General features: G+C 37.7%; 2 protein-coding genes across 3 annotated transcripts; one reads left to right on the forward strand and one right to left on the reverse strand.

The window, feature by feature from the left end:
* Positions 1-33,135: 33,135 nt before the first annotated feature.
* Positions 33,136-34,037, forward strand: LOC142162392 (folylpolyglutamate synthase-like). Its single transcript, XM_075218741.1, has 2 exons — positions 33,136-33,207; positions 33,426-34,037. The coding sequence occupies exons 1-2, from the start codon at positions 33,136-33,138 to the stop codon at positions 34,035-34,037; spliced, it is 684 nt and encodes a 227-aa protein (XP_075074842.1).
* Positions 34,038-43,942: 9,905 nt separating this feature from the next.
* Positions 43,943-47,655, reverse strand: LOC107829883 (zinc finger protein ZAT9-like). Of its 2 annotated transcripts, none has more exons than XM_016657356.2 (2): positions 46,400-47,654; positions 43,943-44,184 (listed from the first exon to the last, which is right to left on the reverse strand). In XM_016657356.2, the coding sequence occupies exon 1, from the start codon at positions 47,404-47,406 to the stop codon at positions 46,408-46,410; it is 999 nt and encodes a 332-aa protein (XP_016512842.1). In that variant the 5' UTR covers positions 47,407-47,654; the 3' UTR covers positions 43,943-44,184; positions 46,400-46,407. The 2 variants fall into 2 exon arrangements, with proteins under 2 accessions (XP_016512842.1, XP_075074058.1); XM_075217957.1 differs by lacking the exon at positions 43,943-44,184 and adding an exon at positions 45,035-45,190 and having other exon boundaries at positions 46,400-47,655.
* Positions 47,656-72,089: the final 24,434 nt, after the last annotated feature.

Raw genomic sequence — 72,089 nt, forward strand, 5'->3', positions numbered from 1 at the left:
CCAGGGCCTTCCTAGAAGGAAATTGTAAGAAGTATCCATATCTAGGACCTGAAAGGTCACCTCAAAATCCATAGGTCCAATAGTCAAAATCAAATCGATCTCGCCTAGGGTATCCCTTTTGATGCCGTCAAAGGCACGAACACATACCCTGTTGGGCCTGATTCTCCCTGTCTCGATCTCCATTCTTTGCAGAGTCGAAAGGGGACATATATCCACTCCGGACCCGCCATCCAGCATGACCCTCTTCACATAGTACCTTTCACATTTAACTGTTAGGTGGAGGGCCTTGTTGTGAGCGGCCCCTTCCAGGGGCAGATCAATTTTGCTAAAGGAAATTTGATTGATCATGAAAAATCTTTCTGCCATCCTCTCTAGCTGTTCCACGGTAGTTTCAATTGGGACGTAAGCTTCATTGAGGGTCTTGATCAACACTTTTTGATGCTCAGTTGAATTCATCAATAGAGACCACAACGAGACCTGAGCGGGAGAGTTTCGGAGTTGATCAATTATCTCGTAGTCTGCAGTTTTCATTTTCCTGAAAAACTCTTCAGCTTCCTCGGCGCTAACCGGTTTCTTGAGTGGGAAACGCTTCTTTGTAGAATCATTCAACTCCTCCAGGTTGAGGTATTTCTCAGTTGGGTTAGTTTCATTCACTTCTCCCAGGATTTCTTTTCCTTTGTAGGTTACTACCGCCTTGTTATAATTCCATGGGATAGTAGTAGGATCCGTCATGGGCCTCTGCGGCGCGCGTCCACTAATCACGGACTCTTCGAGTTTCCGCACAAAGAGGGGCAGCTGTGAGCACGTGATTTTTGCCTTACGAAAAACTGCTCCAAAATAAATCAAAATAAATTTCTTTTACTGTGTAATTTCTGAATTTGCGTGGTGTTAAATATTTGTTTATGTCCGTAAAATGTTTGCTTTGTTATAATTAAACAAAATTAAAATAAAAATACATGTTTCATGCATATCTAGGATTTAAGTATGCATTTAATTAAGTTAATTTAAATAAAATTACAAAAATATGCGTTTGTTCTAATTTTAATGTTTCATTATGTGATTAATATTTTTGTCTATGTGTTAAATTGTTAAAGGTTGATTAATATTTTGAAGGAGTAATTTTTTTTATTTTTAATAATTGAAGAATTAAATTGGAAATTAAAAAGGATGGAATTAAATGGGCAAAAACGGATCTGGGCCAAAATTTCTAAACAAAATCAGGCCCAATCCAAATGACCATGTCCGGTCCAATTCAAAGCAGAAGCAAACGACGTCGTTTGGTCACCCCTCATCAAGGGCCGTTGGATCAAATCCAACCAACGGCCAAGATCTCATCACCCTAACCCAAGACCCTTACCCGACCCACTACCCCGGTTCAACCCGTCCCCCTAACTTAAACCAAACGACACCGTTTGGTTAAGTGAATAGATCTCAGCCATCCATCCTGCCTAATCCAACAGTCCATATCCACCCACCATTCCCCTATATAAACCCATAATCCTTTACCCGGCCCCTAACTGAACACCCCCCTCTCCGCTCCTGTTCATCATCGTTCCAAACAGACCCCTAACCCTAGCCGCCCCTATTCCCCTTCGCCTGAAACCCGGCGGCATCAACGCCGCCGGTCACCAACTTAACACCCTAGGACCTCCTGAACCTCCCCTACACGAATCCGACCTTAGTTTCCTTCGAATCAGGCCCCAACTCTTCGAATCTTAAATCGAAGGTTGGCCTGAAAACTTGATCTAAACCAATCAGCCCCAAATTAACACCATGGCTTCCTCTAACAACCCTTGTTATGGATCTGAAGTTAGTTTGGTTCGAATCAGCTCTGAACTTCTCGAATCTTCTTTTGAAGATTCGGACCAAACAAGGACGAACTCAGATCCGTTTCAAACTAACACCAAATGACCCCTAGGCTACCCTCACCCTTATATCATGTTTGATTCCTTTCGAATCTAACCAGAAATGATTAGGTCCCAAATCGAACCTTCAGGAAACCTAGAAATACCAAACTTCTGGATTTTTATCCAAATTGATTAAAGGATTGAGGTTTAATCGACCTTAGTCGAAGTATTTTCAGTGGAAAATACTTCGACTAAGGTCTATTTGATTTCAAACAAAAAGTCTAAATCCAAGTTGAGTTCGAGTCGGAATAAAATTGAAGATTCAAAGGTATTTTTTCTATTTATTTTTTGTATTATACGTGTATTTTTGTGTTTGTTTTAGTCTGTGTCAATAGCTTTTTAATTTTTCATATTTGTTTTGATCAATTCTGTCATTTCTGTCTACTTAATCCGAATGTGAATTGTTTCTGTTGGTTGTGATTATTTACAATGTGTGTAATCGACTCGATTAAGTTCGTCGATTAGTTATATTACGAATTTTTCATTTCTGAAAATGTTGACTAAAACAGTCTGCTTCTATTATTTTAGACTAATTATTGACAAATGTTGTAAATAGTCAATTGATTAATGCTCGTCAATTAAATCATGATTGTTTGTGAATCAGTGAATTCAAATGTATGTTGTATATGTTATTGTCTGAACATTAAAGTTTCAGGGCATTGTCAGTATTGACAATGATCCTGTGTGTGTTTGATCTTGGTTTAATGTTAAGTCCAGTCTGAATTGTTATGATAATTTCAGAAATATGCTGTTATGATGTTAGTTCTGAATTCAGTATAATATTGCTGTAATGTCAAGTTTGAATTCAAGTTTACAAAAGTTGTTCAAATACAATTGTGTTAGGAGGTTAATAGGATTGGTTATAGCTGTAAATCAGAAAGATAATTAAGTTTATACAGATTTTAGAATCTGTTTTACAGTAGGTTCTGATTTTTCAGTAATAACATCAGGATTTCAGGGGCATTTCTGGGAATGAAACAGTAAAAACAGGGTGTTAGTGCTAGTGTATTATAATGTAATGTTAGTTGCTATTAGTTAATGATACTAATGGGGAACAAGGGATAATGGGCTGCTGAAAATCAGGGAAAAGTTAGCCTAATGGGATTTAAAGTGGAAAAACAGATTTTTAATGGAAATTTTCTGTTTTTAAAAGATAAAGGGGGTCCAGGCAGCACTTAAAAAGAAAGGGGGAGACCTGTATAAATACAGGAAGCTGGACAGATTTTTAAGGGAGAGATTTTTAGGACTGAGATTTTGAAGAAAGGAAAAGAACTCAGATTTTTTAAAAGGAAAGAGAGGAAGAAAATAGAAAAGAAATAGAAAAGAAAACATTCACACACACACACAATCTGAAATAGATATAAAAGCAGAAACAGAAAAGTCAGAAATAAGGAATCCGAAACAGAAAGAAACTGAAATCTGAAATGCATTCTTTCTGGAATCTGTCCGTTGTTTGCCTGTGAATATTGTTCAGTCCAAATCTGAAATTTTTCTTAAGTCTCTGTCACTGTTCATCTGGGTCAACGGGTCTTGTTCAGACTTGCTGTGTTATTGGTATATTCTACTGATTTTTGTTATTGCTGCTACTGCTGAAATTTACTCCTTCTACCTTCATTTTCAGGTATATATATCCTTTTAAATTCTATGTTGGAAAGAGTTTCAGCATGACAGATAAATGAAGTTTGAATTGTAATAATGTCTGTTATTCATTGGAGCTCTTTAATTAAAAATTCAGTTTTTGTTTCTTGATCAAATAAGAAATATATGTTGATAGGATGACTGTAAGTTAAAAATCCTTCATTGAAGACTGTATAAGTATTGTAATAAGATTAATTTTTTTTAAATTTTCATTGAAGTATAGTTATGATTGAATTGTTAAGGTAAGGAATATGACAGAAAGTTGGTTATTAGTTAAGTTCTATGACATTGTTAGTCAGGTATAGAACATTCTGAAATATCAAGGAAAATGTGCTATCAGTTTATTTTGTTAGTTAATTAAGTGTTGTTTAAAGCTAGATGATGATTGGTTGCAATTAGTTATCTTTTGGCATAACATTGGTTGTGTTTCATAATCTATAGTTGAAAGACGAGTTAGTGTAATCCCTTATGTTTATGATGTCAAATATGGTAAGTAATATTGTATGCAATATTTATTTTTATTTAGTCAGTTAGACTTGTTCTCGTTCTTAATAATAAAAGGGTTTATGAACTTGTACGATGCGAAAGTTAATGGTTGTAATAATTCATATAGATCTAGAATTAAATGGGTTTGATTACATATATAATTCAATCATAGGCATAATTAATTAAGTCAATTTCGCCTATTGGATCAAAACAAGTATATAAAAGTAAGATACAAATTGCAAAACTTTATATCCATGGTAATTAGAATAGAACTTGCACTAATTAATAATAACAAAAGTTCTTAAAAATATTCTTTCCTTTATAATTCATTTTCAGTTTTATATACAATTCATTCGTTGGCATATATATGTTTTATAATTGTCAAAAATAGTATTAATCATATTTTATCCTTTCAATGAGAGTTTGAATAGTCTTGGGATGAACATAATTAATACTCGAAAATTATAGTCAACAGGCAGCATAAAAATTTGTGAATTTCTTTTAAAAGAATTTAAAGACACCCCTTTAATATGAATTTCTCAGCATTTTCATATAAAATGTGTATATACAACAAATAATTTGTGGAAAAATCCTTAATATCATTGCAGATATTTTTGCACAATTAGGGATACATTCGCGTACCTTGATTATATTTTTAAAAGCAAAAATTCGGATTATGCGTACGCGCAATTTCGAGCGAATATTTAATAAAAGGATTTTTTTTAATAAAAGGTGTTAAGTTAATTTCATAAAAACCCGCGATGTGCGGTTCAATATTTAAGAAAAACAAATATTCTTGATTCATCACAATCTCGGAAAAATGATTGCTTAATATATTACCAAAAGTTATCGTGTACACGTACGCGTGACACAATTCAGTATTTTTAAAATTTATAACACGAATATACGTACGCGTAATTCGATTTAAAGAAGGGTTCTCAATCACAATAAGTATAAGCGGTAGTAAAAACAGATAACATCTATATATATTTAATAAAATCAAGATAATTAAGCCAATAATAAAAACAGTTAAGCGACCGTGCTAGAACCACGGAATTCGGAAATGCCTAACACCTTCTTCCGGATTAACAGAATTCCTTACTCAGGATTTCTGGTTCGCAGAATAATAAACAGAGTCATATTCTCCTCGATTCAGGGATTGAAATTGGTGACTTGGGACGTCTTAAAATTCCCAGGTGGCGACTCTGAAAATAATTAAATAAATCCCGTTTCGACTGTCCTTTAATTGGAGAAAACTCCACGCGCCCCCGCGGGCGCGGCAAAAAGGAGGTGCGACAGCTCTGGCGACTCTGCTGGGGAATAGATCGTGAACTGTAACCCAGAACCACTGGTTCAGGGTCTAAAGAATTCGAGCTTAAAATATCTGTGTTAATTGGCTTTATTTACTATGAGATTTTCAACTGTTTATATGCTAATATGCTAAATGTTGCTGTTTACCGCTTTAATATTATTTGAATTATGAATATATATACAACTGCTACGAAAACCCCCTTCTCTCTGAGTCTTCTGAATTTATGGTGTACACATGCGCGTGACCCACCTTTCTGTTAGAGTCGTACCAAATAAGACGGAGTTGGGACAAGTAACTAGGCCGGGCAGACTTTCGTGCTCCCGGTACGTTGCCCCCGCTTCGGCTCAAACTGTCCGTTTGGGTAAGCCAGGTTTAGAACAATAAACCTAAGGTTTTACACTTAGAATAACTTAGCCATGTACCGGATCCCTAGTAGGAACGAATATTTGCATCATATGCATTTGGCCTTGGAGACTCAACACAGGGGTTGGGTCTGTTTAGGACAGGTGAACCCAAAATTAAAAGACCATCATGATGCATCTTACTTGTTATTTGTGCATTCATTCGCCTCGAACATGCTTGTTGACCAGCTTAAATAAAATCTTGGTAAGAAGAAAGGAATAAAATGGGTTGCTTTAAAAATTTCGAGAAAATATAGTTTTAAATTTTGAAATAAAGATATTCAATAAATAAAAGAAAAATTTCGAAAATGATTTTAGCATAAATTTTTCCAAAATAAATTTTGACTTTATTAAAATTAACTTTCAGATACAAAATGAGCACTACACAAAGCCCCTCATCCACAAGTACGGAGGAATTTCTATGTCAGCTTTAAATGTGGTGGTATGATTTAGGCGAAGACGGTCAAAAATGGGTCGTCAAGCATTTGGGAAATCTCACGGACATTATGAAAGTTGAGCCTCTGGATGATCTGATTACGGCATTAGTAACTTTCTGGGATCCTGTTCACAATGTTTTTCGTTTCTCTGACTTCGAGCTTACTCCTACATTAGAAGAGATAGCTGGATATGTTGGTTTTGACGGAAGTTTAAGAAATCAAAGCTTGATATTCACAAAGGCTCCTTCAATACATCGATTCTTCGGTCTTCTGAACATCAGCAGTCAAATCAGGAAAAGCAATGTCATCAATGGATGTTGTTCCTTCAATTTTTTGTATTCCAGGTTTGGAAAGTCAGATGGGTTCGAAATTCATGAGAAAGGCCTTACTAATAAGCAAAACAAAGACACTTTGCAGATGCACCGTCGATTTGCTTTCATGGTGGCTTTTCTAGGAGTCATGGTCTTCCCAAATAGAGAGCGAACAATTGATATTCGCACCGCAAAAGTCGTGCAAATCCTCACCACTAAAGAAAATCACACCCTTGTCCCCATCATTCTATCAGATATTTATCGGTCTTTGACTTTATGCAAATCAGGAGCGAAAGTTTTCGAAGGATGCAAAATTTTGTTGCAAATGTGGGTGATTAAACATCTCCAACAACAACCCAAGATCATACAGTATGGGTCGAACAAAGCTAATTGCATCGAGAGCTATGAGGAAAGAACAAAAAATTATCAAGCTCCAGAAGGGATAGAAGCATGGGTATCTCATCTAAAGGCTTTAACGGCAAATCAAATTGAATGGACTCTGGGATGGCTCCCGATGAGAGAAGTAATACATATGTCAACCTCAAATAGTTATCTACTACTATTGGGATTGAGAAGCATTCAGCCGTATGCACCACTAAGAGTCCTAAGGCAACTAGGGAGATAACAAATAGTTCCTGATGAGGAAGATTTGAGTATGCAAGTAATCGAATTACACCCAGAAGCCACTATTCCCGAAGCTTTACTTCAGCAAATGTGGAATGGGTGTCGATACTTGAAAAGTGATACTCAAGTCCTAGACACTACCAAGGGTGAGATAAATCCTGGATATGCAAGGTGGTTCGAAAAACGGTCTCGCGTGGATGATGTATCAGAACCTGAGCTAAAAAGGCCAACAAAAAGACCCCATGTTCAAAACTTCAATGATAAAATCCAAGAGCGGTTGATCTGGGGAGAAAAATAAAAAGGGTACAAAGCCACTATCCATGCCCTAAAAGAAAATCTAAGAAGCCTCAGTTTGGAGAAAGATTTGCAAGAACAAGAAGCCAAAGGCGAGAAAAAGAGTCTAGCTTGTGAGAATGAAAATCTTCATGCTCGGTTCCAAAAAATGAAAAGAGTCTCTGAAACGCCAAAGAGGAGCTGGAAGGATCAAAAAACCATCGCCAACCTCTTCGAAAAAATGCAAGATTATGATTCCATGCTTGCGGAAAACGAAAGGGCATTGAGCAAAGCAAAAGAAAGGATCCAACAATTAAACGAAGAAGCCAGATCTAACAAGGAACGCCAAGATAGGCAATCCGAAAAAGACAAGGCTCAATTCAAGAAGGAAAAAGACTATTGGATGCGATCAGAAGACCAGCTTCGTGCACAACTAGAAGAGGCAAGAAGATGCAACAGAGAATATCAACAAGCAGACCTCGACAGGGAAAGATCGCAAGCAAGATTAGAGCAGGCCAGACTCCAAGCTCTATTAGAATCAGCTTTAGATCGTGAAAACCGTGTCAGAGACATAGCCACCACTCGTCAGCAGCAATTGCAAGACCAAGACCAACGTCTCCAAGGTTTCAGGGCACAAATCCACGACCTGGCAGTCTTCACATCTCAAAGTTATGTAAACTGCCAAGGAATGGATTATGAAAGGTTTACAGAGCATGCGCCCACTTTTGCTCGTCATCTAGCAATGGAGTTGGAAAGGATGTATCGTACGCTGGGAGGCCATCCAGGTCAAGCCCCACATTGAGCAGATAATCCAATATTAGAGAACAAAAGTGGAAAGTGGGGCATGTTGTGAGATGTTATGAATTGTATCTTTTATTTTGATTTAAGTGTGTGTATTTCAAGCTATTTTCTTAAAATTTTCAAATGAAATTCCATCTTTGTGTAATTAATAAAAGTGATTGCCTTCAGTCCAAACTACGCAAGGTCTGATTCATGTGAGACATGATACGTAGGCAATCTTTAAGATTCGACCACCACGATAAAGATATATGTAGTAAATAAAAGTGAATGATAATTTTCAATTTCAAGAAAGCTGGGACGACACAAGCAACCGAGCGAATGCATAATAGAAAGGGATTATTTGTCTAGGAGCATTGCATCTCAACGTGTGATTATATATGTGTTAAACTCTCAAAACTAACAAGTTTGTTCATTTTCAGAATTCAACCAGTTAGTTTCTCTAAAGAGTATACTGGCATATTATCACTATCACACAAGATCAAAAGGACCAATACCCGAAAGTATGTCTATCCCAGATGTTGACACAGGTATGGAGATAGAAGAGATGGATGTCGGGAAAATTAAAGAAGAGATGCTTAAGCTCAAGCAGCAAATGGCTGAAATGTACCAAGCTTGGTCTACAGGACAGTTACCCCCTTCTTACCCAAATAACCCTGCTCCATCAATGATCCAAACTCAGGATAATATCACCACTGAATTATCCCCAAGTTTCCCCATTTATCAGCACTACCGAGGCACCACCTCTCAGACACCACAGTCTCCACCTCCAAAACCAGTTCCGTACCTTCCTCCACCTATGACTCCTGTTTTTGTAGCACCTCCCCTGCTACATTTCACAAATCTCCTAGTGAGCCTACATTTCAGGCCCAAGACAACCAATATTACCCCCGGAGCCCACCTTCAAAGCCTCCGAAATCAATGCAACTGCTCCTCAGTTTGATCTCCCAACCGAAATTGATAAGCCAGCCAAAATTGCTGAACAAGAAGAGATGTTCAGGAAGGTCAAAAGTCTAGAACAGTCGTTCCGAGACATGCGGGGATTAGGTGGGCAAGTCAGTGTAGCATACAAAGATTTATGCTTATTCCCTAATGTACAATTGCCAGTTGGCTTCAAGATGCCCAAATTTGACCTATACAGCGGGCACGGCGACCCAGTAGCCCACTTAAGGGGTTTCTGTAGCAAGATGCGAGGAGCTGGGGGAAAAGATGAATTATTGATGGCTTACTTCAGTCAAAGTCTAAGCGGATCAGCTTTGGAGTGGTATACACGCCAGGACCATGGAAGATGGTACACCTGGGATGACCTGGCACAGGCATTCGCATACCATTTCCAATACAATCTGGAAATCATCCCAGATCGATTATCTTTGACCAAATTTGAGAAAAAACACAATGAAAGTTTCAGAGAGTATGGTTTTCGGTGGAGAGAACAGGCAGCAAGAGTGGATCCTCCTATGAAGGAGAGCGAAATGGTAGACTACTTCCTCCAAGCCTTGGAACCAACTTACTATGCCCACTTGGTTTCAGCGGTTGGAAAATCATTCAACGAGGTAGTGAAGATGGGAGGTATGGTGGAAGAAGGCCTCAAGACAAATAAAATCATGAGCTATTCAGCAATTAAGGCAACTACTCAAGCTATTCAAGGCGGGGTAGGAGGAATCGGAAGAAAGAAGAGGGAGGAAGCAGCCGTAGTTGATTCAGGAATTTGGCCGGGACCCAGGGGTTCACCGCTTTACTATAATCAGCAACGACCTCGCCAATCAGCTTACCACCATGATTCATCCCAAAACTACTATCACCCTTCAGAGCCTCATTTTGCCATTAACCATGCTCAAGCATACAATCAGCCACCTGTTCACACCAATTGGCGTGCTCCTGTCACACCAAATACTTACCCCAGAGCTTATCCGGGACCAGGTTTCAAGCCTAGGCCAACATTCAGGGGAGAAAGAGAACAGAAAAAGAAAACTTACACTCCATTGGGAGAATCTTACACTAGTCTGTTCCACAGGTTGAGACAGCTAGACATGCTGAAACCAATACAATCCAAACTACCCAATCCTCCACCAAAGAATCTGGATTACACCATTAGCTGTGAATATTGCTCCGGTGCACCAGGCCATGATACGGAGAAATGTTGGCATTTGAAAAATGCAATACAAGAGCTGATTGATACTAATAAAATCGAGGTTCAAACCCCCGAAGCTCCAAATATCAATAGAAATCCAATGCCAGCCCATCAAGAGGCTAACATGATAGAAATCATACAAGCTGATGGAGAGACAAAGAAGCCGTCACAAACTGTCATGATGATCAAGTCTCATGAAACCAAGCCAGATAAGCAATTAATGGGGGAGAAGCCGGTGTCTAAGCAGAACAAGAATGGTGACGAACCGTCTATGATAGTCGATGAGGTATCATCAAGCAAAGTTGCCGCAAGACAAGAAAGGCCGAAAGTGATAGTACCAGGGGTTGCTAACAAACCCATTGTATTCGTGGAAGGAGCACGTACAGATCGGGTTATTATTGCACCTGTAATCCAGCTGCCAGTCATCAACAACAAAGCCATCTCATGGAACTACGAACGAGTGACTGTAATGTACAAGGGAAAAGAAATCAAGGAAGAAGTGTGCGAGGTACAAGGCTTGACTCGTTCGGGAAGATGTTTTACTCCTGAAGAGCTGAGAAAAACTAAAAACAATCCAATGCCAACAAAGAGAGCCGTGACGGAAGAAGAGGCAGAGGAGTTTTTAAGAAAAATGAAACTACATGATTATTCTGTTGTGGATCAATTAAAGAAGACCCCCGCTCAAATTTCATTATTGTCATTACTGATCCATTCAGAGGAACACCGTCTGGCATTGATGAAAATCCTGAATGAAGCTCATGTTCCTGAAAAGATCTCTGTAAATCATTTGGGCAAAATAGCCAACAGAATCTTTGAGACAAACAGAATTACATTTGCTGATGATGAATTACCTGTGGAAGGTACCGAGCACAACAAAGCTCTTTACCTCACCGTGAAATGTGAAAACTCCGTAGTAACCCGGGTATTGGTTGACAATGGGTCCAGTGCAAACATATGCCCTCTCTCCACTTTAAACAAATTAAAAATTAAAGAGGAGAGGATCCAGAAGAATAGTATCTGCGTACGAGGATTTGACGGTGGAAGCAGAGATTCATTTGGCGACATAGTATTGGAACTAACTATAGGGCCAGTTGAATTCACAATGGAATTCCAAGTGTTGGACATATCTGTTTCTTACAACTTGTTATTGGGTCGACCATGGATCCATGCTGCTAAAGCAGTCCCGTCAACACTACATCAGGCTGTCAAGTTTGAATGGGACCATCAAGAAATAGTCGTGCATGGGGAAGAAAATTTAAATGCTCATAACAGCACCATTGTACCGGTCAAGAGAACAGAAATTGACCAAGGACCATGAGTATACCAAGTGTCCGACACGGTGTCGGTAGAGAAAATTCCAGAAGGGAAACACCTTTCGAATCCAAAGATATCCTCTGTATCAGTCATGGTAGCTTATGAAATGCTGAAGAATGGCTTTATACCCGGCAAAGGTCTGGGCTTATCTCTGCAAGGAATTGTACAACCAGTATCTCTCCCCGAGAATTGGGGAACATTCGGTTTAGGGTTCATACCCACCGCCAACGACGTAATAAGGGCCAGGAAGTTGAAACACCAAGCATGGGTTCTTCCAAAACCAGTACCACATCTGTCAAAGTCTTTTGTCAAGACTGGCGCTAAAAATCGCCCGATAACAACAATTCCTAAATCCCAGGTCAATCCTGAGGAGGAATTAGTTGAAAGGTTCGAGAAATTGTTTAGTGATGTAAATATGTTGGAAGGCGGAGAAGGGTGTAGCAACGCAGAAGTTCAGTTCGTTGGACCAGAAACAAAGCTCAATAATTGGAAAGCCACTCCTCTCCCAATTCGAAAGGAGTCTTGGTAGTTTATTTTGATTTTCTTTCAGTTTGTTTGGGTTATTTCAAGGTTGTAATCCCAAAGTTTATCTTACAGTTGGTTTGAAGTGTGCAAAACCTTGTTATCTTTCTTCATCCAATAAAAAGCAGTTTCCTTTTTATTATCATTCCTAATAGTTTTCTTTTCTTTTTTCTTTTTTGTACAGTTCCTTTTACGCTGGCTCTAGTGATATGGCATGCATGAGGAATCCTCAGCCCAGTCTTAAAAATCAATCTGATTCCGAAATATTAATTCAAGAAATATATTGTGATTATGAATCAGAATATGATGAAGATGAGGTTTTTGAAGAGATTAGTAAAGAGTTAATTCACTTTGAGGAAAAAATCAAACCTAACTTGAGTGATACCGAGGACGTCAATATAGGGGACACGAGTAGTGTCCGGGAAACTAAAATAAGTGTCCATCTGGAACCAAAGATCCGAGAAGAGTTAATTAAAGCACTCATAGAATTCAAAGATGTTTTTGCATGGTCGTATGACGACATGCCGGGCCTGAGCACTGATTTGGTGGTCCACAAATTGCCCACCGATCCAACGGTGCCTCCTGTCAAGCAGAGGCTGAGAAAATTCAAGCCTGATATGAGTATGAAAATTAAGGAAGAAATCACTAAACAATTGGAAGCAAAGGTCATTCGAGTCACTAGATATCCTGTTTGGTTGGCTAATGTCGTTCCTGTGCCAAAGAAAGACGGCAAAATTAGAGTATGCGTCGACTATCGCAATCTCAACAAAGCAAGTCCAAAGGATAATTTCCCATTACCCAATATCCATATTTTGATCGACAATTGTGCCAAGCATGATATAGGGTCTTTCGTGGATTGTTATGCCGGGTATCATCAAATTCTAATGGATGAAGAAGATGCAGAAAAGACGGCATTCATCACACCATGGGGAACTTATTGCTATCGGGTAATGCCATTTGGTTTAAAGAACGCCGGGGCAACCTATATGAGAGCAATGACCACAGTGTTTCATGATATGATACACAAGGAAATTGAGGTGTACGTGGACGATGTGATCATAAAATCAAAGCATCAGGCCAACCACGTTGGGGATTTGAGGAAGTTCTTCTTAAGACTTCGCAGGTACAACCTCAAGCTTAACCCTGCCAAGTGCGCATTTGGAGTTCCATCCGGAAAGTTGCTGGGATTCATAGTCAGTCGACGAGGCATCGAGCTAGACCCATCAAAGATCAAAGCCATCCAAGAACTGCCACCCCCAAGAAACAAAACTGAAGTAATGAGTTTGTTGGGAAGGTTAAATTACATCAGCAGGTTTATTGCTCAGCTCACGACAACCTGTGAGCCAATTTTCAAATTGTTGAAAAAGGATGCTGCGGTCAAATGGAATGATGAGTGTCAAGAAGCGTTTGATAAGATAAAAGGGTACTTGTCGAAACCACCCGTGTTGGTCCCGCCAGATCCCGGAAGACCTTTGATTCTTTACTTAACGGTTTTGGAAAATTCATTTGGTTGTGTATTGGGGCAACATGACCTCACTGGCAGAAAAGAACAGGCCATCTACTACCTTAGCAAGAAGTTCACGACTTATGAGGTTAAGTATACTCATCTGGAAAAGACATGTTGCGCCCTAACATGGGTAGCTCAAAAATTGAAACACTATTTGTCATCCTACACCACTTACCTCATTTCTCGGTTGGATCCATTGAAATACATTTTTCAAAAGCCTATGCCAACAGGAAGACTTGCAAAGTGGCAGATACTACTCACAGAATTCGACATCATCTATGTGACTCGAACTGCAATGAAGGCTCAAGCACTGGCCGATCATTTAGCCGAAAACCCGGTCGATGAGGAATATGAGCCGTTGAAGACTTATTTTCCTGATGAAGAAACAATGCATATCGACGAGGCGGAGCAAATTGAAAAACCTGGCTGGAAACTTTTCTTTGACGGAGCCGCTAACATGAAAGGAGTCGGAATAGGAGCTGTAATCATTTCTGAAACAGGGCATCACTATCCTGTTACGGCTCAATTACGATTTTATTGCACCAATAATATGGCTGAATATGAAGCTTGCATTTTGGGGTTAAGGCTAGCCGCGGACATGGGTATCCGAGAAATCTTAGTCATGGGAGATTCGGATCTTTTGGTACATCAAATTCAAGGAGAATGGGAAACCCGAGACTTGAAGCTCATACCATACCGACAATGTCTACATGATCTTTGTCAGCGGTTTCAATCAGTGGAATTCCGACATATTCCAAGAATCCATAATGAGGTGGCCGATGCATTGGCTACCCTGGCATCAATGTTACACCATCCGGACAAAGCTTATGTAGATCCGATACATATTCAAGTCCACGATCAACACGCTTATTGCAATATGGTTGAAGAAGAATTTGATGGTGAACCATGGTTCCACAACATCAAGGAGTATATCAGAATGGGAATATATCCCGCACAAGCCACAGGAGATCAAAAGAGGACCATTAGGCGATTAGCAAATGGATTCTTCTTAAGCGGAGGAGTTTTGTATAAAAGAACACCAGATCTTGGATTATTAAGATGCATAGATGCCAGACAAGCTACAACTGTCATGTCTGAAGTACATTCAGGAGTTTGCGGATCCCACATGAGTGGATATGTGTTGGCAAAGAAAATCCTCCGAGCTGGTTACTATTGGCTTACCATGGAGAGAGATTGTATCAATTTTGTGCGCAAGTGTCATCAATGCCAAATACACGGAGATTTGATTCATTCTCCACCATCCGAGTTGCACACAATGTCGGCACCATGGCCTTTCGTTGCTTGGGGCATGGATGTGATTGGACCAATTGAGCCGGCAGCATCCAATGGACACAGATTCATTCTGGTAGCTATTGATTATTTTACCAAATGGGTTGAGGCCAAGACATTCAAATCAGTGACCAAGAAAGCTGTGGTCGATTTTGTCCACTCAAATATCATATGTCGATTCGGAATCCCGAAGGTGATCATCACAGATAACGGTGCTAATCTTAACAGCAACTTAATGAAAGAAGTATGTCAACAGTTTAAGATTACACATCGTAACTCTACCCCATATCGGCCCAAGGCGAATGGAGCAGTAGAAGCAGCCAACAAAAACATAAAGAAGATACTTCGGAAAATGGTAGAAGGTTCAAAACAATGGCATGAAAAATTATCATTTGCATTATTGGGATACCGCACTACCGTTCGCACTTCAGTAGGAGCAACTCCTTATTTGTTGGTATACGGCACTGAAGCAGTAATTCCTGCAGAAATTGAGATTCCTTCCCTTCGGATCATCGCCGAAGCAAAGATTGATGATGATGAATGGGTCAAAACCCGTCTAGAACAGTTAAACTTGATTGACGAAAAACGATTGACCGCAGTATGCCATGGTCAATTATATCAAAGAAGAATAGAAAGAGCATACAACAAAAAGGTGCGTCCCCGGAAGTTTGAAGTAGGTCAGCATGTGCTGAAACGCATTCTTCCACATCAGGTTGAAGCAAAAGGCAAATTTGCTCCAAATTGGCAAGGACCATTCATTGTAACCAGAGTATTATCGAATGGTGCACTATGTTTAACAGATATTGAAGGCAAATGCATAGATATGGCGATCAATTCTGACGCGGTAAAGAGATATTATGCATAACTTTTTGAATGTTTGTATTTAACACTATTTCGAAGATTGAAATGACAAAGGCAATTTATTCTGCTATCCAAACACTATACCATTTGCTTCCCCTTTGAGCCATACTTGTTTCTTTCCTACCCTCTCTTGGAATCAATAAAAAAAAGATCAAAATCTTCACTATTATGTAGTGAACTACGTTTGACCTGATTCCTCAAAGAAGGATACGTAGGCGCCTCACGGCTCGGTCATAGGGTGCACAACATGCACAATGTGCACGGAAAAGAAATATTAAGAGACCCCAATCAAGAAACTGGGGCAGGAATTGTATTGGAAATAAGAAAAGATTCCAAGAGTTGTAATTTTAAACCCATACCAAAGCTATTTAGCTTTTAATACCTTTTCCATTCCTAACCTTAATACCAAAAAGACCTTTCGATCAATCTTAGAAAAATGCTGAGGCAAGCAAATGAAGTGGTTCATAACACTCTGGTACAAACAAGGAAAGAAAGTAAAATGAGAGAGTCTTATAGGTGAAAACCCACACGGGCACCATAAGGCGACAGAAGTTGAGAGAAAAAGTAAAAATGAGAGAGTCTTATTGGTGAAAACCTTTGTAGGCACCATAAGGAGAAAAGGAAATGAGAAATGAACAAATGAGGAAGGTTTATCGGTAAAAAACTCTTTGAGATGTTATAAGCCCAACAGGCTTGTGAAATGAAAAATGAAGTTGGATTATGGAAATTTTGGGGGAAAACGAAGATGAGACAATTGAAAGGAGATTGATTAAAAGACTGAGTTGATTAATCCGAAATGCATACCCTGATCATTGGTGCCAGTAATTCCAATCAGATAAGTCTTTTATTCCTTTTCCAACAGTCATCCAAAAATTGGATTTTTCTTTTCATTCTATAATTGTCGAAATCAGCGTATTTCGTTGCTAATAATCTTACTTTCTCCAAGCTTTGAGATAAGTTTTATTCCAAACAAATAAGAAGGAATGTCAAGGTATACTACCAAGATTCAAGGTTACAAAATACAGCCACGAAAGGTGGGAGATAAAATACGGGTGTAAGAAAGATGAAATCAAAAGTGGATCAGCAAAGTCAAAAGAGGCACATGATTACAGTCGAAAGGTTTTGAAGTAAAAAGATACAGAGGGGAATCCTATAGTCAAGGATCAATTACAAAGACAAAACATTCTTTTCAATCATTCCAAGGCAATAAAGAGAGACGAAGAGAAACATCGCCATCTGCAAGAATACCACAGCCAACCACCCTGCTTTAAACTAACGAAGTTTTCTTTAAAACAGGGGCAAAAACAGTATTTGTGTTAGGAAATACCTGGTAGAGAAGAAGAGAAGAAGTCAGGCGTCCACCTGGAGAATGAGGATGAGAATTAAAGAAGTCAGGCGTCCACCTGAAGAATGAGGATGAAAAAATTGAAGAAGTCAGGCGTCCACCTGGAGAATGAGGATGAGAATTAAAGAAGTCAGGCGTCCACCTGGAGAATGAGGATGAAGAATTAAAGAAGTCAGGCGTCCACCTGGAGAATGAGGATGAGAATTGAAGAAGTCAGGCGTCCACCTGGAGAATGAGGATGAGAATTGAAGAAGTCAGGCGTCCGTCAGGAAATACCTGGTAAAGAAAAAGAAGAAGTCAGGCGTCCACCTGGAGAATGAGGATGAGAATTAAAGAAGTCAGGCGTCCACCTGGAGAATGAGGATGAGAAAAAGAAGAAGTCAGGCGTCCACCTGGAGAATGAGGATGAGAAAAAGAAGAAGTCAGGCGTCCACCTGGAGAATGAGGATGAGAAAAAGAAGAAGTCAGGCATCCACCTGGAGAATGAGGATGAGAAAAAGAAGAAGTCAGGCGTCCACCTGGAGAATGAGGATGAGAATTAAAGAAGTCAGGCGTCCACCTGGAGAATGAGGATGAGAATTAAAGAAGTCAGGCGTCCACCTGGAGAATGAGGATGAGAAAAAGAAGAAGTCAGGCGTCCACCTGGAGAATGAGGATGAGAAAAGAAGAAGTCAGGCGTCCACCTGGAGAATGAGGATGAGAAAAGAAGAAGTCAGGCGTCCACCTGGAGAATGAGGATGAGAAAAGAAGAAGTCAGGCGTCCACCTGGAGAATGAGGATGAGAATTAAAAGAAGTCAGGCGTCCACCTGGAGAATGAGGATGAGAATTAAAAGAAGTCAGGCGTCCACCTGGAGAATGAGGATGAAAGAATTAAAGAAGTCAGGCGTCCACCTGGAGAATGAGGATAAGAATTGAAGAAGTCAGGCATCCACCTGGAAAATGAGGATGAAGAAAGAAAAGAAGCAGTCGAGGCACCCACCTGAAGAACGAGGGAATGCAATTGAAGTGTTGAAATCAAAAGCCCGCTCATATGAAAAAGGAGCACACTTAGAATCAATAAAGCAGAGGAGTCCAACAAAATCCCCAACAAGAAACAACAAGAGTTCCAAAAGGAATACGGAATAAGACCAATGCCCAAGAGTCACCAAGATATCAAGACAACAAGAAACGCAAGAGCATGATCTAGATAAGATTTTATAATTCATGTACCATAGTCTAGTTTAATTTTGTATTTCCTTTAAAGTAAGGTGTAATAAGGAGGTCAGCAAGTAGTAAAAACAACACGAAGCAGCAGTAACATCACAGTCCCACGATAGTCCCAGCTACCCAAAACTTCCCGAACTACATTGACCTGATTCCTTTATAGCCAAGGATATGTAGGAAACCTTCGAAGCAGAGGTTCGATCAAATCTTTCAAAAAATGCTTCCCACGGAGTATTCGAACGGGCAAAAATCGCTCGTGTCCGCTCACTTTATCTTTGTACGAAAACTCTTCGAGTTTCCGCACAAAGAGGGGCAGCTGTGAGCACGTGATTTTTGCCTTACGAAAAACTACTCCAAAATAAATCAAAATAAATTTCTTTTACTGTGTAATTTCTGAATTTGCGTGGTGTTAAATATTTGTTTATGTCCGTAAAATGTTTGCTTTGTTATAATTAAACAAAATTAAAATAAAAATACATGTTTCATGCATATCTAGGATTTAAGTATGCATTTAATTAAGTTAATTTAAATAAAATTACAAAAATATGCGTTTGTTCTAATTTTAATGTTTCATTATGTGATTAATATTTTTGTCTATGTGTTAAATTGTTAAAGGTTGATTAATATTTTGAAGGAGTAATTTTTTTTATTTTTAATAATTGAATAATTAAATTGGAAATTAAAAAGGATGGAATTAAATGGGCAAAAACGGATTTGGGCCAAAATTTCTAAACAAAATCAGGCCCAATCCAAATGACCATGTCCGGTCCAATTCAAAGCAGAAGCAAACGACGTCGTTTGGTCACCCCTCATCAAGGGCCGTTGGATCAAATCCAACCAACGGCCAAGATCTCATTACCCTAACCCGTGATCAGTACCCGACCCACTGCCCCGTTTCAACCCGTCCCCTAACTTAAACCAAACGACACCGTTTGGTTAAGTGAATAGATCTCAGCCATCCATCCTGCCTAATCCAACGGTCCATATCCACCCACCATTCCCCTATATAAACCCGTAACCCTTTACCCAGCCCCTAACTGAACACCCCCCCTCTCCGCTCCTGTTCATCATCGTTCCAAACAGACCCCTAACCCTAGCCGCCCCTATTCCCCTTCGCCTGAAACCCGGCGGCATCAACGCCGCCGGTCACCAACTTAACACCCTAGGACCTCCTGAACCTCCCCTACACGAATCCGACCTTAGTTTCCTTCGAATCAGGCCCCAACTCTTCGAATCTTAAATCGAAGGTTGGCCTGAAAACTTGATCTAAACCAATCAGCCCCAAATTAACACCATGGCTTCCCCTAACAACCCTTGTTATGGATCTGAAGTTAGTTTGGTTCGAATCAGCTCTGAACTTCTCGAATCTTCTTTTGAAGATTCGGACCAAACAAGGACGAACTCAGATCCGTTTCAAACTAACACCAAATGACCCCTAGGCTACCCTCACCCTTATATCATGTTTGATTCCTTTCGAATCTAACCAGAAATGATTAGGTCCCAAATCGAACCTTCAGGAAACCTAGAAATACCAAACTTCTGGATTTTTATCCAAATTGATTAAAGGATTGAGGTTTAATCGACCTTAGTCGAAGTATTTTCAGTGGAAAATACTTCGACTAAGGTCTGTTTGATTTCAAACAAAAAGTCCAAATCCAAGTTGAGTTCGAGTCGGAATAAAATTGAAGATTCAAAGGTATTTTTTCTATTTATTTTTTGTATTATACGTGTATTTTTGTGTTTGTTTTAGTCTGTGTCAATAGCTTTTTAATTTTTCATATTTGTTTTGATCAATTCTGTCATTTCTGTCTACTTAATCCGAATGTGAATTATTTCTGTTGGTTGTGATTATTTACAATGTGTGTAATCGACTCGATTAAGTTCGTCGATTAGTTATATTACGAATTTTTCATTTCTGAAAATGTTGACTAAAACAGTCTGCTTCTATTATTTTAGACTAATTATTGACAAATGTTGTAAATAGTCAATTGATTAATGCTCGTCAATTAAATCATGATTGTTTGTGAATCAGTGAATTCAAATGTATGTTGTATATGTTATTGTCTGAACATTAAAGTTTCAGGGCATTGTCAGTATTGACAATGATCCTGTGTGTGTTTGATCTTGGTTTAATGTTAAGTCCAGTCTGAATTGTTATGATAATTTCAGAAATATGCTGTTATGATGTTAGTTCTGAATTCAGTATAATATTGCTGTAATGTCAAGTTTGAATTCAAGTTTACAAAAGTTGTTCAAATACAATTGTGTTAGGAGGTTAATAGGATTGGTTATAGCTGTAAATCAGAAAGATAATTAAGTTTATACAGATTTTAGAATCTGTTTTACAGTAGGTTCTGATTTTTCAGTAATAACATCAGGATTTCAGGGGCATTTCTGGGAATGAAACAGTAAAAACAGGGTGTTAGTGCTAGTGTATTATAATGTAATGTTAGTTGCTATTAGTTAATGATACTAATGGGGAACAAGGGATAATGGGCTGCTGAAAATCAGGGAAAAGTTAGCCTAATGGGATTTAAAGTGGAAAAACAGATTTTTAATGGAAATTTTCTGTTTTTAAAAGATAAAGGGGGTCCAGGCAGCACTTAAAAAGAAAGGGGAGACCTGTATAAATACAGGAAGCTGGACAGATTTTTAAGGGAGAGATTATTAGGACTGAGATTTTGAAGAAAGGAAAAGAACTCAGATTTTTTAAAAGGAAAGAGAGGAAGAAAACAGAAAAGAAATAGAAAAGAAAACATTCACACACACACACAATCTGAAATAGATATAAAAGCAGAAACAGAAAAATCAGAAATAAGGAATCCGAAACAGAAAGAAACTGAAATCTGAAATGCATTCTTTCTGGAATCTGTCCGTTGTTTGCCTGTGAATATTGTTCAGTCAAAATCTGAAATTTTTCTTAAGTCTCTGTCACTGTTCATCTGGGTCAACGGGTCTTGTTCAGACTTGCTGTGTTATTGGTATATTCTACTGATTTTTGTTATTGCTGCTACTGCTGAAATTTATTCCTTCTACCTTCATTTTCAGGTATATATATCCTTTTAAATTCTATGTTGGAAAGAGTTTCAGCATGACAGATAAATGAAGTTTGAATGTAATAATGTCTGTTATTCATTGGAGCTCTTTAATTAAAAATTCAGTTTTTGTTTCTTGATCAAATAAGAAATATATGTTGATAGGATGACTGTAAGTTAAAAATCCTTCATTGAAGACTGTATAAGTATTGTAATAAGATTAATTTTTTTTAAATTTTCATTGAAGTATAGTTATGATTGAATTGTTAAGGTAAGGAATATGACAGAAAGTTGGTTATTAGTTAAGTTCTATGACATTGTTAGTCAGGTATAGAACATTCTGAAATATCAAGGAAAATGTGCTATCAGTTTATTTTGTTAGTTAATTAAGTGTTGTTTAAAGCTAGATGATGATTGGTTGCAATTAGTTATCTTTTGGCATAACATTGGTTGTGTTTCATAATCTATAGTTGAAAGACGAGTTAGTGTAATCCCTTATGTTTATGATGTCAAATATGGTAAGTAATATTGTATGCAATATTCATTTTTATTTAGTCAGTTAGACTTGTTCTCGTTCTTAATAATAAAAGGGTTTATGAACTTGTACGATGCGAAAGTTAATGGTTGTAATAATTCATATAGATCTAGAATTAAATGGGTTTGATTACATATATAATTCAATCATAGGCATAATTAATTAAGTCAATTTCGCCTATTGGATCAAAACAAGTATATAAAAGTAAGATACAAATTGCAAAACTTTATATCCATGGTAATTAGAATAGAACTTACACTAATTAATAATAACAAAAGTTCTTAAAAATATTCTTTCCTTTATAATTCATTTTCAGTTTTATATACAATTCATTCGTTGGCATATATATGTTTTATAATTGTCAAAAATAGTATTAATCATATTTTATCCTTTCAATGAGAGTTTGAATAGTCTTGGGATGAACATAATTAATACTCGGAAATTATAGTCAACAGGCAGCATAAAAATTTGTGAATTTCTTTTAAAAGAATTTAAAGACACCCCTTTAATATGAATTTCTCAGCATTTTCATATAAAATGTGTAGATACAACAAATAATTTGTGGAAAAATCCTTAATATCATTGCAAATATTTTTGCGCAATTAGGGATACGTTCGCGTACCTTGATTATATTTTTAAAAGCAAAAATTCGGATTATGCGTACGCGCAATTTCGAGCGAATATTTAATAAAAGGATTTTTTTTAATAAAAGGCGTTAAGTTAATTTCATAAAAACCCGCGATGTGCGGTTCAATATTTAAGAAAAACAAATATTCTTGATTAATCACAATCTCGGAAAAATGATTGCTTAATATATTACCAAAAGTTATCGTGTACACGTACGCGTGACACAATTCAGTATTTTTAAAATTTATAACACGAATATACGTACGCGTAATTCGATTTAAATAAGGGCTCTCAATCACAATAAGTATAAGCGGTAGTAAAATCACATAACAAAATATATTTAATAAAATCAAGATAATTAAGCCAATAATAAAAACAGTTAAGCGACCGTGCTAGAACCACGGAATTCAGAAATGCCTAACACCTTCTTCCGGATTAACAGAATTCCTTACTCAGGATTTCTGGTTCGCAGAATAATAAACAGAGTCATATTCTCCTCGATTCAGGGATTGAAATTGGTGACTTGGGACGCCTTAAAATTCCCAGGTGGCGACTCTGAAAATAATTAGATAAATCCCGTTTCGACTGTCCTTTAATTGGAGAAAACTCCCCACGCGTCCCCGCGGGCGCGGCAAAAAGGAGGTGCGACAAGCCCCCGTTCCGCATAGGTCCCTTTGGGCACATACATCTTAGATCCTTTGTTCAGCTCAAACCTTCTTGGAGGGCTCAATGTCACTTGTCCTTTCTTCGAACCTCGGGGGACATAAAGGACAATATCTTTCGAGGGTACTACCTCAATTTTTGTTTCCACTGCTTTTTCTGTGTTTTGAGGGATGTTTTTACTCTTCTTGTCCACCTTTTCTTGCTTTGCATACGTCTTGGGCTCTTTCTCAATGTCGGCGATTGCAATGATGGCTTTCAAGACAGGATCAAACTTTTTATCTTCACAGATCATCCCAATAATCGGTCCATTGTTGTGAGCCGGTAACGGATTGTTGGTCACATTAGGAATGTCTTCGTCCTTTAACACTATTCGCTTTTGTTCTATGAGGTTTTCAACAACCCTTTTCAAAGTCCAACAGCTCTCAGTGTCATGTCCTTCCACTCCAGAATGATAGGCACATCGGGCACCAGGTTGGTAAGAGGGTGACTCTGGGTTTTGCCTATTTGGGGGTACGGGTTGTAACAAACCCATTTGGACCAATTTGGGGAAAAGGTTGGAATATGATTCACCAATAGGTGTGAAGTCCATTTTCCTGGGCGGCTCTCGAGTGCGGGCGTTGTAGGGGAGATTATTTTGTGGAGGTCGGGGATTATACTGAGCTTGGTGAGGAGGTTGATTTCTTGGAAATTGAGCTCGTTTTTTGGTGAAATTGTTGTTGTGGCCTAATATATGGTTGTGCATTCATTACTGTGTAGGGCTAAAGGTTCATAGCATAGGCCGCATCTTGATGGGGGTAGTAGTGTTGCGGGGGTCTTTCAGAGAAATGAAATCTGGACGGATGGGGTTTTCTTACACTCGAAGTTGCCATTGTTGCTTCTTCCTTCTTCTTTCGGTTTGCTCCTCCTCCAGACCCGCCTTGGATTGCTTGGGAGGTGGCCCTTATAGCAGACTGACTCAAGATTCGTCCTGTTTTTAAACCATTTTCCACCATTTCACCGATTTTGATGGCTTCAGCAAACGGCTTTCCCATTGCAGACATCATGTTTTGATAATAATCAGCCTCTTGAGCTTGAAGGAAAACGCTGACCATTTCTGTTTCATCCATAGGAGGTTTGACTCTGGCTGCTTGTTCGCGCCATTTGACAGCATATTCTCGGAAGCTCTCCGAAGGCTTCTTCTTTAGGTTTGACAATGAATTCCTGTCGGGGGCAATGTCGATGTTATATTGAAACTGCCTGACAAAATCCCTAGCCAAGTCGTCCCAAATGTGCCAACGAGATACTTCCTGATCCGTATACCATTCAGAAGCAATGCCAGTCAAAGTTTCTCCAAAGTAAGCCATAAGAAGTTCTTCTTTTCCGCCCGCTCCCTGCAACTGGTTACAGTACCTTTTGAGGTGGGCTATGGGGTCCCATGCCCGTCATATTTCTCAAACTTTGGGGTTTTGAAACCCAAGGGCAGATGTACGTGTGGGAACATGCACAGGTCAGCGTAAGATACGCTTTTTTGCCCGCTCAGACCCTATATATTTTTGAGAGTTTGCTCCATGCTTCTCATTTTTCTGGTCATTTCCTCTTGTTCAGGTGTTTTCTCGGCTTTCTCCTGTCCTGACTCGTACCGAGACGGCTGAGGGTAAACGTTGGTAGTGAACTGACTAGGTTCCAATGGAAGAGGTGGTGCTTGAAATGTGAAGGATGATGAATCGAAGTTAGGCCTGGGTAAGACATGTTGTGCCGTGGATAAACAAGGTGGAGCAGTGAATATGTTTGAAACCGCTCCGGCAGCTAACACCTGGGGGCGAGACTCAGAAGGTGTTCCAGTAAAGTAGGTAGAGATGGTAGGAAATCCCAGTGGGGTATTTGGATAACTTGTAGGGATGTTGGAGGTCCCACTTGCCCTAGGAAAAAGCTCAGGGAATCCAGGGATCGCACTTGGTGGCTCTTTTCCATTGGCCCAGGCGTCCCACATTTCCATCATGCGGAGACGCAGAATCCTATTTTCCTCGACAGTTGCTGACTCAGAGGTTGGGATGACTGAGATTGAACTTTCCTCCGAAATAGGAATCGTTGGCAGAGGAATTTCAGAAGACATTTCGACACTTCCCTTTGACCTTGTGAAATATGTATGAGCAATTCCTCTTGATTTAGCGAAGGGTGGCTGAACGTTTCCTTTTGATCTCGTGAAGTATGTATGAGAGGCCAGATTACCACAAAACCAAACCACTTTTCTAGGAACCTGAATCTTATCAGCAAACATGACGGTTAGTTTAAAACAAATAACAGACAGGTAATCTCACATTGGGGTGTGATGCACCTATACAGTCAGGGGAGTTTCTACATGCTTGCAACAAAGACATGTGTCATTCCGGCTTCTCCTTAGGCTTTTTTTTATCACCATTTTTCTTTCTTTGTTTTTTTATTTTATTTTATTATTTGCAGTTAAAAATGTGACCGGATCCGATGAGGATTGTCTACGTATCACGATGCCGTGTGAATCAGATCTTGCGTAGTTCGGAATAGGGGAGTGTAAAAGAAGCACACATTTTATTACTTGAAGCAATCTATTACAACCAACATTTGAAAAAGGGGAAAATAAACAAACCTTGAAAACAAATGCAGACTCAAACAAACTAATGCACCCTGATGCGAAAAGACGGACAGAAGATGCTAAGATACAGACTCGACCTATGAATACATCAAGGTTTCGAGAATTGACGCCCGCGGGGCATCGTTCGGCCTCGCCGCGGTCTTAGGTGTGAGATCCCTTTCAAGTTGTTCCAGCTCATGCATGGTTTGCTTGACATACACCATCACTACCGAGAGAACGGTAATGGTGGTCATGTTTTCACACCGTAGACATCTTCTGATGATGGCATGGGCAATGGTCCTGATCTTATACCTGGTTCGCCTCTTCTCTTTGAGTAAGTGCTCTATTTGATCATTACGGGCTGTCATAACCCGAGAATCCTGGAGGCATTGATTTTGCCACTGCCGAATTTCTACTTCCATCTGGGCTAAAAGCTTGTGGCAATGTCTATTTTCAACTTCTAGGGTTCGGGTTTGCTCAAACGCTCTGTCCACCTTTTCCTTCAAATTGGCAATGGTTCGCTCGTGATCCCTTTCCAACTGCTGTAAGTGCCGATTATGTTTTTCTGTCCTTCTTGCCCAGTGTGCCTCGAGCCCCGCTATGGTATTTTCTGACTCAGTCCGGCGCTCCCCAATTTCCGTCCTTAGAGCTGTTATCAATCGTTCATCCGACCGGCTCATTTGTTGGTTATCAGCATCTAACCTCATTTGTTTTATCCGGTCCTTGAGCATCTCGTTTTCCTGAGCCAACCTGTTCTTTTCTCCCAGATCGGTAGCAACTTGCACGTTGTGCTCATATTTTAGACCTTCCACTTGTTGCTTCAACTTGCTGATTTCGGTACGATAACCTCTTTCTTTTGCCAACCAATCCCACTGCTTTTGCGATGACTCGGCGAAATTTAAGATGTGGGGTCTTTTAGCCGGCCTTTCGTGTTCGAGTTCTCTTCTGTACCATGCAAGGTAACCTGGCGCCATTTCACTTTTGGCCCGATCCTGCACACAAGTATCTGCTTTCAAATATTGACATTCATTCCAGATCTGGCGGATTTTTGCTTCAGGAAATTGTCCGTCAGGGCTTATCTCAATTGTTTGAGCACTAAGATCTTCCTCGTGTGGCACTATCTGATATCTTCCGAGTTGTATCAAGACTCGGCAGGGCACGTAAGGTTGAATGCTCTTAAGTCCCATCAGTAGGAAATGAGTTCTAGTTGCTGGCATATACATGATCTCATCAACAGGCAACCATCCCAGTGTCCACTGTATTTGGCTAGCAGTAAGAGCTTGAAAGAATGAAGTCCATGCCATAACTCCTTTGGGTAGACTGATCTCTTTGGTTCTCGTGTAAAACTCTTCTATGCAAGTCTTCTCCGAAGAAACATGGCTCAAAAATTCGGAACGATGGCAGAGATGTTCAGTCATCCATATTTGTAGCAGCAAGTTACAACCTTCGAAGAAATTCCCTCCGGCTTTGCAGGCTGTGAGAGCTCGAAAGATATCGGATACCACCATAGGCGCGAGAGTACTGTCATTTTGAGTGAGCAAAGTACTGACGACCCCGGATATTTTCAGATCAATATTCCCATCTTTCCTCGGAAATACCAGAAGGCCCAAAAATGTTATCATGAAAGCCACCCGTCTGTGCTTATCCCACTTCTGACGACTTCCTTTGCTGCATAGCTTGTTAATCGGATTGTTGAATCCTCCTACATGACCATACCTGTCGTATATGAAGCATGGATTACAGAAACCGGCGGCCAAATCTGGGTTATGGACCGTCCTGGGTATTTTTAGTGAGTCTAGAAATCGATGCACCGTGACAGCTCTTGGGGCAACCAGGTATTTTTGCCTTAATGGAAGTTCAGCATTTCCGATGTACCCAGCCATTTCCTCCAGAGTTGGGGTGAGTTCAAAATCGGAGAAGTGGAAAACATTGTGCGCTGGGTCCCAGTAAGTGACCAAAGCTCTTATGATATCTCCCCGAGGCTGGATTTCCAATAAACCCGTGAGACCTTTCAGATATTTCTTGACTTCATCTTGTCCTTCAAGACCTAGATCATTCCACCATAGCCGTAACTTGACAGGGATTTTAGTCATTATCGAAAAGTGCTCATTTTGCATTGTGCTCATCCTGCACATTTATTAAGGTGACTTTAAGCAAAAATGACTTGACTCAAAAATATTTTGACTATATTCTTTCTAAAAAAGAAGATCAGATTTTCGAACACAGCCTTTCAGCACTTTGGGGATGAAGATCTTAAGGCTGTGAGGGTCAACCGATCAAAAACTCTAAAAGACGACCGAAAGTGGCCGTTTTATGCAAAATCAACCTTCCGTCGTCCCTTGCGGGAATATTTGGCTATTTTTGACAAAACAATCACTTGATTTATTTATGACTCTTTAGTAGTAATGAGAACAACATGGGGAACATGGCCTCACAGAGCCTCAGGGACGAGGGTTCTAAGGCCGTTGGGCAATTTGGTCAAAAGAAATAAAAATGACCAATAATGGCCGTTTGTGCAAAGTCAGCCTTCCGGCGTCCCTTTGGGGAACATTCGGCTATCTTTGACGAACCGGCACCACCCGACTCATTCATGACGAAATTAAAATTCAAACATTTTGGCTATTTTGAAAAGAGGAGGTTGGACCCGATGAGGGTTGCCTACGTATCTCGCACCCTGCGAAAATCAAACCGGCGTAGTTCGGGCCGATCAGGCGTAGAGTAAAAATAAACTAAACCCCTTCTGACTACAATCTTTTAAAGGAAAGGAGAAAAAGTATTTTTTTGGATTTTTTTTTTTATATATATATATTTTTTTAATTTTGTTTTGTTTTTTTTTAAGGAAATATTTATGAATTTTAAACTTCTTTTCACCTTTTTTTTTTTGAAATTTCGAAAATCTTTTAAAGAGATACTACAAATGGGAACAATATATTTTTTTGAGTTTTGAATTTTTTTTCCCTTTTTTTTTACTTTTAAATAAATACCCGTTTTTGGATTTTGAAAGTGATTAAATGGAATTTTTTTTTTATATATGTTTTTTTATATATAAATCAAACTAAAAGACAAATTTTGTTTTTACCTTGTTTTTTTTTTAGAAAATTCCGGTGAGGTTTTGACACTACTTGGACATTGATTTTATCTTTTCCAAAATAAGTAATTATCTCCCTACGCTGCTATTTTTTTTCCCTTTTTTTTGGATTTTTCTTTTTAGAAACCGGTCAGCACGCAGATCTGAAGCAAATAAATGCGCCAACAAACGGGATGCAGCAGGATGGTCTTTTCATTTCAGGTTGCCTGTCCTAGACGGACCCAACCCCTGTGTTGAGTCCCCTACGTCAAATGCAACATGATGCAAATAAGCGTTCCTACTAGGGATCCGGCATGAGGTTTCGTTATACTAGGTTTATAACCTGGGTATATGTTCTAGACTGTGTACCCGAGCGGACAACTCGAGTCGAGGAGGGGGCTACGTACCGGAGACCCGCGAGATCGTCCGGCTTTGTAACTTGTCCGGCCTCTTTCTTATTTCAGGTATTGACACTAACAGAATGGGGAGTCTCGACCAGCGAGCTTCTCCCCGGAGGTAAGAAGAGAGGGGTTTCGGCACAGTTTATATACAGTTCAGATAATATCAAAGCGGTAAAAGACAACATTTAGCACGTTATGCCAAAACATGTAATAAAATCAGATGATAAAGCCAAATATAACAATTATTCTAAGCTCGAATTCTTGAACCCTGAACCAGAGATTCTGGGTTCGTTCCCCAGCAGAGTCGCCAGAGCTGTCACACCTCCTTTTTGCGCGCCCGCCCCGAAGGGTTGAATGTGCGAGGGAGTTTTTCCAATTTAAGTGACAATATTCGAAATGAGATTATTTATTTAATTCAGAGTCGCCACTTGGGAAAGGTTTGGCTTTTGGTGTCCCAAGTCACCGGTTTATCTTGAATCCCAAATCGAGGAAAATATTCGACTTTCCAAATGAAGTCTGCGATCCAGAAATTCTAAGTAAGGAATTCTGTTGACCCGAGGGAAGGTGTTAGGCACCCTCGAATCCCGTGGTTCTAGCACGGTCGCTTAAATTGTTATAATGGCTAGATATCTGATTTATTACATGTTATTACTTATGTGCTTTCATTAAGTTTAAAACCGCTTTTATTATTATTTATTTTTTATGGAATTGCAACATTGTAAAAATGCATTTCGAACCATGTCACAATCAATGCGCCCATGGTTGTTAATACATTCCGACTCCGTTGAGATTTGGATTTGGGTCACATAAATGTGCACCCGAATTTAAGAAGGTAAGATTATTAAAATGCACGCCTGAAGCAATTATCGTATTATTATTTCTGGGTAAGGCCGTGGAATTTTGCTAAACGGCTCATCCCGAAGTCTAAGTAATTTTAATTAAACATTTATCGAGGGCCCCGCAATTTGTGTGTTTTATTTGGCGAGGCTCATCTCATTTATTTTTATCACGATAATCCTAAAGTGCCTACATTTTCTATTAAAATTGTCTCTACAAAAATGAAAGAGAAAAGGTCTTAATTTATTTACATGCTTGAGTTATTATAGTTGTGTTTCGAATATGATTCGTAAATTCTGAAAAAATGATACAAGCAAGGCAGTCCGTTGCCAATACGGGCACAGGCTCACGTATTACTACCTAATTATATTATACTAGGCATGTTCTCAGTTTGTCAAATTAAAAAAAAAACTTGGCAATCTAATTTTAATCCTAAAACAATTACATGCTGGAATTAACCAATATTATTTAACTAAACAATTTTCTTACAAGTTCTGAAATGGTCTATTCGTTTGATTTTTAACATAGACGGAGTTACTACACCATTTATTTATTTACTTAGCAATCTAATTTTAATCTAAAACAATTATATGCTGGAATTAACCAATATTATTTAACTAAACAATTTTCTTACAAGTTCCGAAATGGTTTATTCGTTTGATTTTTAACTTAGACAGAGTTACTACACCATTTATTTATTTTTAAGCAATATATAGATAGTTCATCCGTTTAGCTATCGTTGGATGTTCCACTATATAAACATTAAATAGCTACATGATTCCGATTTTTGTAAGCTAAATAATTTATATATACAAATAAAATTAAGAATATAATTCAAAATAAATTTAGAACTTCAATTCTTCATTTTTCGTATTCATGCTTCCTGTTTCAGTTTACAATAATCAGCGTGTCAGTTGTGTACCTGAAATTGGAAGCAAAAGAAAAGTGAGAGATCAGCAGAAATTCAGTAGCATACAACAACAGCAATCCCAGCAACTAGTAACAACCAGCGACGAGAAACTTAGTGACAGATTTTAAAATCAAGACAAAATCCGGAAACAACAACAACCAACGGACAGAAGCAAAGGGAAACTTTTCAGATTTTTGAAAGACTAGTTAGTGTTTAACCCTTAATTTCTCAATCCGTATCTCAGAATATTTGGACTATATATCAGGTGTATATTCTTCTTCTTTTGAATTTCCAGAATGTTTTTCCTTTTTGTTTTTCTAAAGTCTTAGTATTTTTTTTTTCGGAATTTTCTCTCTTAAATTTTTTTTTCTCTCCCTTAAATCTGATTCAAGACCTCCCTATATATCCCCCAACCCATAAATCTTTTAATCAATTAAAACCAACCCATTTTCTCTACCAAACTCATTATCTTCCCACTCATCCCCATTACATTAAATAAATATATCACACCACCCCATTATATTTTGTCCCCCATGCCTAACATAAATAAATACAAGATTCCCCCACTAAATTTTGTCTTGTCCCCCCTTTATATTAAACAACTATATCACAACCCACCCAATTCATTTTGTCCCCCATGCTTCACATAAAAAATTACAAAATGTACAATTCCTAAACTACCCCTCCGACCTTACTGAAATTACCAATTTACCCCCGAAAGTACAATAAATTACCAAACTACCCATCAGCTATAACACATCAATTAATCAAACTTAACCAAAATATAGACAATATGATTAATTTCTAACAATGTTCAAACAACAAATTTCATGAACATGATTTCTTCAACATTTCAACAACAAATCACATGAACATGATTTCTTCAACATTTCAACAACAAATCACATGAACACAAATTGAACAACAAAGAACAACTAAAATTTGATTGAACAATATTTTAGCAACAAACAATCCTATTTTCGGATTCAACAACAACAACAAACAAGTATATTTAGATTTCTAAATTCAATAATATTGAACTTAAAATCAACTACTCTAACAACATTACAACAAACAATTCCTATCTTAAACTTAAACAAGATTATGAGACAAATTCAAGAAATAATCATAAATGATAAACAAGAAATCAAACTATACAAAATTCGGATTCAAGATCATCCAAACAAAGTATGAACATGAATGAATCTATTTTAACACAACAAACATGACGGATTAAAACGATTAAATCAATATAATATTTCTGGAAAAATTCATAACAACATGAAACAAATTGAAGAAATAATTAATTAAATTTCAATTTGAATCTAACAAACATTAAACCAACAAATATTCACTTAAACAACAATACAAACATGAAATAAACATGAAAAACAATTAATTAATCTTTCATTTGAAATCTGAAAAATTAATTTAACAAACAACACATGAATATGAACTAAAAATTAATTCAAACGATAAACAAAACAAACATTTGCCGATTTTAGATTCGAAAATATCAAAACAAAAATACGAAAAAAAAAATAAAGCTCAAAAATCTACTAACCGGAGATGAGCAACGATGAATTCGATCGTATGGACTGTTTCGACGAACCTCAAACATGGGAATAAATCTGTCCGGACTCAACGACGAACTCAACGACGAACTCACCTTTCTTGTAAACTTGAACGAACTCAAAACGATGCTCGACGACCTCGACTAAAACTCGACCGAACGAAAAGGTGGCAGCAGCTTCGTCTGAAGATACAACAGCTGGAAGTGTGCTTGGTTTGTTCGCGCGAAGAAGATGAGGGCAGCAACAGTAGTGTGAAGACAGCTTAGCCATGGTGATGTCCAAGCTCGAAGAGAACGAAACAGTAACGGAGGTCGTTTGTCCATGGAAACGAATGGTCGACGAGGGTAATGACAACAGTGGCATGATGGGTCTGTTTGGTTCGAACTGGATGAAGAGCAGCTATTCGTCGAGGAGGAGGAAGGTGGTCGATGCAACAAGCAGAAAACTCGAGCTTGAAGCAGCGTCAATGGCGTGAAGGCAGCTTGGCTATGTCGATGCTTGAGCTTTGAAGAAGACGAAACGAGGTAGCAACTCGTCGATGGCAGAAGCAGTTGTTCGTCGAGCTCCGACTCGAGCAGCCATGGACGTTGCAAGCAGAAGCAGGAACGAGGTGAAGGGGTCAGCCATGGATGTCGAGCTCAAGCTCGAGCTTGACGAAGGACGAAGAAGATGAAGTGACGACGCAGAGACAGCTACGCGGACAACAGTAACTATGGTTCTTGGGGTCGTTTGGTCATGACGAACTGTTTGTTGATGGTTCTTGGGGTCGTTTGGTCATGACAAACAAATGTTTTATTTTTTGTTGCATTATGCTCTACTTGGCTACAGAGAACTGGCCATGTTGAAATTAATTACCTAAAAGAGATGACAAATCTACCCGAGCAATTTGTTGAAGGGCTAGCAACAACTGCTTTACAAGGCCGTGCACAAATTGTGCCTGACCAACTTATAGAGAGTGAAGGCTCAGGGGACCTTGTGTTCTACTTCGATGGTGCTCATAGTCCTGAAAGCATGGATGTATGTGCCAAATGGTTTTCTCTGGCAATCCAAGGAGATTACAAGAAGCACAATTCCTATGGGAGTAATCGAGGACATAATGAATCGGGGGCTTCACATGATTCAGTAGAGATGGGCCATCATGAAGCATCCAAGAAAAGTTCAACTCAATTCTTACTCTTCAACTGTATGTCGGTGAGGGATCCTCAACTACTTCTTCCAAGACTGATGAGGGCGTGTGCTAATCATGAAGTACACTTCCAGAAAGCACTCTTTGTACCTAACGTATCAGTATATTACAAGGTGGGTACCTCAATGCGAACTGATACTCAAGTTGATCTCTCATGGCAGTTGACTCTACAAAGAATATGGGAAAACCTCGTTCATGGGGAAAAAGGAAATGATGTGAAGAATACAGACCAAATATACTCTGATGATGCCTAAAGGATAGTGCCTGTGGGGTCAAGGGCAGCCATGGTTGTGCTTTGGAGTTTTGAGGAAGAAGAAGGAGAATGGGGGGGGGGGATGCTTTAGGCATTTTTAGGGTTTTCTTACTTTTTTTTTGTTTTATTTTGTTTGTACAATAATAGGGGTGTTGGGTTATGCACTGGGTCATAGGGAAGGTTGGGCCATTTTTTGGGCCTGTGGCTTGAAATCGAAGAAGAGGCCAAATTCCTACTTTCTTTATATTTTCGCTCTCTTTTCTTCTTTTATTTTCTAAAACTAAATTATAAAAATACTTAAACTATTATTAAGAACTAAATTAAGTCATAAAAGCGCAAATTAACTCCCAATATCAATTAACGCACAATTAAATAATAATTAAGCATAAAATTGTATATTTGGACATTAAATGCTAAAAATGCAAACGATGCCTATTTTTGTAATTTTTTTAATTTTTGTAAAACACATCTAATTATTAACAATTGTGGAATTAAATCCTATATGCAAAATGCGACATATTTTTGTATTTTTATTAATTTAGCAAATAAACACGCACAGACAAATACAAATAATTATTCAAAATATCACAAAATTGCACACCAAAGAAAAAGTCATTTTATTTTTTTTTATTTTTGGGAGTAATTCTCATATAGGGCAAAAATCACGTGCTTACAATGATCCTGCATTTACTGTTTTTACTTCCCTTCATAAACAGTTTTATCTTCTTTCGAACAAATGTTTGTAGCAAATCTTAGTGTGTTCGTGGATTGTGACACCAGATTCTGGATAGTAATAGTAATAGTAATAGTATTGGTAATAGTATATAAAGAAAGAGGCTATCTACTTGCTTTCGCATTTATTTCTACTTGTTTTAGCTTGTTTATTTTTAATCATCGAAACGTAAAGGAAATTGGTTAATAATACTCTAATGTTGGTTTGCCTGACAAGTGTGATGTTATGCGTCATCACAGTCCCGATGATGGAAATTCTGGATCGTGACAATAAAAGATAGAGAAATAGAACATGAATCAACCATAAGTAGGAGTGCCGCACACCTTTATTTTTAGTTAGTTATTGCTGGCTAATTAGGGCTCATAAAAGGCAAGTAATGGACTAACTAATTCCTAAACACCATTCATATCCTATTTGAGTGGGAAAAGATTTATTGACAATTGTCATATTTCCATCTTATAAAATTTCCATGCCAGAAAAGGACAGTCTAGATGATCAGCTAAACGCATTTACCTCTTGTGTCATTTCTACCAAATACACAACGAATCTAGTAAACAACCATACAATTTAATTATAGGACTACAGCTTTGGGTGCAATTGAAAAAGAAAATAGATACACCTGGAAACAAAAGGAAAACGTGAAAAATTAAGAGGTCAATCCATGTACTAATTGTTAAGATATGATAGTTCACACCGTTGCTTTATTAGGTTAGTTTCATAATTATAATTAGGGTGTATAAAGAAAATCGATAAATCGCACCAAATTAATAATCCAAGTCAAATCAGGGAATAAAATCCGATTGTGGGTTGGTTTGATTTAGTTTGGTGTTGGAAAAAAAAAACCCTGATCAAAATTGGTTTGATTTGATTTTAACAAAAAAACGGCCAAACCGAAATCAAACCAACCCGATATTATGTTTATACAATTTTAAAAATATTTTATACATATAAATATTTACTGTAATATAATTTATAGTAAATATTTCTTAAACTATTTCACAGTTTTATCTTTAAACATATTATTTAAAGTTTGGATTTAACATTCTTGAATGGTCCAATAAATTTTATAGTCCATAAATGTAGTAAGTCAAGTAAAGTTCAAATCAATAATAATGCTAATAAAGGAAATTCAATTCAACATTAAGAATGACAATAGTGTTGGATATCTATGTTTTAGTTTTGAATTAGTTTATAATGAAAATACATAACCTAGTTTATCTTTTTCTTTATGCTTAGTTGTGTAATTAATTAGTATTTATTAGATGCACTTATTCTAGCATTACCAATATAGTATTTTTATATTATGTTAATGATCATTATGGCATATTAATTATTAATATTTTTTATGCGATTTTATTATCTTTGTTATTGAATATTTTAGTACAATGCTATAACTCATCTCATATTATTGTGTTATTTTCTTGGAAAATACATTATATAGTTGTATCCTACTAGGACTAAATAAATAATTGGAGCACAAGTTACATATTTTCTGCTATGAAGACTTTAGCGAGAAAAAATCCGAAAACTCGAAAAAAAACTGAAAAACCCGAGAAAAAGCGAGATTGTAAAATTCGGCTTTATTGATTTGGTATGGTTTATTGATTTAAAAATTTGACACCATTGATTTGATCTGGTAATTGAAAAATTCGAACCAACCCGACCTATAAAAAAGGAAAGCTCGGTGCTGCGGTGCACTAAACTTCCGCTATGCACGAAGTCTGGGAAAGGGTCGGACCACAAAAGTCTATTATACACAGCCTTACATGTGTTTGATCCGAAGCAACCCGACTTATATACAACCCTAATTATAATGTGTTTGATCCCAACAGATGCGTGCAAGCTACACTAGGTTGCTTTTGTTAAAATTGGTTCCTACTTGTGCAAAAATGTGCTATACACAGGGAATCACACTACAGGAAATACGCATTTATCCAGACAAAAACTCTAGCTAATTTGCAACAAAATTCCCTAGCTAACATCACTAGAAAATTAATTTCCCGAATATCCGTAGAAAACATGCTCTTAGCTAAAAATTAATTTTACCAAACAAGTGGATCATCCTCCGAAATTTAATTTTGGGTCAGTCGTCCAGCAATGAATATATTTTTGGGTAAATTTCACAAATAGTCATATAATTATAACTTTTTTTCATCAAAGTCATATAACTTTATTTTATCACACAAAAATTATATAACTATGACTTTTTTTTTATCAAAGTCACATAACCATGTTTTCTCAAGACAAAAATCATAAAAGTTTTACTAATTCACACAAAAATCATAGTGATCGAAAAATATAATTTTTAGTAGTATTTTCTTATTTTGTTGTTTTTTATTTTTTATTTTTAGAATAATAAATAATAATCTAATTACAATAGAAATGACACAACCTAACCTGGCCCACCCGACCCAATACTCATGCATATAAATTACAATAATACTAAAAGTGAATAGTAAATCCTTCAAAACATGACACTTCTATCTTTTATTTTATTTTCAAGATTTTTATTTAAATTGATAGCATCTTAATTTCAAGTGCTCTCTAATTATACCTTTTATTTCTTTATTTTTTTGTCAGTCTCGTGCATTCCGAACTAAATTTTTTAAGGGGAAAGAATTCACTCTTAGTATTATTTTAATTCACATATATGGGTATTGCGTTAAGCTGGCTTTTTAAGGAAAAAATATAAAATTAACCATCCAGTCGAAACTAATTGTATTTGCTAGCCAAAATATATATTTATATAATACACACACATATATAATTGGGTAAATTATTTATTAGATATTATATACACATATGTATATAATACACACACACACACATATATATATATATATAATATTTTATCGGATATTATTTTTACGAGCGGGTAAAATTATACTCATATTTCTTCTATTTTAATTGGGTAATTATTTATTAGACTGAGAATAAAAAATAAAAAACGTAAAATAAGAAAATACTACCGGAAAATTTATATCCGGCCACTATGATTTTTGTGTGAGTTAGTGAAAGTTTTATGATTTTTGTACGAGAAAACAAAGTTATATGACTTTGGTGGAAAAAAAAAGTCATAATTATATGACTATTTGTGAAATTTACCCTATATTTTTCGCTAGCCATTTACAGAAATTTTGAAGTCATTGATCCATTACACAAAAGTTTAACATCATTTAAGTTTGTGCTATTTAATCTGAACTCTCAAGAACAACGTCTCTTGGAAAAGAGAATTATTGTGTTCCAAAAGTGGGAGTGGGGTGGAACTCTCCAATCTTCCATTCTTCTACTTGATGAAGAGAAACTGATTTCTTTTTGTAAAATACTCGGCAGAAAATGGTCGACTGCAACACCAACAAAACTTCAACGAAATTACCTAGTAGATAACACCAACAAAACTTCAACGAAATTACCTAATAAAAACACCCCCACTACGTATACGACGAGAAGATACTGTAAAGTCACATCATAGGAAATGATTTAGCTGATCGTGCAATTTTTTTTTTAATATTATTATCACAATTTAAATTATTGTATTCTTTTAGGCTATTAATTGAATAATTACCTATAACTATTTTTTAAGTAACATAATAATATAATGGCAGAATAGCCTAGGAGACACTTGTGCTTGATCCGGATTGTCATCCCGGTCCCTGCACTCCGTAAAGTTTCATCCAGACACCTCAACGTAAACAAAACAAGACTTTAAACCCCTTCGGAATCTTGTAATGCTCACTTGCTTGACGTGGATGACAAATCAACATCCACATCAGATTCTATGCCAAAATAATACTATTATTAAACAAAATTTTAATTTTATAAATAAAAAATAAAAAAAAAAGAAAAGCAAAAAATTAAAATTAAAGAAAACTCCTCCTCCCTATGGCTTCTCTATCATGAGTACCATCACCTCCTTCACTCCTCTTTTAAAGAAAATTATCTATTTATAAAAAATATATGAGCAGAGAATTAATTCTTTTGAATTTTGGCTTATTCCTCTACCCTAATTTGAAAGGGTTGTGAAAAAATTTGAAAGCTTAGACCATCGAAAAAAATCGAAAAGCCATAGAAAAGGGGAAATGTAACGAAGAAGGGATGAAGAAAAAGGGGAAGGGAGGGGATCTAAACATTTAAAACAAAATAGGGAACCAACCAACTTTAATTAAACAACATAAATGAGACTTCGTATAATAGTAAGGAAATTAGAAATATAAAGTGCTGATAAAATCTAAGTGTCATTTTTCTTGCTGGGACTCCAAATCTTCCACAGCCATGTCTTGCTCCGAGTTTATTATTGTCCTCGCTCGCTTTGACTCCGCCCAATTTAACGAAAGGGGAAGGGATTTGAAGAAGAAGAAGAGAAGAGGCGGGGGGGGGGGGGGGGTCTAAGCTTTCAAATTTTGGGAAAAAAGAAGTGACCCTTAATCAGAAGGGTTTAAAAGTCTTGTTTTAATTACATTGAGGTGTCTGGATGAAATTTTATGAAGTGTAGGAACTGGGATGACAATCCGAAACTAGTACAAGTGTCTCCTGGGCTATTCTACCTAATATAATAAAAATTTTACGGTACAAAAGTTAAAACTACATAGGAAAGCCCAAGCCAGTCCATCACAGACTGACAAAAGGAAAACCAAAATAAAGGACCAGGTCAACCAAGAGAAATCAAAGCCTTATACATTTTCTTGAAGGACAAAGGTTGCATACGTATATAACTTGGAAGTTACTAAAAATATAAAGTCTCTGTTAGTGATTGATCACTGTGATTATAGTCAAAATTGTATGGATTCATCTCTTCTAGCCTTTTGTTTGAATGTGATAATTTAAGTGCCGCCATTACAGTTTGGAATTTGAACTATATATATTGACTACTCTCGGAGTAATGAGAAAGGCTATACTAAAATGATGACTCTCATGTAGTGAGAACTTTGAATTGAAGAGAAAAGAAAGATGAATAAATCAAAAGGTAATGCCAAATAAACCATCACAATATTGACTCACACCTTTTCAGGCTTTTTCAAGTTGCATGCTAGCAAATTAAGGGTCAATTCTTTTTTCCCAAAACCTTGACAAATGAAGACCCTACCAATACACACCATAATTTAAGAAGGAATTTTTATCTTCTATAACAAAGGTTAATACCTTATTTATTTTAAATAAATACCATTTAAAAAAATTATATTCTATAGATACCTTTTAAGATTTATAGCAAAATATTTAATTTTAGTTATCTCCTAGCCCTAAGCCACTAAATACACTATTTAGTTACACTATTTTCTTTCTCTCTCTACTTTGATACATCTCATTCTCTTCCCCCATTCCCTGAAAACACAATACTCAATCTCAAAATTCCTCACACCAATTCAAAGTTGTCGTTATGCTTGGCTCAGTCTCAAACAAGCATCGGGTTTCAGAGCAGTTCCAGTGTAACAATGGTGGAAGAAAATTTGCGTGTACACACGTTCGTCAAAATTCCGTCGCCGGAGATATTCTCTTCTCAAATTGAACCCAAAAATGTCCCAGTGGTGACTTCTCTAATTGAGAAAATATACCTATAGCAGTATATAAACACAGTACTACCTTTGTGCGGATGTGCTCAACAATGTTTTCTTTTAGTTGGGTTTAGGTTTTCAAGGGATGCATAAAGCATTGGAAGACTTTCTCAAAATGGAACCCGTCGGACGGTGGCCTAATACAAAAAAGGCTAATCTTTTCAATCAAAATAGAAGCCCTGGTATTCAATTAATCGCGAAGAAGAAGAAGATTTCTGTTAATATATTTCAATGTATTTTCAACGTATCATGCTGTATTTTCATGTATTTAATTGTATTCATTGTCTTTTTTTCCATTGTAATTCAATGTATCTCGTTGTATTCCATGTATTTTCATTATATTCACTGCCTTTTTTTCCAATTGTATTTCAATGTATCCCGTTGTATTCTATGTATTTCATTTGTATTTACTGTCTCGTTATATGTCATGAATGCATTCATATATTTTTTTAAATTAATATAATTTATGTATTCAGATGTATTATATATTTTTTCTGAAGATTGCTATATTTTTGGAGTATTTTTCGGTTGAGAATCTTTTTTATAACGGAAAATACAAAATTTGTGTGTTATAATTGAGTTTGTTGAGTTATATTAGGAGTCTATTATGTTAATTGATTCACTTTCCGTTTAAAAACAATGTATTCCCCTGTTTCATGCCGTGAATACAGCCGAATACAATAATTTGTCCAGCCGTAATCCCATGTTTCACGCCATGAATACAGTCGAATACACTCGAATACAACAACTGATTAGCTTGACTTTCCTGATTCACGCCTATTTTTGCTACTGTATTCATGAATACAATAGCTTAAATACATTTTATAACCACATAAAATGTATTTATAATCCGTAATATAACAAATGATATTTATAGATGACTAATTACTACTAAAAGATATTGTTTTATGAAAATTTCCTAATTTAAGAATGTGGAAAAAGGGCACTCTGCACTCACTCTCATAGAGAGAGGACCAATCCACCGACTTATGACAAGCCTATCTATGGAATATGGAGGGCCAATGCCCAACCATTTGGAAGGCCAGCTAGCCAAGCTTTAGTCTTAATTACTCCCTCCGGGCTCCGATCCACGATAGATGACCAATTTATCTTGGCCATATCCATTAAGAAAATATTAAATTCTAGACAAAAATAGTTAGTATGACTAAATTAATCTTAATTAAATGTTGCAGCATAGTTAATATGAGGAGTAAAAAACATTTTTAGGGATACGTACATAAAGGTAATTTTGAAAAAATAAATTATATTTTTTCTTGATTATATAAATGGACACTTATTTTGGAACAAAATAAAAAAATAAATTCGTCACTTATTATGGACCAAAGGGAGTATCACTTTAACTTCTAATTATTGACGAAATAAAAAAAAAACTAGCAGATCATCTTAAATTAATAAGTTAAAACCTCTAAAATAAGATAGAAAATGTAATTTCTTGCAATAAATTACGTCGACTAAAAAAATTACTACTTCCGATCCACTTTAATTGATTTTTTGGCCCTTTTTTGGTGGTCCATAATACTCCTTTGATTTTTCAAATACCAAGAAGGATTTAATTTCTTTTTACTAAAGTTGCCCTTGGAGTAAAGAGCTTAGGAGTATTTGTTATGTTTTCAATGAACAAATTAAGCTTAATATGGTCAATTTGATTATTACTTATTGATAAAAATTAAATTTTTTAATATATGTGAAAATAACCAAAAAAAAAACAATTAAAGTGCACGAGAGGGAATATAAGTTAAATACCTTTAATAGCTGTCTGCTTACGAATGTCTTTGTGTTTGTGTGGCTCTTTAATAGATCGCCATTTGAAGATAAGCAGGTAGAAAAAATTGTCAAGAAATTTTTTCTTAAACACCAATTTAAAAAGACAAAGAGTTATCCTTGACGATGACTTATCCACTTTTCAATGTGAACCCAAGAATCTATTGATTCTTGTTAAACATTCACTTCCGAGAAAGGAAGGAAGAAAGAAAAGAAATAGGCAATCCATTTGGTTCACCAATTAGCTTTTGTGGTTACTATCATAATGTAACTCTCTTTCTCTTTTGCTTTCTGAAAACATTGTTATATACTCAGGTACTTAATTTTTGTAATAGTTTCTTATTAAAATCTAAAATTTATTTCAGTCGTGTTTTCATGATTCATTCATCTAAAAGTACGAGAAGATGGAAACATAATCATATTTATTTTTTGTAGCAATCCGTAAATTTATAGGTTTCAAAAAAGTTCCTGTGTAAAATATAATTTTATTACTAAATATAAGCTGAAGATTGGTTCTGTTTCATTACGTGCTATAACATGATTAGAAACAAATTTGACAGTGGGATTCTGATGGAGGTTATAGTGGTGGAAGTTGACTTTGTTTACAACCAGAAGCATAAAAGAATGGACTGAAGGAAAAAGAATGAGACACAAAGGACATTTATATGCAAGTTGGATGTTTTTTTTTCTTCAAAAAGTTATGGTAATAATCTAATTAAAATCTCCAAAATAATCAACCACCTTCCAATGATCGGTACCAAATTAATTTTCTTTTTCCAAGTGACTCGTGGCACTCAAATCACTAACGTGGCTATGACTTCGTATTGTTTAAGTTAAACCGTGATAGGTTTCACAACTATATTATGCAACCAAGAAAGGTCAAATTTAACTATGCAATATTGCAAATGCCACTTTTTCTTTTATTTTTAATTGGACATGCTGATCCAAATTCCAACCCAAATCCACGATTTTGAGACACTACACATAATCCGACATGACACTATGATTGTCAGATGTGATCTAAACCACACATTCAAATTAAAGTATCAGATTAATCGTGCTTTTTTGTTGTTGTTGAGGTAAGTTGTATCGGTACGGAAAGTTTGCTCCAAACATTGTATGTATTGTTACATATTATTTTGCTAACTTAAGCATGGCTAAACAATACATATTTTAACTTTAATTTGTAATTTTTGTAATTAATTGTTTAATAATCCCAGTAGAGAGCTACAAGAATGTTATAATTCATAAAGTTAAAAAATGCCAATGACCAAAATGTTACTTGAAAGGCACCTTCTTTTAGGGGTGGACATCGGTCGGTTCTGTTCGGTTATGAATATTATCGGTTTTGCCTATCGATTATCGGTTTACAAATATCATAACTCAATAACCAAACCGATAAGATATTGGTTATCGGTTATCGGTTAATCGGTTATCGATCATTATCGATTCGGTTGTCGATTTATCCGATAAGATAAAACAACTAAAATAGTTACGCAATGTATAAAACTGTTTTGCTAAAACAGTTTTATAAGATTTGCAATGTATAAAATAGTTTCGGTAAAATCAGTGTTCTTAAGATCTTCTTTGTTCAAACGACTAGCAGTAACTCTTTGTACATTGATATCTACTTTTTTACTCTAGTACAGAATTACGTATATAGATTAAAAAGTTTATTAGTTATGAAATACAAATGTTATAACAACTGACACAAGATAACTTTGTAACAGCTCAACAAGTAAAGCACACGACAAATTTCACTTCAGCTTTCAAACAAACTAAGAAAAATCCAGAGCCAGAATGCTTTCAAACAAACTAAGAATAAGATGAAGATGAAGCAACTAAAAACTTACACGAAAAATCAAGATGAAGCTGAAGAATGCGGCTGAGAAATGCCACTGAAGAGTGAAGTGACGATGCGACTGAAGAATCTAATGGATCTGAGAAATGAGGTGAAGATGCGACTGAAGAGCGAAAGAAAAAAGCTGAGAAATGCGACTGACGCCGGCCTGAGTCTTGACGGGCTAACTGGTGATGGCGTGATGTGATTGAGCCAGCCTAAGTCTTGACGGGCTGACAAGGGCCTGAGGCATGAGGCAGAAAAACTAAGAAAGAACAGGGAAATCAAAGAGTGAACTATGAATTATGAAACCCTAGTATGTATATACTTAAAGGTAACCTAGTAAATTAGTTAATCCTTATTGGATTATCGGTTTTACCCAATAATAGAATTGCCAAACCGAGTCCGAATCGATAATCCAATAATTTTTTTTTAATCCGTTACCAAACCGTTAACCCAATAACTAATACTGATAGCCCAATAAATAATTAACGGCTCGGGTTATCGATTTTACCCGATATATGCCTACCCATACCTTCTTTCGCTCTCATTCTGTTAAATTTGCCTACCTGAGTTTATGCTTAGGGACAAATCTAATGGCCATGCTTTCTTTGTATGAATTATAAATTGAAACGACCTTTTTTGTTATAAGAATAATGACACTCAAATCATGAAAAAAACTTAATTACGTATAGTGTTTATATTAAATTGTATATTAATTATCGTAATTAGTGATAAAAATGAGGTGAAAATTGTGTCATGTAAAACGATATTTGTCATGTATTTAATGGACTCAGGTAAATATGGTCCGCTAAACTATTATATCCTTATCTCCCACCCTGACTCCAACAATTAAATATTCTTAAGATTTGAATAATGCAGGAACAAATTTAGTATGAGTATCGAAAATAAGTACAAATAATCAAAAGTATATTCATTAAATTCTTAAATTATTCAGTTTTTACAAGAGTTATTGTTCAGTTACTACATGCAAAACTAAAACCTTAATGTCCATTAATGAGACTCTTTTACAGATAGGAAACTTTAGTCTTCATACAACTTTTGCTTATCTTTTCATCTATAATGTGGGATATAAACTAGAAATATTTATGAAAAAGAAATGCATATAATTAAAAAGGTTTTTGTCCAACAAAGAAAAGGGAACACATCCATTTATTATCTTCTCATGAATGTGACATAATAAAGCTCTCTACACGTAAAATACCCTTGTACTTTCTCTCACTGGAAACCTGCATGAACCAGATACTTTGGGTCATGCCAAACCAAACAAGCAATATTCTTTCAGTAACACAATTGGTTTTCTCTAACTTTCTCTCTGTCCTCTATCACAGATATTCCCCTTAAGGAAAAAAGGTAGTTCAATCAAAATTTATTCAGTTTAACTTCTATATGTCGATGAGAGGGAAAGTTTTTACGTAACTGATAAAGTTGCTGTTCTGTGACCTATAAGTTACGGGTTCGAGCCGTGAAAATAGTCTCTTGCAGAAATATAAGGTAACGTTGCGTACAATAGACGACCCTTGTGGTCCGGCACTTCCCCCGATCCCGTACATAACGGAAGCTTAGTACACAAGACTTTCCTTTATTCTATAAGTTGATAGTGTAAAAGAATTCTTTTATACGTTTAAATATTTAATAACCATCCTTAGTAAATCAATAATAACATGAAAGTAAGATAAACATTATAACTTTTAAATAAGATTGATATTTTAAAAAGGTTTTTACATAGTATATAAGGTAATATAAGTCAAAGAAACAAACTTCAGCTCCTTTGAGTCAAATACAAACCATTGGGTATTCAGAAAAGTATTTCAGATCTGTAAGGTTCTACCTATTGTGTATCAGACAAGTGTTGGAAAGTCAGACAGTGACACAGAGAAGAAGAAAAAAAGAATTTGTTGCTGTTTCTCCTAGTACACAGGTGGAATTTACCTAGTACTTTATATATAAGTATATAAACCTCCAACTATTTTATTACTACTACTATGTTATATTTAAAGAAAATGCAATTAGAAGGAAAAAAGAAAATAGAAATTGAAGACAAAAAAAGAGAAAAAAGGGGTTGTCTTGAATTCAACAGGTGGAACACTACTAGGCCATTAGCAGCAATTCAAACAGGCACCATTAACTACAGTAGCTTCTGTTTTTTTTTAAAAAAAAATTAAAGTCCACATTGTAGGTAAGCTAAAAAAAGAAGAATGTGAAAATAAATTTAAAGTCATTAACTAAACTGAAGAAAGTGATCTGGTAGTCTCCTTTATCAGTAAATGTCAGCTGTTACATTAACAGAAAACTCTCAACAGTAAATATGAATTACAGTCAAAAGTATTGAATGAGCAAAATTAACCCAATTTTCCCAAGCAAATTTTACTTAGATCCATAATCCTTTCCTACAACCTTAGGACAAAAAAGGAAAAAATAAAAGATCAAAACTTTACCTTTCTATTCAGTGCTTAATAGGGTTGACAAATTCAGCATCATCAGAAACTGCAGAAACCTCAACTTGACTAATAATCTCATCATCTAATTCTTCCATTGGAGGAGGAAGATTAAGATCTATTAAACTTCCACCATTTCTTGAAAATTCTAATTTTGCAGCAGTTGGAATAAAAACAGGAACACTAATATTTGCTGCTGCTGTTGAAACACCAATAACATGTGATCTCTTATGTCCACCTAAAGCTTGTCCTGATGAAAAAACTCTGTAACAAATAGGACATTCATGTATTTTCTCTTCAATAACTCCTACATTTTCCACCACTTCATTATTATAATTTGAAACTTTAATCTTCTTATGACTTGCTCTGTGTCCTCCTAATGCTTGATAAGATCGAAAATTTTTGTTACATGTTTCACATCTATACTTACCTCTACCTCTGTTCTTGGTAATTACTTTAACTTGTACTCCAGAATTTTCCTCTTTATACTCTTCTTCTTCTTCTTCGTCAGAGTAGTGATCAACTTGTTGTTTAATCCAATTATCTCTCGATAACATCATCAAACAATGTGCAACATCTTCTTCAGGTGAAGTTTCTGAGATTGAACTAACTGGCTCTGTTTCAACCAATGATGAGTTGTACTCTGTAACTTTCACGAAATTGGGGTTTATGATACTTGATTTCCTGACCCTTTTGGATCTTCTTGAACGAGTTGGGTTTTTTGATGACTCGGTTTCACTTTCTTTATCTGGAAGAACAACTGAGTCATCAGCAGCTTCTTCTACAGAGAAGTCGGAAAGATTTAAGATTTTGGATTTTTCTCCATTTTCTTCTTCTGATGACCAAGAAGATGATGGAATTGACTCAGTTTCATCACTGATTTGGTGATTTTTTTGTTGTTGTTGTTGTATGTAGAGATTCATCATATGAGATCTCATATGTCCACCTAAAGCTCTACCATTAGCAAACTTTCTTGAGCAAAGCTTACATGATTTGTGTTTCTCCATCACACAGAGAAGAGATTTTCTTTTACTTTTTTGTTAGCACTGTGTGTGTGTTATGCCTGTTTTGTAGAGAGTGGAGAAGCTATAAAGGAGTAGGTAACAAGCATTCCTCCACCAACAGATAGATACAAATGGAAATATTTTTAAGACTACTATATATAAAATCTGATTTTTAATATTTGATAAATTAGATTTGGATTCAATTGGAGGAGTAATGTTTGTTTCTTAAAACGGCAAAAGGTAATTAATAGAGAGGAAAAGAAAAAGGGTTCAATTAAAGCGTATGCATGAAGGCAGAGAGAGTGAATGGTAAGGACATGTAACATGCGACTTTTGCATTTATTTCCATCCCATTTCTACATTCCCCAAACAGCCCTTATGAATCAGTTCCTTCTATGTATTTATCACAAAAAATACTTTTTGCTTCGACATACACCAATTACGTTATTAACATAACAAAAACAAAATAATAATAATTACTAGTCAATCTATTTTCCAATACGAATTAACTTATATACATTGTCTATGTAATTTCTTTTATTTCAGTCCAACTTAACCAACTATAGTAGGTCATTGCCCCAGTTACAGTTACAGGTATCAATATTGTATGGGTCCGAATTTGATCGACCACGGCCTATAATGAGTATGACAAATGACCGAAAACCTGCGGGTCGACAAAGGGGTACGACCCTGAGGTGGAAGTAGAGGCACTATCGTATCGGCATTAGATTCGGTATATAAGGGGGACTTAAGTCTTGTAAACGGACACGAGATTTTTCAGACAGAACAATTATCATCTCTCTTTCTACTATTATCATCCCTCTCTACTATTATCATGTCTCTATCATCATTCCCTCTCCATTATTGTCATCCTAGAGTTTATTATCTTCGACTACAATTTACCCCTTCATCTTCGATTGATTTGCTTAAAAAGAGTTTAAAATCTATTGAGTCAAACAATTCGGCGCCGTCTGTGGGGCTTTCCATAGCCGAAATCATAGTTCTCATCTAGGTTCTCGAAAGTAATGATTGTCGTTCTTCAAACCCCCTAAAAACCAACAATGGCGGAGAAAGAAGCAAGGCTGAAGATGATAGCAGATGTCTCAAACAACCTCCTAAGCTCCCTTAACGAAGCCGGTAGAGAAGACACCGAGAATACAACACCAAGGGATACACCGGAGGGGGATATCTCACCCTCTCCACACGAGGATCTGACGGTCTTGCACAAAAGGGGAGCCTCCACATCCACGATGAGAGAAACACCACCAGCAATCAAAAAGCTGCTAGAGGAGTGGTTGACAAGTTCTCTCAGCAACATACTCGAAAAACCCCCTTAAGGAAATGTCGAAAACTTACCAACAACAGAAATCGCAGCTACCATCGGCGAGCCAGATGCTACGCAAATGGGCAACACCCGCACTGTCATCGACGCAAGTGACGATGCGCTCATGACTATCCTAAAGAAAATGGAAGAGATGGAAAACGAGAACAAAGCACCCCGTGATCAAATAAAGGAGCACCAGGAAAGAGTTGACAAAATACCTGGCGACCCTAAACTACTACCAAAATGCGATGTGGGCCGATTAGTCGAACAACCATACAACGATGGAGCTGCTGCTCACCCCATCCCAAAAACCTTTAAAATGCCGCCATATTTGAGAATATATGATGGGACCACGAATCCAGAGGATCATCTAATCCATTATGTCACTGCGGTGAAGGGCAGTGACCTGTCAAAAGAATAAGTGCCATCTGTGTTGCTGAAAAAATTTGGTGAGACTCTGACAGGAGGAGCATTAACATGATACTCCCAGCTACCAGCACGATCGATATCAACATTTGAGGAGATGGTGGATAAATTCGCAACCGCCCATGCAGGGCAAATAAGGCTGAAGCTAGGGTCAATGACATCTTCGCCATCAGGCAAATGACGGGTGAGGGACTTCGAGACTTCCTGGCCCGATCCAACAGAATAAGGATGGGCCTTCCAAATGTGTCGGAAGGAATGGCGGTAGCGGCCTTCCAAAATGGGTTAAACATGGACGGATCAAAGGCAACCAAATAATTGCTCAACAGACTCATGAAATACCCCCCCACCACGTGGGAAGAGATTCACAATGCCTATTGCGCCGAGGTAAAGGCAGACGAAGACGATCTAAACGGCCCGACTCAGCGACTAACGTCAGTCCAGAACGAGGCAAGTAAAGATCGGCGTAACGATGGGCGAATGGATCAACCCCCGCGTTTCAATCGAGAAAGGCATCAACCATATGTTAGAACATCTAACCCTCCTCCTCCAAGGCATACGGACGCCGTGCTACGACACATCGCACCCCTTCGAAAAGAAAGAGGTATGCCTCCACTGTTATCTGCTCATAACTTTTGTGTTTCCCTTTCAGAGATAGTGTACACACTAGAGAAGCTAGGCACGAAGGTGCAATGGCCACAAAAAATGAAATCGGACCCAAGCGCGAGAAAGTCAAATGTCCTCTACGAATTCTATCAGGAAAGAGGACATAAGACTGAGGATTGCATATGTCTACGGCAAGAGGTGGTCAGGATGTTGAACCAGGGGTACCTGAAAAAACCGCTCAGCGATAAAGGAAGGACCGACTTCACCAGAGGATGTGACCCATCCCAAGGACCTTCAAAGCCACCGTCGCAACATGTACCATACAGATGATCATTGGCGGCAGCGACGACTCGACAATCAACCATGTGAAGTTCACCACCACGCACAAACTCAAAATGGACGGTCGCCCACGAACAATATGATGACTTCAAAGACAGTATCATCTTCGAAAAGTCAGATGGCGATGGTTTGTCTTTCCCTTATTATGATGCTTTGGTTATAACTTTACGCATCACTGATACATATGTAAAAAGAATCATGGTAGACGATGGAAGCGGTGCGTGTATTATTCACCCGAGAGTTCTCATGCAAATGAGGCTCGAAGATAAAATAATACCACGTTGCATAACACTAACGGGTTTTAAAAATGCAGTAGAGCGGACATTCGAGGAAATAACACTGCTAGTCTTAGTAGGGGGAGTCACGCTGGAAACAACATTCCACATCATGAACCAGGAAACAGCCTATAACGCCATCATAGGACGCCCATGAATATATATCATGCGAGCCGTCCCCTCAAACTTCTATCAAGTGATCAAATTTCCCACCCCGTGGGGAATATTCAGCATCCGAGGCGAGCCGCGCACCGCCCAGGAATGCTATCGGTTCGCCCGAGATTGCATGCACACCAAACAACTGAAAGGTGCAAGTGCGGAGGCATAGCAATCAGCCATGTCGGGAACTAAATCCGACCTACCAATAAAGGCCATCAGAGACCCAGACATCATAGAAGCATGCAAGGCAACTATAGAGGACCTCGACCCAGTCCAATTGGACGATGCCGACAACGCAAAAAAGCTTACATAGGGCATAACTTCTACGAGCCAGGTAAGTATCGTGAATTCTTAACTAACAATGCCAATTTATTTTCCTTTTCCCATTCAGATATGCCAGGGATCCCAAAGGACATTGCCACTCATAGGCTGAACGTCGACCTACTCTATCCGCTGGTATGGCAGATGAGGAGAAAATGCAATGCCGCAATCAATGAAGCGGTCAATGAAGAGGTGGATAAATTACACGCCAACGATTCCATTAGAGAATCGAAATACCCCCAATGGGTCACCAATGTGGTCATGGTCAAAATGAATAACGGGAAATGGCGAATGTGTGTGGACTTTACTGATCTAAACAAAACATGCCCAAAAGACTCCTTCCCGTTACCCCATATCGACCAACTGATTGATGCGACAGCGGGGCACGAATTGCTGAGTTTTTTGGATGCCTACTCCGGTTACAACCAGATTCTAATGGCCGAAGAGGATCAAGAAAAGACGACTTTCATCACTCACCAAGGAACTTATTGCTATAAAGTGATGCCATTTGGACTCAAGAACGCAGGGGCCACTTACCAGAGGTTGGTCCCCAAAATGTTCAAGGAACAGCTCAGCAAGACCATAGAGGTCTATATCAATGATATGCTGGTAAAATCGACAAAGAACGAAGACCACATTAGCCATTTGAAAGAGGCCTTCGAGATATTGAGGCAGTACGGGATGAAGTTGAATCCGGAGAAGTGCGCCTTCGGTGTGTCCTTAAGAAAATTCCTAGGTTTCCTCGTATCACAACAAAGGATCGAAGTCAACCCGGATCAAATCAAAGCCATCAACATAATACCTGAGGTACCGACCAGCAAAACACAGGTACAGAAGCTAACAGGGCGAATAGCCGCCTTGTCGAGGTTCATTTCACGATCCTCGGACAGATGTCATAAATTCTTCAACGTACTGAGGAAAGACCACGGGCTGCAATGGAACGAGGAATGCATCGACGCCCTGAAAAAATTAAAAGCGTACCTATCCTCACCGCCACTGCTCGTCAAAGCAGATCCGGGTGAGTCTCTACTCGTATATTTGGTAGTATCCGAAGTCGCTGTTAGTGCAGTCTTGGTCCGCGAAAATAAAAGTACGCAATATCCTATTTATTGTATTAGCAAAACCTTGATAGATGCCGAGACAAGGTACCCCCACCTTGAAAAACTAGCTCTGGCACTGGTCGTAGCTTCACGCAAGCTTAGACCATATTTTCAATGTCACTCCATAAAAGTAGTAACAACCTTCCCCCTAAGAGGTATCTTGCATAAACCTGAGCTCTCAGGCATACTCGCCAGATGGGCCATAGAACTAAGAGAGCACGACATAACTTACCAACCACGAACTTCCATTAAGTCGCATGTGCTTGCTGATTTCGTCGCTGACTTCAGCGCAGAAATATTGCCTGAGGCGGAACAAGAAGTGCGTCGCGCTTCCGCATGTACCGACCTCAGGACCCTCTATACCGATGGCGCTTTGAATGCCTTGGGATCGGGACTGGGACTCGTCCTCGAAGTCCCTACGGGTGAAGTAATTCGCCAGTCCATACGATGCCCCGAGATGACTAACAGCGAGTCCGAGTATGAGGCTATGATTGCAGGTTTGAAGTTTGCCCTCAAATACGGCGCCCGACGCCTTATCCTCCATTGCAACTCTCAACTCGTTGTAAATCAAGTCCCCGAGACTTTCCAAATCAAAGAGCAGAGACTACAAAGGTACCAGTCGAAAATCCACAAACTACTGCCGGAGTTTGACGAATGCCTCCTCGATCAGATTCCTAGTGCATATAACATTGAAGCAGATGGCCTCGCCAAATTAGCTGTGGCCACCAAGAATATTAACAAGGAAAATGTGGTCACCCTCATTCGCTCGGCCATAGACCACGTCGAGGTACTTTATATGAACCTAACTTGGGACTAGAGTAACCGCCTCGTAACCTATTTGCAGGATAGAACACTCCCGCAAGACAGAAAAGAAGCCAAGAAACTCCGGGTGCAGGCAGCTCGATATAGCCTAGTAAATCACGACCTCTACAAGAGAACATTTGGTGGCCCCCTAGCCAAATGTCTTGGACCGCACCAAGCAAGGCAAGTACTAGAGGAAGTACATGAGGGTCACTGCGGCGCCCATACAAGGAATCACGCCCTCGTTCGATGCCTCATTCGTGCCGGCTATTACTGGCCTACTATGAAAAAAGAAGCCGCAGACTATGTCCGAAGGTGCGAGCAGTACCAAAAGTACGCCCCTACGATACATCAAGCAGGAGAATTCCTCCATTCCGTCACCTCGCCATGGCCTTTCAAAAAGTGGGGGATGGATATAGTCGGCCCTCTGCCAACACGACGAGGAAAGGTACATTTTCTTTTGGTTTTAACTGACTATTTCTCTAAATGGGTGGAAGCAGGTGCGTATACTCAGGTACGTGAACAGGAGGTCATCGCCTTTATATGGAAAAATATTATATTCCGTTTCGGCATCCCCAAATAAATCAGCTGCGACAACGGACCCCAGTTTATCGGAAAGAGAACGATTGAGTTCTTCGAAAAATGGCACATCAAGTGGATACTGTCCACGCCATATCATCCCGCCGCCAATGGCCAAGCCGAGTCCTCCAACAAAGTGATACTGAACATATTGAAAAAGAAGCTCGAGGAAGCTAAAGGGCTATGGCCGAAACTACTACCTGAAGTATTATAGGAATACCACACTACGCCAAAGTCCAGTAAGGGAAAAACACCATACTCACTGGTCTACGGGACCGACGCAGTCATACCCGTCGAGGTCGGGGAACCCAGCCTGAGATACTCCAATATAAGCGGAGCAGATAACGACGAAAGTAGGTTACAAGACCTAGATGAAGTTGAAAAACGAAGAGACATGGCCCACGTGAGAATGGTAGCCCAGAAGCAGCAAGTAGAAAGATACTACAACATAAAAGCCAAGGTAAGGTCACTCAAAGTCGGCGACTACGTCCTCAAGGCCAAAACACTGGCATCAAAAGATCCAAATGAGGGAAAATTAGGAACAAATTGGGATGGACCGTATAAAATCATAGCAGTAGCAAACAAAGGTGCGTTCCAATTGGAAAAAATGGAGGGAAAAGTACTCCAAAATAACTGGAACGTCGCCCATCTCAAGTACTTCCACTTTTTAAAGGCGTCATCTAAGTCATACTCTTTTTCCCTCACTCGGGTTTTGTCCCAATTGGGTTTTCTCGGGGAGGTTTTTAACGAGGCGGCGAAGGGGATGCCCTATGGATCGGAATATCGTTCATCACCTAGACCCGCTGATACGATCTCTTGGTCGAAGTAATAAAGGGACTACACAGATAATCCAATCTCCATTGTACGAACAGAATCCAATCTCCATTGTATGAAATGCAAATATCCTAATGGCCAAGGCCATCGACATTAGTTCGACCTCGTTCAAACCGCGACGAGATACTACTTCGACGATAGTCGAAGCAACATCCTAATGGCCAAGGCCATCGACATTAGTTCGACCTCGTTCAAACCACAACAGGATACTACTTCGACGATAGTCAAAGCAACATCCTAATGGCCAAGGCCATCGACATTAGTTCGACCTCGTTCGAACCACGACGGGATACTACTTTGATGACAGTCGAAGCAACATCCTAATGGCCAAGGCCATCGACATTAGTTCGACCTCGTTCGAACCACGACGGGATACCACTTTGACGACAGTCGAAGCAACATCATAATGGCCAAGGCCATCGACATTAGTTCAACCTCGATCGAACCATGACGGGATACTACTTCAATGACAGTCGAAGCAACATCCTATGGCCACGGCCATCGACATTAGTTCGATCTCATTCGAACCACGACGGGATACTACTTCGACGACAGTCGAAGTAACATCCTAATGGCCAAGGCCATCGATATTAGTTCGACCTCGATCGAACCACGACAGGATACTACTTCGACGACAGTCGAAGCAACATCCTAATGGCCAAGGCCATCGACATTAGTTTGAACTCGTTTGAACCACGACGGGATACTACTTCGACGACAGTCGAAGCAACATCCTAATGGCCAAGGCCATCGACATTAGTTCAACCTCGATCGAACCACGATGGGATACTACTTCGACGACAGTCAAAGCAACATCCTAATGGCCAAGGCCATCGGCATTAGTTCGACCTCATTCGAACTACGATGGGATACTAATTCGACGATAGTCGAAACAACATCCTAATGGCCAAGGCCATCGATATTAGTTTGACCTCGTTCGAACTGCAATGGGATACTGCTTCAACGACAGTCGAAGCAACATCCTAATGGATAAGGCCATCAACATTAATTCGACCTCGTTCGAATCACGTCGGGATATTATTTCAACAATAGTCGAAACAACATCCCAAGAGAGACACAAGCGTCACGCAATAAACAAAAGGGGAAACGACGAACAGACAAATTGACAAAAGTAAAGTTTATATTACAACAAAAAATCATTTACATTCGTCCCTACGAACAGGCCCTAGCACGGCCCATGCCCAAAAATTCCTAAGCAAAAAATAAATGTACAAATCAAAACTACACGTCGTCCCCAACAGGGTAGGCATCTTCATACCACGAATCTGAGTTAAGGCGACTCACGTCATCAGAAGTGACACCCTCCCCATCAGGAGTGAGAGGGTCGTACCCACATGACTCGCGAGCTACACGTTCTTCAGCATACACTGCCTGGACCTCCGCCTCTGTCGCCAGGTCCTCAGCATGAAAAGCTTTATATATGTCGAGCCGAGACTATGCATAGATCCACAACTCGTACAAGCGACAAGGCAAGCCCTGACCGGCCGAAGGACGAGATGTTGAAGGCCGAGAACGACGATTTGCCGCCTCCGCCCTCAACAAAGCCATTTGCCCTTGCGATGCGGCCAACTTCGCCTTTAACTCCCCAACATGCCTTTCAAACCCTATGACTCGATGACCAGAGGCTTCCCTTTCCCCCGCAAGTTCTGACCTGGATATGCGGAGGGCATCCTCCAAAGAAACCATTTCAAAAATAGCAGCGGCCAACTTGTCGGCATTGGCATTCAACTCGCCCTTAAGTCCGTCGACCTCCATTGCCTTAGCACTTAGCTCAGCGTTCAAGCTGGCTACATTCAGCTGTAAGTTGGCATTCTCCGTTGTTACTCCCTAACTTAGCTCGAGCTCATCCTCCTTCGCCTTAAGAAGGGCCTCCAATTCGCTGTTACAGGCGATAACCCTCACAAGCTCCTCGTCCCTCTCCTTCAGCTCTTCTACCATACACTCCAATTGGTCCTCCCGCTGGTTAAGTCCCTCGTGGAACACCTGGAACTCGGGATCCTGATGATAGATGTCAGACATCGCCCGGTGCTTAGCATGGTACTGATGGTATTTCGATGACATCTTCTTATAGAGGCCCGTCCTTCTTCGTTCACGGCGATCTCTCTCCACCTCCAGGACGAGGGCCTGACAAAACAAAACAGAGTTAGAAAAAATACGCCATCTCCGCACCAACCCCACGACACAAAGAAAAGAAAAAGGAACCTACTTGTAAGGCCATACCGACAACCTTCCGAGATAACTCCGCGTCACTCATCGCCCCAAGCATCTCGCTTTCAGGAGCCTATAAAGGAGAAAGGGCCGACGCAACCTACTCGCTATTCAGCAGTAAGTTGTAATTCCCCGGAATTACCACGTAGAGACCCATCCACCCTTACTTCCACACGGGTATGATGACCCAAAAACTTATCAACATCCTCCGGGGCGATATCAAAACCCGATCCGTCCTCCTCCATATGAAGTCCTCCGATATTGGACGATGCCCCCCTTCAGCAGAACTTACTGAACTGGCTCCCAGGCCAACTCTCTCCACTCCGGGTAACCTCCCTGACAAAATGGCGTCAGCTATAAACACGGGCACCAGGGTTGTCCGAGACGCTCCACTTCTATCAGCTTTAGTGGCCACACACTTTCCCAGCTCCAACAGGATGTGGGGCCGGTGCCAACGAGGCCGTTTCTCTCATGGCCGCAGTTCTAAATACGTCCTCCTGTTGAAGAAGTAAAGGACGACCTTCCCGGATAGACTCGCACAAAATGTATCGAGTGTTTGTGGTAGCAGCGGATCGCCTGAAAGTAGGGACTGGCGCCCTCCGCTTGGAAGCTCTCCGACCTGTCGTCACAAAGAATCATACGGTTAAGCAGGGTTGCACGACTGATGAGGTAGTAAGGTAGAAATTTACCTGAGGAAACTCTAGGGCCATAACGTTGTACGAAGGCAGACCAAGTTCGATTCTCCTCCGCATGGGGCAGCAGACCAGCGACCCAGTTCATGAGCCCTATAATGGGCTGAGGTGGATGGCCCATAGCTGCAATGCAACAAGTGACCAAAAGTTACAATAATTGCGGAAGACGGGGGACCTAATGAACTACGATACTTGCGGGCTTTATTCCACCGCTCTGGAAATCCGGCGAGGTCAGAGATGACGTGATCAGTCTTGATGAAAAAGTACTTATGCTAAAACTTATGGCTCGCCCGATCATCCGTCCCGACCACCAGCCTTTTTGTACCACGAAGTCTCAGGTGCACCATGGTTCCCCTAAGGAAACCAGGTGAAAATAAGTGCAAGATATGATGAACGGAGACGTCGCACTCTGCCAATTCCGCATACTTAGCCAGCAGCAGAAGCACCTTGAGTGTGTACGGCTTAAGCTGAACCGGGCAAACATGATAAAACCTGCAGAATTCGTCCGCTAGAGGGAAAAGGGGAAGGGTGTAGCCGATCACGAAAGGATATTCGTAGAAGGCATAGTACCCAGGCTTGTGAACGTCAATGTAATCTCCCTCCGCCAAAGTCATCTCTACGTGGGCAGGAATACCATATTTTATGTGGAGGGTATCGAGGTGAGTCTGATTCATCTTAGAAAGCACAGGGTTTAGAGTAGGGGTCTTTGAGGAAATCACTTCGAGACAGGGGATGCCTCGGTAGTATTCCCTCCACTGTGAGAGAGTTGTCACCCTCTTCTATCTCCACCTCTCCGCTACCGGAAAGAGGTGTTGCGTTTGACGGAGCGGCCTCAGGAACCTCCTCATTAGTGCGACGAGATCTCGGCATGATTTTGTTTAAAGGAAGTAAGCTACACAAATGGCGTGAAATAGAAGAGAACTTCCGGTAAAGAATGGAGACGGAGAAATATGAAAGCAGAAGAAGGAGACCGGATAATTATCGAGAATGGCCAAAAGTTTTTCAAAGGAGTCGAACCCTTCACCTATTTATAGGGTTGGGTGGCGCCAGAATCGAGGCGACAGGTTTCAAATCAGCGCAGGAAACCAAGCGCCAAACCGTTAGTCTTTGCCTCGAAAATCTGCATAATGATGACGCATGTGAAAGCTGACGTCACCCAGGTTGGCGTGTACTCTTAGATATCCCGCCAAAACATGACTACCACCTCTCACTAGTCACGTCGTAATATCTCGATGAGTCAAATTCCTCCTAAGGGAGGCATCAAGTCCGCTCACCGAGGACGCATCCTGTTGCGACCTCGACGAGCGTAGGGACTAACTGTATGGGTCCGAATTTGATCGACCATGACCTATAATGAGTATGACAAATGACCGAAAACCTACGAGTCGACAGAGGGGTACGACCCTGAGGTAGAAGTAGAGGCACTATCGTATCGACATTAGATTCAATATATAAGGGGGACTTAAGTCTTGTAAACGGACACGGGATTTTTCAGACAGAACAATTATCATCTCTCTTTCTACTATTATCATCCCTCTCTACTATTATCATCTCTCTATCGTCATCCCCTCCCCATTATTGTCATCCTAGAGTTTATTATCTTCGACTACGATTTACCCCTTCATTTTGGATTGATTTGCTTAAAAAGAGTTTAAAATCTTTTGAGTCAAACGAATATCAAGTTTATTTTGAAGAGTCACTTATTTTTGTATGCCACTTAATTATATACTTCTTCTGTCTCAATTTATGTGATATTTTTTCGCTTTTCGAAATTCAAACTTCTTAAATTTGACTGTGCATTTAAACATAGAATCTTTTAATTTTTTTAAATAAAATTTTCATATTTGAAATTGCAGAAGAAGTACTATAAGTCACAATGATTAAAATTTTGAAATATTTAAAAGACATTTGAAAAAATTATGATCAAAGAATAATTCGTTTAACTCTTGAAATCCGAACACCGTCACATAATTTAGGACGGAGGGAAGAGTAAAAAAATGTATAAACTAGTATATAAAACTTAAACTATTCCCAAGAAGAGGGCTTGGTAACATTTTAAAGTCAGCCAAATTACACCAAAGGTGTAAATTTCATTTACTATTAGTGGATAAAACTTAAATTTATGTGCTTTTCGCATTAATGGGCAAGACAGGGCAAAATGGGAACACGATAGGAGGTTACTAGAATAATTAGGTTTAACATTTACTTAAATTAGTGAAGAAAACTGTTGGGTTGTTGTAACGACAGATCATAATAAAATACGATGCGGACCAAGGCCCTTTCTATTTGTAAACAGATCTTTACCGATTAATCTAACAAGCTATGAGAAAAATAAAAATTGATAGACCAATAAGAATACTTGTTTGCGCACTCCATTTTTTTCTTCCTTTTTATTTGATGCAATGGAAATTATTCTTGTCTAGAATGCATTTTAGGACATATTTTACACCCTATATTTTCTCTATTTATGTATTCTTATCAACTATCTCAAAATGTATTTATCAAAATTCCAAAAGGACACTGCAAGAATAGTCGGAGTACACGTTTATTGAAGAATAAAAATAAAAAGAATTTACGTTACAAGTTTATTGTAAAAATAATAATTCCAATACAAGGGCTAGGAGAAAGGAAAGTTTTGGCATGGCACTGGCTGGACATACCCAAAGTGTGGCAGCTTATTTAATTCAACTTGTAAAGTTTCATTATCTTTTTTTCTTCCTTTTTTTATTAGTTAGAAGTGGAATAATTAATGTTGTGATTAATAAAAAGTTGCTACTTGGGAAATTTTTTTTATGCCCTTTAATTAAGGATCTTGGGTTGAATTGTCTAATGGGGGAATAAATAGTTGGGGTAGGAGAAATGAGGAGGAACTAACTTGTTGTCCCCTTTCCATTAAGAAAGAGTTTTTTTTAGGGAATTAAGTGCCGTTTTGTTAGGGCAAAATAATGGACTTATTCTGTGTATTTACTTTTTTGTTAGATCACCATTTCAACACGCTTAATTTTCCATTAGTCACTGTAAATGTAATTATGTTTTCGTTGATCAGTAACTTTTGTCTTTGCCCTCTTTTTAAGCTTTTGTTTAGTAGTTTAAGTGGGCGTTTGGACATAATAATTGTAAAATTCCAAAAAAAAAAGTAAATTTTTTTATCAAGTGAAAATGATAATTAAAAATTAGAGTCATATTTGGACATGAATATAATTTTGGGTAAAGTTTTGTGAGTGATCTGAGTGAAAATTTTGAAAAACAACTTTTTAGAGTTTTTAAAATTTTTGAAAAATTCCAAAATGCATCTTCAAGCGAAAATTAAAATTTTTATAAACAAACGCTAATTTCGGGAAAAAGGTAAAAAAAAAATAAGAAAAAATTTCTTATGTCCCTTGAGAAGTGGCTACTCAGACAATTTTTAACAAGAAGAGTCAAAATATACCAGAATTTTTGTTGTGTTTTTTTGTGTGGGTAGGGGGGTGGGGGGTCTCAAGATAAACCTAGTGGGTCCTTTCTTTGTTTCAAGGACAACTCAAAAACTTTCCTTGAAGTTTATACTTGTTACAATTGTGCCGCTTATAGCTTCAAATGTTACACTTGACTCACTAATCTCATCTCTTTTTTCATTTAGGCATTTAATATCCGAAAATTCATTAATTCGACTAATAAGAGTTTTGTTTGGCTAAACTTTTAAAATGTGCTAATTTTGAAAAGTTTTTTTCTTTCACAAATGTAATTCCAAAAAATGTGCTTTTAAAAGTAGTAGTTTGCGTTTGAATATGTCATTTAAGGATTGCTTTTGTTAGTATTATAAAGTTTGCATTTACCAATCTTTCAAAAACTACGTTTGAGCAAGGACATATAAATGTTCAATCTAGACTTTATATTTAAAAAAAGATAAATGATATAAAATATTTATAATGAGAGGATTTAATTATGTTTTTCAAATACATTTAATTAAAAGCAGAATAGCCTAAATGACACTTATACTTGTGCCACTTTATCATCCTGGTCCCCAAATTTAGCATTTTGTCAATTAAACACTTACCCTCGCTCAAACCATATATAATAAACGCTTATGACAGGAGGCTGTAATACAATCTCCTACACGTAGGATGCCACGTCATTACTAGTGCCACATAGGGAAATAAACTATTGACTTTATCTTTATTTTTTTCCTTACCCTACCATCTCTTCCTCTTACCGCCAACAACTCCAATACTGCCATCGCCGGAAAATTTCTCCAGCCACTGAAAAATACCATTAACATCTGTCATCTGGAGATCACTAAAAGATAAATAAATAAAAAAGTGTTCTTACACAAAGAATTTCACCCCACCGAGGTCTTTCCCCTTCCCATTTTTTTTCTCCTTTTCACCCCCTACTCTCTCCCCAATCAACCTATCTCTTCATCTGCCTCTCCAATTTTCTTTTCTGTCTATCCCTTTCTCCTCTCCCTTGTCTCTTCCGTTAGCCTCAAAATCAAGAATATATGCAGCAATAAAGGGATTTTTTTTGTCAAAAATAAAGTTTCAGATTTGGGGTTTGTCACAACCCGAATTTTCCACCCTCGGGAGTCGTGATGGCGCCTACTAATGTGAGCTAGGCAAGTCAATCCTTAACTGCTTATTTCATTAACAATTACTTCTTTTAACGATTATCAGTGATAACATGAAAGCAACGGAATTAATTAATTATGCGGAAGACTAAAATTAAAGAAAACAAAACAATAATGCGAGAATCAACATATGCCTCTACTTAAGAACTGGTGTCACATTACTTACGAACTTCTAAGAGTACTAAATACAACCGTTTGAAAGAAAATATAAGTTGTTTGTCTCGAATACATGAGATAACAGACTGAAATAAAAGATAGAGGAGACGCCGGGCCTGCGGACGCCTGCAAGGCTACCTTGGTGTCTCACTGGACTGAAGGCTGGCTCCCGCACTATTGCTGCTGTCCAAGACCTGGATCTGTGCAAAAGAGCACAGAGTGTAGTATCAGCACAACCGACCCCATGTGCTGGTAAGTGTCCAGCCTAACCTCGACGAAGTAGTGACGAGGCTAGGACCAGACTCCAAATAAACCTATGCAGTTCATATATATATATATATATATATATATATATATATATATATATATATATATAGCAGAAAAGAGATACAAAAATAACCAGTCAATGTGGGAGGGGGAAACATGTTGTGGGGAGATAACAATTTCAAATAGAAATCCTCAATAACAGAAAGAAGCAGCAAAGCCAGAATATCAACAAGAATCAAAAGTCAACAATTTGCACGGTATCACCCTTCGTGCTTTTACTCTCATTCTCACCAAAATAACACACGGCATCACCCTTCGTGCTTTACGCTCTTCCTCACCCAAACAACAATCACAAGGCAAATAGGGTAAGGGAATCTATAACCTCGAAGTAAATCAAATAACAACAAGTAATGAAAGAAACAACATAACTTAGATATCAACAAGGAATCAGAAATCAACAAATGCACGACATCACCTTTCGTGCTTTTACTCTCGTCCTCACCAAAACAATCATATAATAACAATATGCACGGCATCACCCTTCGTGCTTTTACTCTCTTTCCTTACCAAAGCAATCATATAATAGAATATGCACGACATCACCCTTCGTGCTTTTACTCTTTTTCCTCACCATATAATCAATAAAATCGGCACGGAATGGTGCATCGTGCGGCACGACATCACCCTTCGTGCTTTACACTCTTTCCTCACAATAGAAAACAATGTGCAACATCACCCTTCGTGCTTTAACACTCTTCCTCATCCAAACAACAATCACAAACAAAGGGGCAAGGGAGTAGACAAATAATGGTAGAAATCCCGACAATGGAACACAATATCAATGTTTTCAGCATCCTGGCAAGGGAGATAATCAACAAAGCCACATACATCCTGGCAAGGGAGCAATTTAATAATTCTTTCTCTTTCTTTCACTTTCACTTCTTATCTCACTTTACCACCTGAGCCAACGCTCCATAGGAGTCCAATCATCTCGTATACTTTCACAATTCGCATTATAACTCGAGCCAATGCTCCTCGAAGTTCAGGGATCATAATTTCTTTCACATGTTTGTTACAATATATAGAAAATCATCAATAAGGCATGGAAGATACAACAAAATCAGAATATCTGCAATATAAAGACTCACGGTCATGCTAGACACCAACGTATAGATACTGGTCACCATGCCTATACGTCGTACTCGACAATTAGCACGTAGCAAATAAGACTTAACCCCTAATCCCTCAAGCTAAGGCTAGGCCAAACACTTACCTCGAAGCTTTGAACACCACTCAAGCCTCAATTATAGCTTTACCCCTTGATTCCACCACCAATCCTCTTGAGTCTAGTCACAAGCTACTTAATTACATCAATAAATGCTAAATGAATCAACCCCAATGCATGAAAATGAGTTTTCCCAAAGTTTTACTCAAAAAGTCAAAATCACCCCCGGGCCCACGTGGTCGAAACCTGAGATTCGGACCAAAACCCGTTTACCCATTCCCCCACGAATCCAAATGTATAATTTGTTTTGAAATCGTATCCCAAATTGAGGTCCAAATCCCCAATTTTACAAAAAACCTAGGTTCTATCCAAAACACCAATTTTCCCCCGTGAAAATCTTTGATTTTAAGTTGAAATCATGTTAAAAGATGTTAAGGAGTGAAGAAAATGAGTTAGAAATCACTTACCAATCGTTTTGGAGAAGAAAAGTTGTTTAGAAAATCGCCTCTTATGTTTTGAGGTTTTGAAAAGTGTAAAAATAACTGAAATTCACGTGAATTTATACCCCTCTGAAGCCCCCACCGCGGACCGCGCAAAGGCGACCGCGGTCGCGCTGGTCCCTCCGCGGATGCACGTGATTCCTCGCGGGCCGCGCTAAAGGGTTCAGAGGCCTGCAATATTTTCCTGAACCTGCAACATCTGGTTTTTTAAGCCTACGACATCCCGGAACTTACTCGAAACTCACCCGAGCCCTCAAAGCTCTAACCCAAGTATGCACACTACCTCAAAAACACTCTACGAACATATTCGTGTAATCAAATCATCAATATAACATCATGAACATCGAATTAAGCCTCAAGATAAATGAATTTTTCTCAGATTTCCTTTTAAACATCAACTTCCCAATTAGGGTCCGGATCACGTCAAACGACGTCCGTTTTTAACCAAACTTTACAGGAGTGATTCAAAACATATATAAGACTTGTACCGGGTGCCGGAACCAAAATACGGGCCCGATACCATAGTCTTCTAATCAAATTCCATTTCTAATTTCCTTAATTATTTCAAGAAAACAATTTCACTCAAAAATTCATTTCTCGGGCTTGGGACCTCGGAATCTGATTTCGGGCATACGCCCAAGTCCCATATTTTCCTACGGACTCTCCAAGACCGTTAAATTACGGGTCCGGGTCTGTTTACCCAAAATATTGATCGAAGTCAAATTTATTCATTTTAATATCAAAACTTAGCATTTTTTTTTACAGAATTTCATGTATAAGCTTTCCGGCTACGCGCCCGAACAGTGCGTGCAAATTGAGGCAACCCTAAATGAGGTTTTCAAGGCCTCGAAGACACGGGATTTAATTAGCAACAGGTGGCAACCCTAAATGAGGTTTTCAAGGCCTCGAAGACACGAGATTCAATTAGCAACAGGTGATGACCCCTTTGGGTCGTCATAGGGTTTTAAAACATGATGGATTTTCTGGTGGCTTGGTTTAGGAGATGAGATTTTGATTTTTTACTGATTTGAAGGTTCTTGTTTATTGATTTAAAGGTCTACTATACAGAGGATTGAGTCTTTAACATTATTTTCGGAAATGAAGAAAGAGAGTAAAATGGAGGAGGGGTCGTTATGGATTTTTCGGTCATTTTTCAGAGATCGTTCTCGCCTATAATCTTTTTTCTTTTTCTTTTTAGGGTCAAGATCTGAAGGTACCATGCAGAGAATTTTAGAAATGGGAGATGTGTTTTGGGGGAGGAAGAAAGAGAAAAAGAAATAGAAATGGAGATGAGTTTTGGGGAAGACGGGAAGGGGGTTATTTTACTTTTTTTAAAATTTTACTATTTTTTCTTCTTAGTTCAATCATTTCTTAGGCCAATTTTTATGTTCAAGCTCGTTGTACGCGTGAATTACATGCTTGTTGTCCAACTCAGCCATAATGTTGCCATATATGATCGTTCAACGGTCAGAAGAGTTTAAAATATAAGTTTTGATAAAGTAAAAGAGATTGGATAAAAACAAATTAAGTAGAAGGACCGGGATGACAAAATGACACAAGTATAAATGCCATTTAGGCTATTCTGCCTTAATTAAAATATAGAAATAAAAATCACTAAATAAAGAGGGGAGCATGTTTATGTGACTTTAGTGTTATGTGTTGTCGATAATGCATGATGTTAGTTTCATCCGTATTGTTGGAATAACTTTTAAATACGGATATTTCTAAGGGTATTTATGCTGAATGTTAGTTTCATCCTGCTTTGGTGGTTATCTCATCTCTTTTGTGATAAAATATGAATGTGTCTTGATTTCAACAAGCCTAATTACAAACACTTATCGATCACAAGTCTAAGGACCCGTTTGGTCATAATTTTGGTAATTTTTTTTTAAAAGTTTATGGAATATGAACAATTTTTGAAAAAGGTTTTGAAAAGAAAATACATTTTTCTTCCACTCACAAAACTTTAACTTTTTTCCGAATAAAATGCATGTCCAAAAACAACTTTAACTTCCAAAAACAATTTTTCAACATAACTTAATTTTTTTTTTATTCAAGTCTCAACCGAATTTATGTCCAAATGCTAGCTAAATTCAAGGGGAAACTATTTTTGAGCCTAATTAACTAAAAGAGAAAAGGAAAAGCGTAAGGCTTTTATAGAGTGGAAAGGCACGGGCTTTACACTAATCCAAAGGTAAAAACAAGTGGAAAAAAAAAAAATCTTCTGCTAAAGTTTAGGCCAAGAAAAGTTCCATTTTGATGTCAAATAAGAGCAAAGCGAAACCATATGAAGGCTCTGGCCTGCGCTACTCTGCTAAAGTTGTAGAATGTGTAGTTTTGCATGAATATTGGACAGTCTGATAGGGCAAAAATTAGTCTGGTTTTGTACTATTTTCCTGGGCTTATTTCTCCAATAGGAACAAAATAATTATATCAGTCCTTTTGATCTGTTATATATCAACTCATGTCACTGGAAAATAAAGTACAATTAATATGAACTACTCCTATATGAGAAGAAAAAAATAATAATCAAGAAATACACAAGGTTTTGGAGTTCTTAGGAAAAATTAAAATCATAATAAATCAGATGCGACTTTAAAAGTCAAAGAAAGGCAAAAAAACGAGAAATAAGGATTCCAATATTGCCTAATTTTCTTTTAAATAGTCCAAATAACATCTGTCATTATCCATAGTAATTGCGGGTCATTTTTTCTTCAAAGACTCTCATTTTGACGTTGAATTTGAGGTAAGAGAGGTTAATTTTTCTTCTCCTATTTAAATTGTACGTGGAAAGGATTATTTTCCAAATGTAAAAGGTAAAGGGAATTAACTCTAGATTTAGGTTAGTTACTTACAAATAGTCAACCTTCTTGACTTGTCAAAGTAGAAAAAACTTGCTACTCATATTCTCAAATTACTATTAGTATTTTAGAAGTACCTGCAAATTCATGAGGATCACCTACATTTCCCCAAAAGTGTTGCCTTTTCACCTAATCTTTGTTAGCTGTTGAACATTTACTTCAAACTAGAGGTGCCAAAATGGTTAAAAGAAAACAGTTATTCATCCATATTATCAATTAAAAAATAGGTTGGATAATGAAAATTTTAAAAATGGGTCGAATATGGATAAAGAACCATATTATCTACTTAGAAAATGGTTAACCAAATAGATAACCAATGATAACTAATGTGTTTAACTTTTACATTTGTAAAACCTTAAATTGGAGTTCCTCAAGTTTGGAACACTAGGAATTCTCTCGCAATTGATCATATTTAAGAAGTCACGGATAATATGAATATCCGTATTATCCGTCGGATAAACCCGTTTTTATCCATCTCAAATACGGGTCGGGTCGGATAATTTATACGTTTTTAAAAATTACCAATTTTAACACATTAATATCCGACCCGTCCCATCCATTTGCCACCCCTACTTCAAAGTTCAAACCATGGTAATTCTTAATTTTTTTTCATTTCACTATTGTTCAAATTTAAGGTGAATTTGCTAAGAGTTCAATCATAGTTTATAACTTCTAACAATTTAAGCTAGCAAGTTTTAGCTCATTGTAAGAGTAAGACAACTTAATTTACTTCTAAACGTACTATACAACTTGGTTAATTAAGTAACCTACTTAACTAACTAGAATCTTTTTATAGTGTAACTCATTTAACGTATGAAGCATGAACCGTAAAATAAGGCTAGTGACTTCCAGGCACTAGTAATAGAGAGGTAAACCAGTATAGCTTATGTTCTGCACATTCTGTATTTGCTAAGCTTAGCGTATGTTATTGCTCCCAAACACACACGCAAGTATACGTGGTCGACAAGTAATATATGATTGTAAGTTCAGATATCGCACCCACATGTACGTGTGATTAACTATCAACTAGATTAAACCAAATAATTAATCTATTCACGCGAATCCTAAAGTATGAATATTTAACTAAAATTAATCTAAAGTAACAAATTAAGAGATTAAAGAAAACAACGACAAGCTTAAAGACGAATTCAATGAGAGAGAATATTCTAGAACTATGGGTTAGCTAACAATCCAGTTGAGTCTTCCACTTAAATTGTCTAATTAATTTATCTAGTTTATTGGTTGACAGAATTAATATTGCTCGTCGCCTTCTCCAGAAGTACAACTCGCATATTCAAGCTAATCTAACGCCTATATTCCTATGGAATTAGAATTAACAAGAACACATTAATAATTCCTATGAGGTGTGAGGTGCATCAAGGATGAGGAAGGCTCGTGACCTGGATCAAGGACGAGGAAGGCAGAGTATTAACGAAAGATGCCCAGATTAAGCGGAGATGGCAGGATTACTTCTATTGGCTTATGAATGAAGAAGGGGACAGAGACATTGTAGAAATAACCAATATGATAAAATAATAAGAACAATTCAAGCTTCAAACTGCAATGTTCATGTAACACTCACCAACTCTAAAACTAATAAACTATGAAATTAAAAGAAGAGAGGAGAAGAAAAACTAGTTAGAGCCTCCTCCAAGTGTGGTGTGTGTTCCTCTACGTGAATTCTCCTTCAAAGTATGTTAGATTTCCTCCAAATTAGGTTTAGGACTCCTTATATACGGGTTGGAACCGTGTAGGGCCGAAATAACATTGTCCCGGACGAAATAGGAAAACCCCCAAAGGTGTCCCCCTTTTTTTATTCTTTTATTTTTCATTCTTTTTCTCCCGAGTTTTATTCAATTTTACTCCAAATCTTTTCATCTTCACACAACTTTATTCCTACACAGTTAAAATATATTATTAAGTACAAAGTAATGTAATTAATACTCAAAAAACGATTAAAAGTACTAGAATGTGAGGCAACAATAATTAAATATATGCATTTTTGGCCTAATATCGTATGTTTTGCTAAAAATGAATAAAACCTAATGAATATCAAGGGCGGAACTAAAAGTCTGGCTACTTTAGAACCTAGTTATTAACACTTGAAATTATCGTCTAAAATTCAAAAACCCATAAAGTTAAAATTACAGCTCTGTCACTACCAATTATTTAATCAATTCCTTTAAAACAAACACATATATACATGTATTTAATATAGAGAGAATTTGTATTAGAGGTGATTGTCTTCTCCAAACTCCAATGTGGGGTTGAGGGGGTTGGAGATCAATTCAATATTCTTAGAAATTTGTTAGGTAGTGGTATTGATTAACACCTCACAATTAGGAAGTAAGTATATAACCCTTCACAACACGCTTGATTGTATGCATTGATTAATTTCTCTATTTCTCTGTGGGAAGAAGGTAATAAAAATAAGGTGATCAAAAAAGAAATGCGATAAAAACTAAGACCTCGTGAGAGCAATTAATTTTTTTAAAAATCGTGAGGGAAATAGTTTATTATTAAGAAAAACTTACAGGTGGTGGGATAAAATAATGTCTAAATATCAGTTCCTTGACACGCTGGATAGATATTCTAACAACTGTTTGGAATAAGGATGTTATATGTCAAAAGGAATGTAAAATTATATAAAGCTTTTATAATTCCTCCATCAACTAAGTACAATATTTGACTTACTCCAGACATACGTTGCAACCACATCTGCTATAAAAGGAAAAAAAAAGGTCGACAAAAAAAAGGAGAGAATTTTTTTATATATAGATGTCTATGACAACATTAATAGGGCTAGATATATATAAGTATGTGTGAGATACTTTTTCCGTTACAAAATTAGTTTTATGAATTTACAACAACAACAACGACCCAGTGAAATCTCACTAGTGGAGTCTGAAGAGGGTAGTGTGTACGCAGACCTTACTACCCCGAAGGAGTAGAAATGCTGTTTTCGAAAGATCCTCGGCTCAAGAAGACAAAAAGACAAAAGAAGACAATATTAGTAACACCACAGAAATAATATGAAAAATAGGAACAACATGAACTCAAGAAGAAGGATACAAAGCAAAAGCGAAGCAGTATCCCTACCAAACTAGTCTTACAAAGTTATGGCATAAGGCAAGACTCAACTACCTCCTAACCAACAACCCTAATGCTCGACCTCCACATGTTCCTATCAAGTGCCATGTCTTCGGAAATATGAAGTCTCGCCATATCTTGCCTAATCACCTCCCCCCAATACTTCTTAGGCCGCCCTCTACCTCTTCTCGTGCCCTCCACAACCAGCCGTTCGCACCTCCTTACCGGAGCATCTGGGCTTCTCCTCTAAACAGAGGCGGATCCAGAATTTTGACAGAATGGGTGCACTATTAAGAAGGGGTGGATCTATGATACAAATTCTATATGTTCAACCTTTATTTCTTACTATTGCGCACCCGTTACACTTTTGAATTATAAGTTCACAATTAAAATTTAAAAAAAAATATTTTTCTTGCATCTATATCTATTATCCATGTTGAAAATATCGGGATCAGTTGAACCCATTGATTATATGCTACATCATACACTTCTACTAGTTTTAATATACATATTTTGTTTAATCATATAAGATATTATAGTGACAAAAGAAGAATAGAAATTTTAATGTGTGAAAATTTTGAAAGAATAAATCAAACAAAAAAAGAAATTAAAGAAAAAGTACTTAATTAATACGCAAAAAATAACACCAGACATACTCATCTCCCGTGGACGTCTAATTTTAAGGGAAAAAAAGAAAAAACAACAAGATTAACATAAGATTTGACCTCGAAACCTCACTTAGAGAGGTAGACCCACTAACTATCACATCATATATTACTTTGAGCATAGGTACACACACATATAATTAAGTATTTTTGAAAAAAAATAACATTACTAAACATGATTTAGGGAGGGGAGCATGGGTTCACGTGCCCCATGGAACACCCCCTAAATACGCCCCTGCCTCTGAACATGTCCGAACCATCTGAGCCTCACTTTCCGTATCTTGTCATTAGTGGAATAAATTAAACGTTAAATGACTATTTGTAAAATTACCGCTATAAAATAGATAACCTTGCAACTATTTTAAGGAGAATTAAAGAAAAGTTTTGAAGTATCACTTCAGCTTCGCATTAAGCTGGTAAAGTCTTAGTGTGGTGATTCACTTTCGTGTATTATCGTTATTGTACGTAGAAAGTGCGGTTCTTTGAAATGTTATGAACACTATTGGTGTTGTCGAATATTTGAGTCTACAGAAACAAAAAAATAAAATAAAAAAAATACTGTAATTGATGTTAAGAGTGTACATGGACCGGGTTAGTTCGATTTTTATCAAAACCAAACCAAACCAACTATACCAGTTTGGATTGGTTCGATTTTGTCGGGTTTCTCATTTTTTTGTTGTTGTTATATTATGAATATTATTTCAATCTCACTTTATTAAAATTTTGATAAGTAGATATATATCTAGTAAACAACAACAACAACAACAACGACCCAGTATAATCCCACAAGTGGGGTCTGGGGAGGGTAATATGTACGCAGACCTTACCTCTACCCCGAGGTAATTTTTACTAGATATATATCTAATAAAAATTTAAAAAGTGACAAATATATGATCTATTAAAATATTCTTATGAAATAAATTTCTTAGTAACACATGATAGTTATTTATTCTGCCGACAATAGTTTTACATTGATGTATACTTTCAAGGTTCGTCGAATTTAATAATTAATATAAAAATAAATATGAACCTATATAGTGATATGTTCTATTTAATTTTAAATTATCGAAATACCATTTCAAATTCGAAAAAGATATAATAATTTAATGGATCTTGTCATATGAATATGAATGAACAAAGAGATTGAGACATTTCAGTAACACTTGATAAGAAAATGATCATATAACCCATTGTTTAAAGTTAACAAAAATGGAGCACTTCATATCTAACTAAATATTATATCCCATAAGAGAATCACAAATATTTGTAGACATTTTTTTAAAGAAAATTCTATAAAAATCTTTAAAGTATATATAAAAATTATATATTTATATGCCAGTTTGGTTCGAGATTTTTACTCAATACCAAACCTAATCGTATATTTTAATCGATTTGATTTGATTTTCGATTTGATGTGTTTTTTCGAATCGGTTTGTACCGTAATTAACGTTTGCGAAATTTTTTGAGGACTTAAAGATTTTTCATGGAAGCAGAGTCTGTCAAGCTGATCAGATGTATGGAGCGGGAAGTTATGGGTTAGAGTGAGAAATCCATTGCCCTCTCTCTAAAATAAGATCCCTCCCACTACCTCCTGATCTTCTTCTTCCCCAAACCCTAATGCATGCTCCACAATA

Source organism: Nicotiana tabacum, chromosome 7 (genome assembly GCF_000715075.1).
Source record: "Nicotiana tabacum cultivar K326 chromosome 7, ASM71507v2, whole genome shotgun sequence".
In the NCBI taxonomy this organism is placed as follows: Eukaryota; Viridiplantae; Streptophyta; class Magnoliopsida; order Solanales; family Solanaceae; genus Nicotiana; species Nicotiana tabacum.

Excerpts from the sequence above, each read along its gene's own strand:
- LOC142162392 (XM_075218741.1), top strand. The coding sequence starts at position 33,136 with ATGGCAGAAGCAGTTGTTCGTCGAGCTCCGACTCGAGCAGCCATGGAC. Across the intron at positions 33,208-33,425 it reads CAAGCAGAAGCAGGAACGAG|AGAACTGGCCATGTTGAAAT; the intron begins GTGAAGGGGTCA and ends ACTTGGCTACAG.
- LOC107829883 (XM_016657356.2), bottom strand. The coding sequence starts at position 47,406 with ATGGAGAAACACAAATCATGTAAGCTTTGCTCAAGAAAGTTTGCTAAT.